The sequence below is a fragment of the Hippocampus bargibanti genome, linkage group LG02, assembly GCF_051943395.1.
Source record: "Hippocampus bargibanti isolate YZ-2025 linkage group LG02, ASM5194339v1, whole genome shotgun sequence".
Lineage (NCBI taxonomy): Eukaryota > Metazoa > Chordata > Actinopteri > Syngnathiformes > Syngnathidae > Hippocampus > Hippocampus bargibanti.
This window is the reverse complement of record NC_142735.1, coordinates 19,376,722-19,435,804: the sequence shown is the minus strand read 5'-3', so window position 1 is coordinate 19,435,804 and position 59,083 is coordinate 19,376,722. Positions and strand designations below refer to the sequence as shown.

General features: G+C 41.2%; 4 protein-coding genes across 6 annotated transcripts; 3 read left to right on the top strand and 1 right to left on the bottom strand.

Annotated features, from left to right (window-relative positions):
- Positions 1-3,749: 3,749 nt before the first annotated feature.
- LOC148901824 (UDP-N-acetylglucosamine transferase subunit ALG13) lies at positions 3,750-8,003 on the top strand. The gene is made up of 4 exons (XM_088989865.1): positions 3,750-3,947; positions 4,741-4,903; positions 5,710-5,848; positions 6,735-8,003. Exons 1-4 carry the CDS (start codon positions 3,867-3,869, stop codon positions 6,844-6,846), a joined length of 495 nt encoding a protein of 164 aa, XP_088845991.1. The 5' UTR covers positions 3,750-3,866; the 3' UTR covers positions 6,847-8,003.
- A 2,769-nt stretch (positions 8,004-10,772) lies between these two features.
- Positions 10,773-26,854, top strand: sesn4 (sestrin 4). Of its 2 annotated transcripts, XM_088989864.1 has the most exons (10): positions 10,773-11,019; positions 11,594-11,599; positions 16,836-17,033; positions 18,794-18,976; positions 20,262-20,510; positions 20,807-20,921; positions 22,468-22,592; positions 22,671-22,837; positions 22,928-23,072; positions 24,761-26,854. In XM_088989864.1, exons 1-10 carry the CDS (start codon positions 10,975-10,977, stop codon positions 24,848-24,850), a joined length of 1,323 nt encoding a protein of 440 aa, XP_088845990.1. In that variant the 5' UTR covers positions 10,773-10,974; the 3' UTR covers positions 24,851-26,854. The 2 variants fall into 2 exon arrangements, with proteins under 2 accessions (XP_088845990.1, XP_088845989.1); XM_088989863.1 differs by lacking the exon at positions 11,594-11,599 and having other exon boundaries at positions 10,773-11,041.
- Positions 26,855-28,268: 1,414 nt separating this feature from the next.
- foxo4 (forkhead box O4) lies at positions 28,269-37,934 on the bottom strand. The gene is made up of 4 exons (XM_088989862.1): positions 37,140-37,934; positions 36,008-36,499; positions 33,074-34,450; positions 28,269-32,263 (listed from the first exon to the last, which is right to left on the bottom strand). The coding sequence occupies exons 2-3, from the start codon at positions 36,455-36,457 to the stop codon at positions 33,086-33,088; spliced, it is 1,815 nt and encodes a 604-aa protein (XP_088845988.1). The 5' UTR covers positions 36,458-36,499; positions 37,140-37,934; the 3' UTR covers positions 28,269-32,263; positions 33,074-33,085.
- Positions 37,935-40,647: 2,713 nt separating this feature from the next.
- On the top strand, positions 40,648-52,983 carry ubl3b (ubiquitin-like 3b). Of its 2 annotated transcripts, XM_088989861.1 has the most exons (6): positions 40,648-40,806; positions 41,102-41,215; positions 47,650-47,758; positions 49,270-49,356; positions 49,478-49,555; positions 51,527-52,983. In XM_088989861.1, exons 2-6 carry the CDS (start codon positions 41,189-41,191, stop codon positions 51,577-51,579), a joined length of 354 nt encoding a protein of 117 aa, XP_088845987.1. In that variant the 5' UTR covers positions 40,648-40,806; positions 41,102-41,188; the 3' UTR covers positions 51,580-52,983. The 2 variants fall into 2 exon arrangements, with proteins under 2 accessions (XP_088845987.1, XP_088845985.1); XM_088989859.1 differs by lacking the exons at positions 40,648-40,806; positions 41,102-41,215 and adding an exon at positions 47,105-47,576.
- The last annotated feature ends 6,100 nt before the right edge of the window (positions 52,984-59,083 follow it).

Sequence of the window (59,083 nt, the reverse complement as noted above, 5' to 3'; positions counted from 1 at the left end):
ATTCTCATGTATCACGGAACGTGATGGGGGTGAGCGTCCTATCTGCATGATTTGCAACGCCAAGTTGAGCAACTCTAGTCTAGCACCAGCAGAACTAACGGAACACTTCTTCAAGCTGCATGGAGACGGGGAATACAAGAACACAACACTTGCTGAATTCAAGGCGAAGAGAGCTAGATTCTATGGAAGGGCCACTCTGCCTGATCTTGGATTTGTACCTGTTAGCAAACCGATCGTCACAGCATCGTACGAAATTGCTTACCTGATCGCAAAGCAGGGCAACCCACACACGATTGGTGAAGCACCCGTGAAACCAGCTGTGTTAAAGATGGCGAATCTGATACTCTGAACAGCCGCCGAAGGTAAATTATCCCAAACGCCCCTTTCAAATGACACCGTCAGTGACAGAATAGAAGATATGAGTTAAGACATCTTGGCTCAGGTAGTCGCAGATCTGATGTTTTTTTTCAGCCTTCAACTCGACAAAACCACAGACGTTGCTGATCGAAACCAGCTTAGTGTTTTTGTGCGCTATGTGAAAGACGACATGATAAAAGAAGAGTTTTTATTTTGTAAGCCTCTTACAACAACAACAACAACCAACCAAGGCAGCAGATGTGAAGAAGCTCGTGGATGACTTCCTCAGAGACAACAATCTTTCATGGGATATGGTTTCTGCAGTTTGTACGAACGGAGCTCCATTCATGCTGGGAAGAAAGTCTGGTTTTGGTACACTAGTAAAGGCCGATGCACCACACGTCATTGTGACGCATTGTATTCTGCACAGGCATGCGTTTGCAACAAAAACATTGCCTCCAAAAATGGCAGAAGTATTAAAAACCGTGGTGGAATGTGCGAACTATGTGCAAAAAAAGTGCTTTGAGGCACCGCATCTTCAGTGAGCTGTATAAAGAAATGGGCTCCATTCTAATATTCGGTGGTTATCCCGGGCACAGGTGCTGGTTCGTGTTTTTGGCTTGCGTGTGGAATTAGCCCTGTTTTTGCAAGAGCACGATCATTGTCACGCAGATTGCTTCAAGAATGTTAAGAACCACTGGATCAGATCAGAAAGTTATTTCATTTTTCGGTGACCGGCTCCAAAATCTTGACTCTTGTATAAAGTCTAGCAGGAGCGTTGTTCCTGCTAAAATTGTCTTTATATTAGAGTGATCCAGTTGTTCGACTCGTGTGCTGAATTGTATGATGTACTTGTCTGGACACAGCATAAGAGTACCGGTATATGGACATTGACCTGGGGATAAAGAATAAATGCTGTAGCGGCTTGTAAAACATTTAATTTGTATCTTTGATAGCCTATGTGTAACGGAGTTGTGCGCTTAGATTATTAAATTATGAAGGAAGTGACGCAACGGCGCACAGTGTGGCACTATGTCCCGCCCATAGTTTCCAGAACAATCTCGAGGAGATTCAGGTTAATCACAAGACGAAACCCATGCGACTTCACCCATCCCTTCTGCCATACTGTGTTGCAGAAATAAAAGAAATAAAAAGACACATCCACGCGTCTCGTCTTCATTAATACGGCAGCATCGTGGAGATGAAGACAGTCACTGTTGTGACACCCGTCACATTGGTGCCGTGACCCGGATCACAAGTGACTCTCCACTTCGGACCGGGACCGCGATGCTGCACAATGAAGACGCTGTGCAGTCCCATCACTCGGTGGACGGTGTGTCGACCCCCGTTTTGGAAATACATGTAGTGTGTTAATTGTCTGACCTGCTGTTTTGCAATTAGTGTGTTTTTTTTCATGTACGTGTTTTCGTGTGTTAAGTCTAAGAATGAGCTCCTTACATTTAACCAGTAGCACACCTTTGAATGAGTGTGTTGCTAGAGGTAGAGGCTTCCCAACTGTGTAACAGTTGTATAGTGCAATCCAGAGTGGTGTAGGTTGTACAGAGGGGAATGGGCAGGTTCAAGCTGAGGCCACTTATGTTAGTGGGGACAGAGTTCCTTCCCAGACCCAGTGCAGTGCATCTACGACGAGCGCACAGACAACTGATACACCAGCAACAGATACCTTTCTCCAGTCTGTCACAGTTATGTAGTGCTATGCAGGGTGATGTAGTTTGTACAGAGGGGAATGGGCAGGTGCGAGCTGAGGCCACTTATGTTAGTGGGGACAGAGTTCCTTCCCAGACCCAGTACAGTGCATCTCCGACGAGCACACAGACCCTGACACACCGGCGACAGATCCCTTACTCCAGTCACCTGACGTAGTTGGTCAGATGAGTGACATAATTAGACAGCATTTTTGTACATCCTTGCCCGATAACCTTGTCTATTTTGCCTGTTGGTCTTTCTGTTGTCTTCCGTGTGTATGTTGCCTCACTTCTGCATAATTTAAGGGGGGTGTATGTAACGGAGTTGTGCGCTTAGATTATTAAATTATGAAGGAAGTGACGCAACGGCGCACAGTGTGGCACTATGTCCCGCCCATAGTTTCCAGAACAATCTCGAGGAGATTCAGGTTAATCACAAGACGAAACCCATGCGACTTCACCCATCCCTTCTGCCATACTGTGTTGCAGAAATAAAAGAAATAAAAAGACACATCCACGCGTCTCGTCTTCATAAATACGGCAGCATCGTGGAGATGAAGACAGTCACTGTTGTGACACCCGTCACATATGTGTTTGTTATACAACTGAATGGATAACAAATTACATGTGTGACGGGTGTCACAACAGTGACTGTCTTCATCTCCACGATGCTGCCGTCTTAATGAGACCAGACGCGTGAATGTGTCTTTTTATTTCTTTTATTTCTGCAACACAGTATGGCAGAAGGGATGGGTGAAGTCGCATGGGTTTCGCCTTGTGATTAACCGGAATCTCCTCGAGATTGTTCTCAAATGCAAAACATTGTAGATAACAAAACAGAATTAACAACGTGTGATCGTATAGTGGTTATTTACAGAAAAAGAGAATACAACACAAGTTTACTGTTATTTACAAGATGTCCCTGAACGCATCATAGGCGGAGACTCGGCAGAACACGCGGTGCGCTTGTAATGGCTGGCGCACAGTTCAACCCGCCACGGACACTCACGGGCAAATGAAACACGACACAAGAAACTAAATATTGTTCAATAAAAACGAAATGAAACAATTATTACCTGCAACACAGTATGGCAGAAGGGATGGGTGAATTCGCATGGGTTTCGTCTTGTGATTAACTGCGCAATAGAAAAGCACTATGAAGCACATGTGCTCCAAAGTTCCACTCGACAAAACGTGAAGTAAATAATGACACAAAAAGTAATCTGGACTCGAAATGAATAAGGGAACTAATTAGATAACACTAGACAGTACAAAAGTAGAAACAAAATTGCGACTCACCCTGAATCTCCTCGAGATTGTTCTGGAAACTATGGGCGGGACATGGTGCCACACTGTGCGCCGTTGCGTCACTTCCTTCATAATTTAATAATCTAAGTGCACAACTCCGTTACACATGTACATATTTGAAATTGTCTGAGCGTTTTTTCTATATCCATGCAGAAGAAAGGTGCAATCTTACAAATAGGGCATACTAGTGTTACTCGTGTAACACAGTAGCTGAGTAATCCGATGTACTTAAGTTTTTGTTGGACAAAATTGGCAGTAGTGGAAACACATTTTTACTCATCAGGCCAGAAATTGTCGTCAGCTTTATTTCAAAACGTTGCAGTTTAGCCTCCAACCATCGGAGGAAGCACCGTATTTTAAAAGTGACTGTGACGTCACGCATTAAACCGGAAGTGGTTGTTCGATGTACGCACTGCGATGACTTCCCTCGGTGAATCGGTTTGAAGCAAAAGTCGGAAAAGACGTGACGAAACGACCAATTTCGTGTGAATTGCCATGAAGACTGTGTTTGTTACCGTTGGTACTACAAGCTTTGACGATCTCATCGAGGAAATTACGTCCGCCGAGACTCTTAAGGTGATTTCAATTGGCGCCTGTCTGTATAAAGGCAATTTATTGCCGACGTATTTGCATTTACAGGACTAATCAAGTGTGATAAGTACTTGTACTGTGTACCTAGCGAGAAGTAAAGATACTTGTGTAGGAAATACTTCGTTAAAGGACTTTGGTACGAGTGTTATTCCACGCCGCTGTCATTTACTGGTAAATGCATTGCCTGTTTTGATAATTTGGTGCAGTAAAAGATAACTGCATATAAAATAGTTTCCTTTGAAGTACGTCACCAGTGGACATCTAATTGCTGACAGTCTTATTAAGCAGAACTGATCCGACAACAAGCGCTGGAGGATCAAACATCACAACAAAAATGTTCAAAAAAAGCTAAACTATACCTACTCGAAATACATCTTGTAACAATATATTTCAATTTAGACAAAGAATGTTCTGTGCTCGAAGCTTCACAAGACAATATATTCTCCATTAGTTGTGCTGTTGTGTCATTGTTCATTTACCTGCATAGAATGGCTGTTTTTATATTTTATTTTATTTATTTTTGGGTGTGGTCAGATACTGGATTTTAATCACTGGCTTCATCCTGGACAATGCAATTGGATAGACTGAAGCCTTGCTACAAATTACACAAATTACCCAGCAATTGCCTATAGATGCTACAATAGCATGCTAAAACTGTAGTTTAGTATTCTATGTGTCTTTGGTGAATTAATCAGTGATGCAATTATATTGTATTTTTTATTCCAGTTGAATAAGCCACCGGTTCTTTTTTTGTTCCTTTATTTGTTTTCACCTCCAGGCATTAAAGAATCGTGGTTATGAGCGTGTGGTTCTCCAAGTGGGAAGAGGATCCGTTCTCCCAGTTCCAAAGAACTTTCCGCATGTCACCCTGGAGGTTTTTCGCTTCAAGGATTCCATAGCCAACGACATGGAAGAAGCAGACCTCATCATCAGCCACGCGGGCAAGTAAAAATCTCAGCTTGTCATGTATACAATTATATGGGACAGAAATGCCAAAGTGTCATAAGGAGGGGGCACCTGACTTTCCAACATTGTGTGTGTCTATGTGTGTGTGTCCAGTATGTTATAAACAGCCGTACGTGTCACTGTGGGTGGTCCTTGAGAATTTTGAACGGCACTTAAAAATTAAATGTATTATTATTTTGTGTGGTGACCATGACAAAGCATGACCCAAAGAGTGTAAAAATTGATGAGGTTCGATTCAAGCCAAGTAATGGATGAGTCAATGTCACTGTTTGTTTTGCGCCGCGAGAGTGGCTGCCTTTCCAGCAGCTCATGTATTTTGTTTTTCTACTTTCATTCCTTTCATCACTTTGCTGCTGTGAAATGTAAATTTCTCCACTGTGAGACTAATAAAGGCAAATCCAATCCAATCCAATCCATATTTGTAAGTCAATTATTTATTTTTCAGTCTTATTTTCATAAATTGTTTTCAGATGTCACAAAAGCAAGGCATATTGATAGAAATGGGTCAGCTGTTTTTGGTGAAGCCAATATATCTTCTGCTGATTCCTGAAAAACGGAAAACACTAAAATCAAAGTTTTGGAGGTAAAACAGCGTCTACTTTTTGTTTTGGGACAGTATGTCCTTGCATTGTCGCAAATTCACAATTTATTCCCAACAATTCCTAAAAAAATTACGATCACAGTCCATTAAAAGGCGTTGAAAAGACATATGAACTGGAAATGGGAACGGTCCTATTGGTTCCACGGAAAGGCTGAGGAATGCAGATCTTGTTTCTGTCAGGGGCCGGAAGCTGCTTGGAGGCATTGGATGCCGGCAAAGCGTTGGTAGTGGTGGTCAATGACATGCTGATGGACAACCACCAACTGGAACTGGCCAGACAGCTGCACAAGGACTCACATTTGCTCTACTGCACTTGCCCGTATGTAATGTAGATCTGGACAGGGGTTCTCAAACTTCTTTGGGTCCAGGAAAAAAAATCAAAGCACACACTACTTTGAATTAAACACCACATGGAAGCATAAAACAGGGAGTTCCATAGTTTTTCTCATTGATTGACATGAACAGAAAAATGGAAGCACTAAAGCTGAGGGAAAATAAAATATATTCTCGATCACTTTATAACCCTCTAAACATGATAGCTTATCACATACTTGCGGATATTCTCATTCATCCGTGGTCAGTTTTCAGACCGTGCTTTCTCGAATGAGAGGTCAAACGTCTCCCAGGACAACCAGAGCGCTCCAGTTGCGATGGATTCAATGCTCTAAGAAAGATACATACTGTAGTCCCGTTAACATATATGGTCAGTTTGACTTCTGAATTCATCAAAACAAATCAGACCGATTTTATTCAAACCATAATGGGAAAGAATTGCACATACAAAGCAAAAGCGGATTTAAAATAGTGGTCAACGTGGCCTTGTCACAGTATTTTTCAAACAGGTTGCAGCGATAAAATTCAAAGTTAATGATTATTTGCTGAAAACAATGTTTATCAGTTTGAACATTAAATATCTTGTCTTGGTCATATATTTAATTCAATATCCGTTGAGCATGATTTGCTAACAACATACTCCATTGGAATTGGGTTTGCATTTGTGGATCTGTTTTTTTTATTTTTAAAACGATTCCCCTACTCCTTTAGTCACAGCATTCCCTCATCCCATATCCATAATGATTTATGACAAATCATTTTGCGGACCCCAATTTTGAGAACTCCAGGAGGACAATATAGAAATTATGCTGAAAATGAATTTTAGTAAGAGTTCACTCGTGCCCCCCCCTGTTTTTTTTCTCTTCTCTCAGAACACTGACTGAGACCCTGAGGAACATGGACCTTTCTGTCCTTAAGCCTTTTGAGCCGGGTCAGCCCCAGAAGTTTGCAGACTTTATGGACAAAGCACTTGGACTACGGTGAAGCTTTACGTCACTGTGAATATGAATTTTGATGGAAGATGAACTTTTTTCCCCACAAAGGGTTAACTCACTGGCCTTTAAGCCCACCCAAATGTTACCCAATGCCCATGACATGGTCAGCTCAGATGAGTGCCAATCAAGTGCCACTTTCAAGTGACAGCAGAAATGTTATAATGCGGAAACAGTCATATCCCCAACGGGTGCCTTTGTATCAGGTCAAAGTCAAAAGGTAAGCAAAGCTGCATTGAATCTTGATCGACGCACACATTCTAGTGTTACGTTGATCAGCGGAGCATACTCAATTTCTTGGCCAATTTGTTCTGAGGATATTTTGATAAAAACATGCCACAGATATATTATGGGTCCACACACATGTGAAGTGTTTTTAATTGTGAAGACAATAAAATACAATATGTCTGTTTAACAACATTATGTTGAATCATGTATACTCAGTAACGCTAAACTAGTTTTTTGTTTTTGTTTTTCCAGTCAGTTTTGTCTGCACGTTATCAGTCATCTGAGGCTGGGAGTCTTTGTTGACATCCCTCCAATAAACCTAGCCAAGCTAATGTTCATCTCTCACTTTTTTCCCCTTTGTCAGCATATAAAACTACATCTACAGTCAACCCTTGTTAAAAAAAAGCTGTTTAGTTTCTGTAATGTAAAAAATATTCTGCATAAAAATCCATATTTTAGCGCTGGTTCACTATTTATATTTTAGTTTCATTAAAAATATGATTACAACCTGTAAGCACAATGAATATGCTGTTGTGATGATCCTAGTGGGACAAATGTGCAACACACAGGCAAGCTATACACTATTTACACTGTAATCTGATCGCCAAGTCAAGGTGACACACACTTTCACACGCGGACGCATACACAATTGGTATTTGCTGGAAGTTCACACCTGCTGGTCGCCTATAAACGGAGGCTTGACCTAACCTTTCCAACTACCTTAAGGTATTTCGACACCATTTAATAAATTAAGCATACTACATGAAAATTGACATTTGAGTTCTGTTTGACAAAACAAATGTAAAAATGTAATTTATAACATGGAAGACTCCACATGTCAAAAGGAAATAGAAATTGTCATATATGTCCTCTTTTGGAGTGTTGTTCAATCAATCTTTGGGATAAACAGATTTTTGCTGACGTTGATCGCAAGTGTGATGCTTAAATTTGACATGCTTTTTTTATGTGTGTACCCTGCTCAATTGGTTCTCTTCTGTTTCACAATCCCAGCATCTGAAGGATATGCTATCGTAACTATGAAACAGGTTTAACATTTACAATAGTTCAGCCCTACCTGTTTTCTGAGCGCTAATTTATTTGAGAAACAATTGAACACTGAACAAACCCTACACAATGGTGTCAAAGTCAAAGCCCCGGGGCCAAATCTTGCCCGCCACTTCATTTTATTGGGCCCGCGAAAGCAAATTGAACTTGTTAAATTCCATGATGCTTGCGAAAGTCCGAACCAAAAATTGAAATTGCCCAATGTAAACCACAATAACAGTATTTTTTTTTTTACTTTGAAAACCTCCAATCATCAGGCCTTTGCAAAGGAGGCAAAAATCCTAAAATTCCTCACGATTGCCGCGTTCATTGAGCTATTTTCAACTCTTCTCAATTCAGCACAGAGAATAATGGAATTAAGCATTTGAATCCGCCACGCAGACGGTTCCGAACTGATTGTTTGCCCTCCGCTTGTTCAGACCGGTTCAGCCAGCCTCTTCAACGGTATCCGCATGATGTTTGCGCAAAGCTGCGAGTAATTTAATTGCGTTGGACACTCACTCTGTCTTGCTCTCTCACTGTCATGTGTGACTGCAATTCTTATTTTTTTCCTCCCTTCCATTGAGCCTTTTTTGTCACTTTGCATTGCTAACCAACAAACAAGAAGTCGGTTGTAATAAGTCACTCAACATGCCTTTTTGCCCACACAATGCCAGGAACTGTACTTAACTGTTATTAATAATGGGATTTATTTTTTTCATTTTTAAGTTTTGCATCAACCCTCCGTCTTTACATCCTGCAGGTTCTTGCTTTCAGTTCTACTTTTGCCTGAGATGAGATTGTTTCGTTTTAGGAGAATTTTAAAAAGTCAATTTCATTGAAAACTGTACTTGGGTAGAATAGTAGAATCCGTCCTGTTACTAGAGTTGTCAACTAATTTTTCCACATCTGATGTTCTGTTATTAAGACTCCTGGGAACTGTTTTTTTTAAAGTGTGTATAAAGAACAAAAATGCAGCATATAATTCATATTCACTGTGACGTAAAGTTAAAAATGACAACTTAGATCCGCTTGAGGTCAGCGGGGATGCCGTGACTCCTGTTTTTGTAAGTGTGTGAAAACAACTCGATTTAAAACTGTTACGCTGAGCGCTTTAAGAACAATCCTCCTATTCATCACAAGAGAACTGGACTGTGCAAGGCCATGGAACGAGTCACAACTGGGTCATTCCAAAATGAACTTTAACAAACAACTTCAGAGATATACTACTCATGAAAAAATGTTGGCGGTACCCAGATTTGGTGACAATTTTCACGTTGAAACATTTAGCACTAAAAACCTTGTGTAAGGTTTTGAATTTGTAACCTTTCAATGTTCAATATTTTTGTTATAACTTTCTATTCTACAAGAAGCAGAATGAAAAAAAATGACAACATGTCTGTTGCATTGCTTCAAATTCAAATACCAGTAAGAATCAGGAAAATTGGTGCTAGATTATTGACTCAGATATCAGTGGTTTAGATTTGTAGAGCAGAAATGTTGATGTTCTGTGTGCTGTGGTCAAAGTTACCCCCCAAAAAGTTTTGGAGAGTGTTGGGCCCTCCCCGTGGAATCCATTTTGTCCATATAAAGTGCCCAAAAATGTGTCAACCATCAATACTCGTTTTGTACAAACGTGCTTATACGTATTTTCATTACTTCAGAGCAAATACAGTTTACACTGTACTTTTTGATCACCTATAGTATTTAGATTTCATTGAGGAAGAAATTACGAAATGATTTCTGAATCATTCACTCATTAATTTGCCCTAATAACTAATTTACAATATAGGGAGTTTAATCTTACACATGTACACACATGTTTCGTGGCTGTATTTAAAAACATGTGTGAGCATTTCAAAGCCCTTTGGCAAAAAGGCAGCTTAACCAATCCAATCAAAGACTTAGTTGCATTTATGTTTGTCTCATCAAGACAAATGGAGCAAGTTTCATGTTGCGGATTGTTGGTTAATACATGTATCATGTTTCAATTAACTGTGAGTCTTAGTGTTCACAGGCTCACATTTTATTGCTTTATTCTGTAATTATTATGGTTGCTGATAGCAATATGTGTCCAAGACAAACAATTAGGAACAAAAGTTTAATTTATCAAATTATAATTGTTTGTTTTTTTGAATAACGAGCTTTGTGTACCAAATAGCGGTCATGTTGTTTTGCCCAGGGTCCTTGTGTACACTTTTTTGCAGTTTGCATTTTGGGACATTTACTTCCGCCCTTCGACTTTCAAACCCGCCCCCACTTATCTGTGATTGGTCACATTTACATCGAATCGCCAGGTCGCCCGCCTCTTCTTTTTGTGAATTGTCATTGTTCATTCGCCTCTATATCGGCATATATATTATTTTTTCTAGCGAACATTTCAAAACACCTACGACTATTCATAAAAGACGCACCAAATATACAACTAAGCAAAATTACCAAGTATTAAAAAAAACTGAACCATAATCTAAATTGCAAAGCTCGTCGGGTCCGAATTTGCCGTGATTGGCCAAGGTCACATAGGAAACATCAGTTTTCCAGCCCTTTCTTCACATTGATTGGCTGCCTCATGACCAGACCCGCTCACATCTCGCCTCCTCTTCTTGGTTGTGATTGGCCACCTTGTTACTGTAGCTGTCAGTTCTCACGTTGGCAGCTTTCGTTTGGCTCCGTCGTCACTTGTCTGCCGGGGCAGAAGAACACCGTACACTGCCTCCGGTTCCCGGCTGCTCCGGTCCTCCTCACACTCCTCCTCACACTCCTCCTACGCCTTTTGTTACCAGCAGAACCCAGCGGAGGGTCCATAAGACATCGCCGCGTCCATGTAATTTTCACACTGCGCTGGAAAATGATCATCTGCACGAATAAAATGGAGTATCCTCTCATGAAACCGGTGCCAGAGAGTCCAGAAACAGGTAGGCGAAGGTGGCTAATTTAGGGGAGCGTCTAACGGCGAAGAATCATTGCAAAAATTAATTCATTTTATTCCAACGCTCTCAAAATATTTTCTTAAATGGTATCTTTTATTTCATTTTAATTCATTCCACCGCCGCCTACTAAACCGATATTGTTCCAACTCTTAGCAAATTTGAGCCGGTAACTTTAACGTAACATAATTAGGAAACACACATACATATACATGTATATCGTGAACCAAATTGAAACTTTCTATTCATACATATAGAGTCACGTAGTTTTTGAGTATTCATCAAACAATTTATCGGATTGTTCCTTTACAGTATAAAGCCACATTCTCGTCACTCTTATTAAGACATGTCGTGCTTATGTGACTTAATTGTATTCACTTGGTTTGTATTTGATTCATGTATTATCGTTTTTTTTGACAAATTGACATCTGTTTGACAAACAGCGCATTTTAGTTTGATTGTGTGTTGAAATGGATGAAATATACAAGGTTCACACAAGGTGGGGGGTGACGTCAGTCCGAGAAGATTTGGGTAGAAAAGTGTCAAGTGAAGACATACAGTACAGCCACAGCAAAATCTCTACAGTCTAGCATTTTTGATCCAAATCGATTTCGTTGCCTTGCACCACCTGTTTTACGCTGTGTTTGCAGCTCAACAAGGACTGCCAATCAAACTTGTTTTTCTCTTGTGCCACTGCTGTTTTCTTTGCAACCGACACGGGGGCGCTGTCTCAAGTAGTCCAAAAAAAGAGGAGAGACATATTTGCCGCAGATGAAATGGAGCAAAACGGGCAGGCAGGAGGAATGTGAGAACAGGAGCAAGGCCACTCGTTGCCATCAAATTTCAACGTTTTTCGAGCACAGAAGCCGAATCTAAAGTAATGAATGATAAATCTACGTTTTTTAAACAAGTAAAATCCACAGTTAGAAGTTTCTATCACTCATTTGCATTTTTTTCACCCTGCAGCAGAGTTTTGTTTGTCTTGTTCTTCTTTCCCATGGGGCCTTTTCTGTCTGGGAAGCATTTGGCCATTGATTTCAACATCTTGGTACCTAGTCTAAGATTCATGCAGTTGTCTGCTCTTTGTCAATAGAAAGACCATTCAGTGCAAAAGTTGTTTTGCTAGATTTGTTTTTCCAATGATAGTGCTAATTTTTGGCCTACTGATACACAAACCTTTCCAGTAAATTGCTCAGCTACAATAGTGACACTATGAGGTTCAACCAGTCCTTTCCAAACATATGGAATAAATCCTCATATATCCTAAAACCTTGTTATCCTACATAAGGTCCATATACTAGTCTGCTGTTTTTGACCATAAATTTATACTTCACTTCAATTCCTCACAGAGGTAAAGAGTAACAAAACTGCTCTTGCGGACATCTTTTTGCGACAAGCACTGCTCTTGACACATGAGATGATAGCTCGAAGAATTTGATGTCACTACTTGAGTCATTAAGATGTCAACAACTGCACCGTTTAGTAACATGAACTGTAGTTGTGCCACCGTTGTCATACTAGTAGTGAGCGCTGGACGTTAACAAGAAGAATTTTATATGTTCCTACTGGTGGCGGCCCGGTAGTCGAGTGGTTAGCACACCGGCTTCACAGTGCAGAGGTCGCCGGTTCGCGTCCCGGTCCGGCCCCCCTGTGTGGAGTTTGCATGTTCTCCCCGGGCCCGCGTGGGTTTTCTCCGGTCCTCTGGTTTCCTCCCAAAAACATGCATGGCAAATTGTCACCTACGTGTGAGTGTGAGAGTGACTGTAGTATGTCTTTGTGTGCCCTGCGATTGGCTGGCAACCAATTCAGGGTGTCCCCCGCCTCTTGCCCGAAGACAGCTGAGATAGGATGAGGAATAAGCGGTACGGAAAATGGATGGATGGATGGATTTTCCTACTTGTGTGGACAAAGAGCTTATGAACATTAAGCTGAGTATCAATGATTGATAACAAATGCTCAAAGAACTTGATGAAAAGCCCCTTTCATCACATTTATTTGGTTTCCTTGATGAAGTGGCTACTAATACATGACACAACACATGCTATTTATTAGACATTGTAATGTTAATGTGGAAACCTGTAGTTTAACTTAATTCTAAAAGTAGTATTAGTGGTCCAAAAAAAATCTACTGCACCTTTGACATTTATAAGTAGTACCACAAGTATGCATTCGCCACCTAGCTCCTCACTACTGTTATGTAAGTTGTCTTAGTAGTATGCCAAAATATAAAGATGAGTATATGTGAGGACAAATGCATACTGTACATGAACCTTAAGGATAGAGTACAAAGGCTCCAATAGCTTTATGGAACGGAAGGAGGCTATCACTGTGTGCCTACTGTTTGGGCCGAGTATGACGGTACAGTAATTTATGAGTAAACTGGACTAGTCATGAACTTGTCATGGAAAAAAAAGTTACCAGTAAGAAATAATGCACTGAATTAGTTTGCAATTGCGAGGACAAAAGAAGACTACATGTGCTCATAATTTATGTCGGATTGGAATAAATGCTCCATGGGAAGGCCTAATCCACATTATTTGTTTGTTTGTTTGTTTGTTTTGAAGCTGAAATTAGTCATACAGTACTTGAAAGTTTTTTTTTCTTCACCCTGAGCGCATTTCTTTTCTTCTACTGCTGCTTCTTTCCTCTTCTCTACACCCTTCTTCCTTCCATCTTCTTCCCCCTCTTGCTTCTTCTTCTACTCCTCCTCTTTGTTTCCATCCTGTGGCCTATTTGGCCGATTTTGCGCAACCGCGGCCAACCTCAGTTCAGGTTGCATGGCCAAAAGCAGCGCATGTGTTTCCGGATGAATTTGTGCCATGGCCCACCGCATCATTTGGACGCAATTGGCATGCGGATTGAATGTCTTCCTCCTGCATCTGTGACTCACAAAAAAAAAAAAAACCACACACACACACACACACACACACACACACACACGACTCAAGATGTCACATGTATGCCGTGAGAAGCCATCTTGTTTGCTTTCTTTTGTGCATTCATCACGCCTGTCATCCTCCTCGTCTTTGTCTCCTTTGACTCCCAATGATGTTTTTCAATATCCCCGCGTGGGAACGGGAAGAAGCTCTCTGATCAATAAACAAACAACAACCTGACTGTTCTTTCCTTCATTTTCGACTGTCTCCTAATGCCCTTGATCTTTTTTTCTGCATTTTTTTTTCCACAACATAAGCCAACTATGCAAAATCTGTGAAGTTCTATCAGATTGTGGAGTCATTACAGTGGGTTCTTCTCATTATATGATGCTATGCATGGCTCTTTAAACCTCCTTGTGCAGTGTTAAGTTCATGTCTTGAAATCCAAAAGGTAATTAACCGATGAATCAAATTCTGAAAAACAACGGTGAGTTGCAGCAATAGCTGTGCTGCAATTGCACTCTTTGTGCTTACTATAGTTGCTGTCGCATTACGTGCACAAACGCCTTGGCAGTCATGCCCTCCTCCATCTCACTGTTTACTGCTACTGAACAAAAATGTGCTTTGTAATAGCTCCCATTGTCTCCGAAATGATGATTTACTCCTTTTAGCATTATCTGCCCACATGCTTGGTGTTTTTTTTCCTCTCCTTTTCATATGGGTGCTTATCACCAACCCTCCCTCATTTTTTTTGCGCATGAGAGGTGTTTGTCTGTCCTTCTCAAAAGCGCTGTTGTCTGGACAAGAGGGGAGTGTGGAGGGGGAGGGAGAGAAAGAGAGAGGGGGGGAGAGGGGGACAGCGAGAGGTGCGGGGAGGGGGTTTTCAAATGCTTTTAAATTTAAAAAACATATATTAATAGTGCTTATCTTTTGCAACATCATCTTGAAATGAAAATAAAACATTCCACAGTAATCCAACTGGACCCTTCGCACCCTCCCCACCACCGTTTCCAACTCCTCTCTTCATGCAGGTGCTACCCATCCATGCGCACCAAGTCCAGCAGACATTTAAACAGCTTCTTCCCCCTTCCCCGTTACACCTCTAAAAAGTAACCCAAATCTAACTGTATAGTGCCTCTTTGCAATTTTGCACAACCCTGTGGAACAGCATCCCGTTATAATCATTGTCACTCCAGCTCGGTACTCACTTGAACCACTGTTACTAACCTATGTAATCTCCAACACTAGACACTTTGAGGCGCTCAGGGATATCTGCATAATTGCACACTTGTTTTTCCTACAAATACGGCGACTGATTAATTTAAAATTGGTCACTGATTTTCTGCACCAACTGTACAACTGTTAGGGTATTTTATTCACTTGAGTTCTGCTTGATACCTTGCACATTGTTTCAGTTGTTCATAAGAGGTACCACTTACATTATAATAATAATAATACATTTCATTTATAAATTCCTTTCAAAACTGTCAAGGTCACTTTACAGTCACAGGATAAGTTTTTCTGTGGGTGAGCAGCAGCAACCACACACGCCAGAGTTCACTCAACCCGGAAGTAACTCAAATAGGTAGAAAGCTAGCTAATAGATAGCTCTCAAGGTAGCTAGCTAGCTAGCTCGATAGCTAACAGGTGTCAAAGTCAAGGTCCGGGAACAAAATCCCGCCGGCCTCATCATTCTTTTCGGCCCGCGAAAGCAAATCAAACCTGTGAAATTCCATGTTGCTTGCTAAAATCCTAACCAAAATTTCATATTTTTGGATGTAAACCACAATAAGTTATTATTCTTGACTTCATATTAGAAAACTATTTATTCATTAATTTGTTGTTCGCTCTATATGTTATATGTGGAGGGTATTAAAGATTCGAATGGCTTCCCCAAAGTCATAACGGCCCTCGAGAGGAAACCATAACGACAATGTGGCCCGCGGCAAAAAATGACTTTGACACCCCTGCTCTCACCAATTTGATCTGGAGTTAGCGACACCAAGGCCTGCTCGCAGGCCTTATTTCCTGGCTAACTGTACCTCCACCTCTAGTGGACTTTAGTCAATCACACCACACTTTTCATGAGTCGCAGTTGCAGCTGTAGTTGCAGTGAAGGTTGTCTCATCATAAGATAGTTATGAAGGGAAGGATTGACTCAGAAGTAGCACTACTGAAGGCCTACAGTAGGTGTCAAATAAGACGGATCGCCACTTGTATACTGTATTGTAAAAGAAAAAAAATCTGCAATTGAGCAGGGATTCACCAATGATCATCACAAGTATCGGTTCCTGTCTGGATACGCAATACCGTGATTAAACACATGAGGAAGGAAATGATTCATGATTCAGTCTGCCACGCCTTCCCATGAAAGGCGTCTTGAATGAAGTTTCGCTTTCACATAAAGCGACACTTTTGCTTGCCTCAGCTGTGGCTCCGCTTCCCCTCCGACACACACTTGAATTACGAAATGACCCCACAAATGTCCTCATCGTTTCCCCTCCGAAACGATCACGATGGCAAAACACATTGCCCAATTCACACATTTTGTCCACTTGTTTATGGAGGATGAAGAAAATCACAGATAGAGGCTTCCATGTCCTCATTTTTTAATACTGCGTATGGTACACTTCAAATTACTGTTCATTTTACTTTTTATAAAGTACAGTAAAGTCTCGTTATATCGATATTCAAGGGAGTCCGAAAAATATCGATATAACCGGGACTATCGATATATCCGACCCTGCGCGCATGTAATTTTCTCCTTGCGTGCATAGAAATAGTATCGATATAACCGGGACTATCGATATATCCGATATCGATATAACGAGACTTTACTGTACCTCAAGTAAATTTTGTTGCAAACTGTTGAGTAATTTTTTCTCGCCTGTTATTTATTCGATCAGGCGATGGTAAGCAAGGAAAAGGAGCGCGCCTCTCTGCTGCTGATCAAGTCGGCACCAGGCCGCGGCAGCGTGGACGCCGTGTCGCAGCAGATGGCCTCGCACCCGCAGTACCTGGAAAGCTTCTTGCGAGCGCAGCATTACATCCTGCACATGGACGGACCTCTGCCGCTGCCTTGTCGCCATTACATCGCCATCATGGTGCGTCAATGGACTGTTTTGGTTGATTTACCTTTGAGAAATAATGCTATGTATTTTTGAGCAAGTAACGGAGTGTCTTCCAGAGCAAAAGGCAGAATATAGATCATAATACAATCACGTATGCGAAGTCCACTTGTATGACCATCCCTTTAACTTTGACTTCATCATCATGATAATGTGGTGCATCCAGATGTATTAATTCCATGACCATGCTATGACTGAAAACATAACAGGGAAATGCCCTAAAACAATTCCAGCCTACCTACAACCTCGCAAAAAAAGAAACAATGTTTATGATCTGTTTTTAAATCAAGAAAATAGCACTCTATAATATCGTTCTTGATATATATATATATATATATATATATATATATATATATATATATATATATATATATATATATATATATATATATATATATATATATAGTAAAGTCTCGTTATATCGATATTCAAAGGAGTCCGAAAAAATATCGATATAACCGGGACTATCGATATATCCGACCCTGTTTGCATGTAATTTTCTCCGTGCGTGCATAGAAATAGTATCGATATAACCAGGACTATCGATATATCCGATATCGATATAACGAGACTTTACTGTATATATATATATATATATATATATATATATATATATACTTTTAAAAACAGGCTGTAATGCCATCATGAAATACTGTACATCGGTCAGGATGATACGACACACTAGTCCTTCTGGCCACAGGGGGCAGTATCATTCAGGCATACAGATGGATAAACAGTACAGAGCTGGTCACTACCCAGCAAACCAGAATAAGTTCAGTTGTTCTTTGGAGAACATGAAGAATATATGCCAGTGTTTATTGTTGTCTGTGTATGTGTGTAGATGCTGTATTTTTGTTCACGTGTAAATATTCGTTAATGCACTACAACACCCATGCAAGCCATGCGGTTATGTTTTTGCTTCGCTTGTTAGCATTGAGCTAAACCAAGAGTGTCAAACACATTTTCTGCCGCGGTCTACATTGTAGTGATGGTTTCCTCTCGGGGGCCGTTATGAATTTGGAGAATCCATTAGAAGGTTTAATCACCTACACATGTTAAAGACGAGACAAACATAGAATGCACAACAAATTAATGAATTATTAGTTTTCAAATTGGATGTAAAAAATAATGAATGAATGAAATTTTGGTTCGGATCTTAGCAAGTATCATGGAATTGATTTGCCCATGCGGGCCGAATAAAATGATGTAGCGGCCAGATTTGGCCCCCGGGCCTTGACTTTGACACCTGTGGGCAAAACGGACTGAACTAATTTATGCGGTCCTTTAGATACACCACATGTAATTATGTTATTTTTAAAATGTGTTTGACAGTTAAACTTAAACTAGGTGTGGCGAGAAAAAAAATGTCACATCACTACTTCTTTAAAAAAATCAGATTTTTTTTCCCCCTCAAAAATAGGCAAATTCCCATCCCCCTTTTCCAGAAATTGGACATTTTAACACTGAAAAAAAAAACAAGAACAGATGATTGTTCTGATTCCTTGATTCTGTCTGGAACATGTTACAAAACAGGCAACATATTTTTTAAATATATAAAATATCAAGTTAATTTTTTTCCAAATAAAAGAAGATATTTGTGAATGTCTGCAAAAAATGTTGATCAGCTAGCCCTAATGTGAATGCGAAACCATAATATTTCCTGAAAGATGGCTGAAATTGATCTGGGCTATTTGAAGTTAACACAATTGAGCGATACAGTACTTGATTTTTCTCAGGCGGCAGCGCGCCACCACTGCAATTATCTGGTCTACCTGCACTCGACCCAGTTCCTGAGGCTGGGCGGCGACCCCCTGTGGCTGCAGGGCTTGGAGGCAGCGCCTGCGCGTCTGCGCCTGCTTGACCATATCAACAAAGTGCTGGCTCACCAGCCCTGGCTCGCCGCCTGCTCACACATCAAGGTAGGAAGAAAAAAAAGTTCACCTAAGCGCAAGGGCAAGCTTCATTGTTGCTGTCAGCGATTATTTTTGAATGTTTTTATTTTGTATCTCAAATCAATAAGTAATTTTCGGGCTGTTTTAGAGGCCAAATATGACTTCCTGCTTTTTCCTCCACTGAGGATCAATTGGCAAACCAGCTTAACTAATTCACTCCATATTGAAAGCATGACATAGAGCGCCATTCCCGAATGTGTGTGTCCGAATTTTGTTTTTTCATGCTTGGGTGCCGATAAAGCGCTGGCCATGGCCTTTGGTGATGTTTTTCCCTTCCACAAGGGGGCAGCATTTCTCTTTTTTCCATGTTAGTGCTTTGTTCCAGCTTCAGCTGTTTTTAAAGTGCTATACCAATAAATATGTATTGTATTGTATTGTATTGTATTGTATTTTGGACAGCGGCCCTCATTTCAAGCTCGTATAACTCCAGGAATTAACTTTTTTTTTCAGATGAAAGGAGAGAGTTTCTAATGCTGTATTTGAATGTTTATGTAGTCCTAAAACTCAATAATGTGTGGGTCCCGGAATTTGAGTAACAATGACAAAAACCCTGGCACTGGAGTTTTTTTGCACATTGTCTGGCAGCGAATAAATAAATAATATATTTTGTTTAAAATTGAAAGGTTATGAATTTTTTTTGAAACTTCATACCTATACTGTATATTAATTAAAATACACAGTCAAATCTAGACTGCACACGTTTATACAGGACTCACTAAAATAAATAAGTGAATGAATGAATAAATGAAGAAATAAATGAAGAAATTAATAAATAAATCAATAAATATTGTAGATCGTAATAACATGATATGCTGAAAAAAGGAACAAATTTTTTGAAATTGATGACAAACATACATTTTGGGAAACAAAGTCATCTGTGATTCTAATTTGCTTTCGACCGATGTCAATTGAGATTGATTTGTTTATTTGTTTATGTGTTTATTTGTTTACTTATTTATTTATTTACTTCTTTTTTGTATCAGTGTGTATCAGAGCACTGATAGCCGTTCTCACTAATCATCACCCGAGGAGTTTTCCTGAGGAGGTTGACAACCCCCGTTAAGTTGTCCAACATTTCCAAGGTTTCATTAAGAGGTATTAGAGGTCAAAATTTAAAGGGAGGAACAAACACAACAGTAGAAGATCTTTTGAAAAATAAATACATTACTTAATTTAAAAAAAGCTCCAATTTGTCCCGATCATCGGTATGTGTGCACCCACTCACCACCACATCCCACTTGTGTTCCCGCAGACGCTGCTGAAGTGTGGTGAGTCGTGCTGGTCTCTGGCTGAGCTAGTTCAGGCTGTGGTGATTCTGGCCCACTGCCACTCACTGTGCAGTTTCGTATTTGGCTCCAACGCCGATTCGGGCCACCCGCCGCCTCCCGGCAAGTCCCCCAGCGGCACTCCACCCACCTTATGCGCCTTTGACGCCGCGAACGGCAACCCCAACGGGCCTCTGGGTCTTGACAACGCCGCCGAGCAAAAGACACGAAGATGGGTAAAAAAAAAAAAGAATTAAAAAAACTTTTGTGGTTATGTAAAACTGAAGTAATAGTGAAATCAAGTATAGACATTTGCTCTCAGTATAGCCAATAGACCTATTATGAGTTTTGGTATTAGTCGACTGAAATTACAGAATTTTTGGACTCTATTTTAATCTGTTGAGATGACCCGGTAAATCCAAGCAACTGATACAAATGTACAGTACTTCCAATTAGCAGATAATATTTTGTGTCTGTGTTTTCGCAGCATGCGAATCCTTCCATGCTCACATTGTCCTTTTGTTTTTGTCAGTCTGTGGACTCAAGTAGCGACGTGTTGTGTCTGAAAGAGAGGATCCACAGAGCCCAGGAAGAGCGAGACAGGCGAGAAGAGCGGATGCTGCACACCCAGACACTCCAGCAAGCCGGTAAACAACATCACCCATTTCCTTTTCCTCACGTGCCATTCATTGGCTTTTCAAAAAAGAAAAGAAAAGAAAAAGAATTTGGCTCGGTTAAGGGTGTCAAAGTCATTTTTCGCCGCTGGCCACATTGTAGTCATGGTTTCTTCTCGTGGGCCATTATGAATTTGGGGAAGCCATTACAAAATTTAATCCCCTCCACCTATGACATCGAGAGCACACAACAAATTAATGAAAAACTAGTTGTCAACTATGAAGTCAAAAATAATGACTGTTATTGTAGTTTACATGGGACAATTTGAACTATTGGTTCGGACTTTAGCAATCATGGAATTTCACAAGTTTGATATGCTTTCGTGGGGCCGAATAAAATTATGTGGTGGGCCAGATTTGGCCCACCACATGGCCTTGACTTTGACACTGTGTGCTAGGTGATCTGAAAAAAATGTTCTATTACGATATTATCGATTTTGATTTATAATAACGATAAACAGTATTTATCCATCCATTTTTTGATCCGCTCATCATCACAAGGGGCGCGGCAGTACTGGAGTCTATCTCAGCCGTCTTTGGACACCCTGAACCAGTTGCTAACCAATCGCAGGGCCTACAAAGATGAACAACCATTACACCGAAGGACAATTTTTAGTGCCCAATTAACCCGCTATTCGTGGTTTTGGAATGTGGGAGGAAACCGTAGTACCCGGAGAAAATCCACGCAGGCACAGGAAGAACATGAAAATTCCACACAGGAAAGCCGGAGCAGGAATCAAATCCTGCACCACTGTGCGAAGCACTCGACCACTGGCCTGTATCCAATTACGATATACCACACTATATTTCAGTTATTCTTCCAAAAATAAATAAATGCAACGCAGAATTTTTTCTCACTTTATTTTGTGGTGACATCAAACTGATCTATCTCAGATGAGAAAGACATCTAATTGTGCTGATGTATCAAATCGTCAAATGCAGAAAGAAGCAAAGGAATCCACACATTTTTTTGCACGTTAATATAAATAGGAGGCAAAGTTTCTGAAAGAAATTGATTCAAATAAAAAGAAGTACACGAATTAAAAGAAGAGCTTCACTCAAAGGTCATTTTGAGAGCTTTCATTTGCAGGTCTGAAAACAAATCACATATGTGTTGTATAAAAAGCATCCATTTTCTGAATCCTCAATGTTAACGTACATTAAATCTTCCATGCCAACCCCAAGGTTGGAATACGGGGCGTCGTCACGTTTCCTGCTCAGTTATGTGTATAGAATTATTTTGTATTCATTTTCCCTCCAGATGCTGATCGACCAACAGCTATGCCAATCTTGTTTTCTCTGATATTAATTAATATTCATGTCACAGTTGTGCATCAATAACCGTTAGGTTTGTTGCCATCCAATGCAATTTATTTTTCCATCCCTAAAAACTAATAACCATTGATTAAAAAAATCCTGCTGTAGATTATCATTATTTCCTCTATGACAGGGTTGCCATTTTATCGTTCAGCGTGTTAACTGTTATATTATTTTTTTTTATGTTTTTTTTTTTTTTCAGATGTTGAAGACGACAACGAAATGATGTGCCTCACGGACCCGTCACGCTTTGTCACAGACCCAGATTTTGATTACCAAGAATTTGCCCGCAGGGATGAGGACCACTTCCAAGTATTTCGAGTTCAAGTGAGAGGCTTAACATGAGTGCAAGAAAGGAATTAGGATGGATCGGGATGGGGACTTTTTTTCTGTGTCTGTCCTTAGGATTACTCGTGGGAGGACCACGGCTTCTCGTTGGCCAACCGCTTGTACTCGGACATCGGCCACCTCCTGGACGAGCGCTTTCGAAGCGTCACTGCCGTGACGTCACCGCACGGGCCCGACTTGAAAAGGGCCGTCTGGAATTACATCCACTGCATGTTAGGAATTCGGTCAGACTTCATGCTCATGCGCTAAATGTTCTTTGGTTGTCGCAGTGGAAACACTGAGTGGATTCAAAGATGGTTTATGACTAACGGCAGGTACGACGATTACGACTACGGGGAAGTGGATCATCTCCTGGAGCGAGATTTGAAGCTGTACATCAAGGCTGTCGCCTGTTTCCCTGACCCCAGCAGAAATTCGGCGCGTCCATTGGGTTGGGCTCCTCCTAAAACGGCGGAGAGGGTGAGTCATCTTCCTGACGACCTTCTAAAAAGTGGAGATATTTCATGTGCCATGTTTCCCTTCAAAAGTCTTTCCCAAGTCATGAGCAGTTTGAGTAGCAACATCCCTGTACAAACTTACATAACTTCAACTACAGTAAAGTCTCGTTATATCGATATCGGATATATCGATAGTCCCGGTTATATCGATACTATTTCTATGCACGCACGGGGAAAATTACATGCAAACAGGGTCGGATATATCGATAGTCCCAGTTATATCGATATTTTTTCGGACTCCCTTGAATATCGATATAACGAGACTTTACTGTATTTTTTTCTACATTCCCATAAATTCACTTTTTTTGCAATGATTTTTCCAAACCTCAATTCTCACATTTAACTCAATTAAAACACCCCCCCCCCCCCCAAAAAAAAAAAAAAAAAAAAAAATCCCTATCGAAAGAGTTTGACTCCCTGGTCATTCTACATTTCTTGACCAATTAATTCAAATCTTTCTAATTAGAAAATGTATGCAAAATTCAGGACATTTTTTAGTCTGTTTTGCTCACTCTTAATATTCCCATTGTTTTCCAAATGTTATCAAGTGAACTAATTTAACATGTTTATACCTTTTGTCCACATCTAGCCCAAGTGCCCATACTTTCCTTTCATGACATTTCAAAATGCAAGTTTTGACCTATTGACCTTCTTCCACAATTCTTCTTGACACCCCCCGCAGTTCAAGTCATTCCACTGCTGCCCTTCAGTGTTTGTGATTTTTTTTTTTTTTTTACAAAATTTCACCACGTTGTTCATGTTATACTCATCAAAATGGCTCAAATAACACAAACAAAAAAAATGCTATCTGTATTTTCGTTCACAAAATGAAATAAAAATGAGCGTTTGTCCATAATAACTGAGTGAAACACTTGTTTTTTTCTTTAATACAGTAAAGTCTCATTATATCGATATTCAAGGGAGTCCGAAAAAAATATCGATATAACCGGGACTATCGATATATCCGACCCTCTTTGCATGTAATTTTCTCCGTGCGTGCATATAAATAGTATCGATATAACCGGGACTATCGAAATATCCGATATCGATATAACGAGACTTTACTGTATTAATATGAATCAGTAAAATATTGATAAAAGGGCTTCCCCGCATCGCCAATTTCTAGGCTGTGGAAATGATTTTTAGACCAGTAGATGGCAGGATTGGCTTTGCTCAGATCTTCGTCTCGTACTGTGTGTGTGTGTGTGTGTGTGTGTGTGTGTGTGTGTGTGTGTGTGTGTGTGTGTGTGTGTGTGTGTGTGTGTGTGTGTGTGTGTGTGTGTGTGTGTGTGTGTGTGTGTGTGTGTGTGTGTGTGTGTGTGTGTGTGTGTGTGTAATAATAATATCGTAATAATAATAATACATTTAATTTGTAAGCGCCTTTCAAAACTCTCAAGGTCACTTTACAGTCACAGGATAAGTTTTTTTCAGTGTATATACAGGTGTATATGTATGAATATATGTGTATATATGTATGTACTGTATAGATATATTGCTGTGAAGACCAAATAAAAAAACTGATGAACTCAACTAACCTTAAATTAAATGACAGCCATTCCAAAAAATTGTAACTATCATGACACTGGTGCTGTTTTCCATTGAAAATGTGCTACATAACCATGGCAATCATCTGGTCCCCCTCTTCCCCAGATCCATGTGAATTTACTCATCATGGAAGCACGTCTGCAGGCGGAGCTCCTCTATGCCCTGAGAGCCATCACTCAGTACATGGTCGCCTGAATGCGTCCCGCCAGCGCCTTGCTCCATTTTTTTTTCTTCCTTCTCCAGAGGTACACCAGCCAGCCAAAAAGCGAGCGTGCAACAAGCTCACTGACGGTGGGACAAATCTGTGGCCATATTAGGAAGAGGGCACATGTACGTTTTTGTTTTTTTCCAGATGTGCCACACCCCCTTTTCACCGTCACTATGTGCTATCCCAGTCAGACTTCAGACTACCTTCAACAAAAAGTATTTAACTTGCGGGGGACATTTCAGCTTGAAAATGCACAACAACCGTTACAGGTGAACCTGATTTGACCTTCCGTAAACTCCTAAATATGCAGCAATTATTTGTAGATTTTTTTTGTAAATCTACGTACCAACCACACACACCCTATCCATCCCTTTTCCAAACCGCTTGCACCCACAAAAAAATAGCTGCGAGGGAAAAATGTACAGCTAATGAGCGTCATCCTTGAAGTATTTATTGGTAGCCCACGCCCCCCCCCCCCCTTTTTTTTTTTATGGAAACCCCTGTTTATTTTTCCCCTGTGACCGTCCTTATTTGTAATTTATTCCAAGGGGAAACATTTCCCCAAAAATGTTTTTTTTAATTCAATTATATTAATAATTAGTTATTTGTGGATTATTATTGGGAACCTGTACTATTCTTCTCAGGACATCCCACAGTCCACACCCCTATTCACTGTATTCATCTCATTAAAAAAAATAAAATAAAAATAATAAATGAAATAAAACATCCAGCCCTCTCTACAGAAAGCCTGACAGAGCGACACAAAGGCATGGATGAGCCAATACTTGGAAATTGTTCCGGGTCAAATATTTGTTGCATGTTCCCTTATCCAAAAGCGTTGAACAGTGGTGCGTTCAAAAGTTTCAAGAAGGTCAAGTAAAAAACACCCAAAATGGTTTTGGGAATTTTATCCTGAATTTCAGCCCGGTACCCCCAAATTTTGGTGCGAAGTATACTGTCCGTCGTGTACACTCTCCTTATATTTGTAGGTGTGAAGTTTTTGCCCAACGTGGACATATTGAATGTTGTCCAGGAACAATCCTCATTCAGTGTTGTTTGAAGGACCCTTTTGGATCTCCTGAGCTGTTTTGTACAAAAAAAAGAAAGAGAACCTAACAACCTTAGTTTTTTTTTCAAGCACTTTAAAAAAAACTTTATATATATTTATAACGCAAGAAAGCAAGTGGAGAGCCGAGATGTGACATGGAATTTTTTTTTCTTCCCATATGTCTGAGGATTTTTTTCCCAATTGAAGACCTGCTGAACATTTCATAGTGACTGACTGATTGAAAACAACAACAAAATTCAGAGTAAGCTTTTGCTTGTGCGCTTTGTGGTACACACAAAAAAAGAAGTTGAGCCATTGACAAGACGATTGTCTTTGTTTTCTTTGCCCGTTGAACAAAGTGGTATTTTTCTGCTGTATGGAAACAATGCACGGTACCGTTTGCAAAACAGAACGTGCAGCAATTGTTCATTTTGTTTTGTTTATTCATTTATTCTTTTGGTTTTTGACAGATATAGTATGATGGAGTTGTTATTGTTATTGTGCTCTTTAGGATTAGCAAGTGCTTCTCAAACTGGAGTCAAAAAAGTCATTTGACGAGGTGAAAACAGTTCAAAAAGTTATGCCAATAAATCATCACAACAAATCTGACATGCTTGTCATAAAAATGGCCGTTTTTTTAATAACAAAGTGTATTATTGCTGGAATAAATAATTTCCAATGCCGAAACGCATATTTAATGTTCAAATAACTTTTTTTATTTTTTTTTAAATTGTCATCAGTTTCAAATTATAAAGAATTGAAGTGTGAAACTAAAGTAGCCTTTTTGAAACTCACAAGTTAAAATTTCACTTTCTACCCATGTTCAAGTCAGATCGACCATCTTGTAATATTATGATGACATTATCTTGAAAGAAATCAATTCTTATTCTGCTAAAATCCCTTCATTTTAGCACAATAAATTACATCTGTTCTGATCAAAATACTAAGATGTTTCTTTCTTCTCATCATGTCAAAATGTGCTTGCTTATTTTCAATTTTAAATACAAAATTCATATTTATCTTGAATGGAATGTGACTTTTTTTTTTTTTACAAAATCCGGATTTGTTGTAACATCATGACTTGATCATGGAAAATTATCCTTCTATTCCATTGACGCATTCACTGCCAGACGTGCAAAAATGTGTCCACTCCAGTGCCAGGGTTTTTGTCATTCACTGTATAACCCAACAAGTTGAAAGTACTCAAATTTTTTATGGCAACTGATTACGTCAAAATTTTAGAGTACAGTTTACTCAAAAGTTTTGAGTAACCTGTAACCTGTTTTGAGTAACCTGTACAGGTTACTCAAAAAACCTGTACAGGTTACTCAAAACAGGTTACAGGTTACTCAAAACTTTTGAGTAAACTGTACTCTAAAATTTTGACGTAATCAGTTGCCATAAAAAATTTGAGTACTTTCAACTTGTTGGGTTTTACAGTGTTGTTACTCGAATTCCAGGACCCACAGAATATTGAGTTTTAGGACTTTCAATAAGAAATCTTGGACTCTTTTCTTTCATCAGAACAAAAGAGTTAATTCCTAACGTATAAGGCTCTGCAGGAGTTATATGAGCTTGAATGAGGGTGGCTGTCCAAAATACAATGCAATACATACATATTGGTTTATATAATGCTTGAACAACATCTGAAGCTGGAACGAATAGCGAACATGGAAAAAAAGGAAGTGCTGTCCCCTTGTGAAAAAGTAAAAACATTGCCCGAGGCCATCGCCAACGCTTTATCGGCAGCGAAGCATGAAAAAGCAAAAGCCGAAAAAAAATTGCGAATGGCGGTCTACATTATATTTTCTATTCCCAAATAAATTCGTGAATGGCAGTGAATGAGTTAATAATTTGTGACATTTCATTCTGGTAAATAAATCATCGTTCTTGTAAAATCTTCAACTTTTTTGTGAGACAATATAAATTTATTTCAATGTTTCTGCTTGGAATATTAATTTGCGATCACAGTGTTGTGTCTGAGAAATAAGACAAAGTTTTTTTTCTCTCTGCAAAAGGCAACTTTCAAAATATTCTTCCCTCCTTCACATGTAACTTGCGTTAAGATTATGAGAGTCTCTTTACGTGAAACGAAAATATTTCAACCGGAACCAAAGCGTTTCCGAACCCTTTCCTGTGGTGGTTAGACGGCAATAATGAAAAAATGACAGCGCATAGAGGCACTTTTGCAATGGGAATGCACATAGTGGCTGAGTTGCGGTAGTCCAGTAGAAAAAAAAAATGTTGAACTGACTCTGTAATCTGATTTTTTTTAACTCAAGCTTTATAGCTTTTCAACCAGAATTTTGAGACAAAAACAAATTCATGGAAATGAATACTCCAGACATAAAGCAAAATGGATTAAAGCAGTTTATTAAAGTTTCCATTTGTCGCTTCTCACTCAACTCGATGAGGACGAGGAAAGAAGGCGAAAACTACTTCTCAGGATCAACCCACGAATCAACAAAATCATCACGAAAATAACTGCTTTCTGCTCTCATCGCGTTAAGCTAAATTCTAAAATACTGTGTGACCCGCGGGACAGACTTCTCCAAATCATCAACAACATCACCAAAGGGGGACTGACTAGTAGCTGAAAGGGACAAAAAGATCAAAGAAATGAAGCTCAAGTACAAGCGGAGTGACGCCGAGCAAAGAAGAATCAAATCAAATACAATTCTGGAAAGCCCATGCAGCATTCATTCCAAATTCTCCTTCCACTCCGTATACTAGTCCACACTTTTGTTCTCACTAGTGCGCTAATTCAGCCCACCACTAGAGCGATTGTCTCAATAGGAGTGTTTTTCCACTACAAGTGCAACTTTCTGTCAACTACTTTACTAATATCTGACTAGTAACGATCTGGTTAAAAACAAGACTGGACATCAGCTCATCCCTCGTGAGGCAAAACTGTGGCTCCGTCTACTAGTACAACTACTACTACTACTAGTACAACTACTACTACTACTCAAGTGCTAGGTGTTACTTTTAAAATTTCATAGTACTATCAGTGAAGCAACCGATTCGTAGGATGTCACTCATAGCACTGAAATATCAATGATTGTCCACTTGGCTCATGTCGTCCTACGAGGATGCTTACACCGTCCTACTAGTGCACAAAAGTGTCCAACTGGAATGCTGGAAGCAGTCATTCATTCTGTTTGTGGATAGTCTTTCTTTGTCAGGATAAGCGAGGGTAATTTAATTAGTACATGGCAGTAAACGTTCATATTGTTTTGCAATCGCCCACGACTATTGGACACTTTGGCACAGTAGTACAACAAGTACATATGTTACGCGCTAGATCAAGGGGTATCAAACTCTTTTTAGTCATGGGCCACTTTGCGGTTACGTCAGCCTTAGGAGGGACAAATTAATGTGTAAACAACACAGTAGTATTATTTGTAAACAACAAATTGATGTATTACTAATTTTGACAACAGACAATTATTTTGTTTGTTCACATATTCAAGTGAGTGTAAACGTGATCCGAAAATGATTGCAAAAATGTCAAATGTGATTCATTACAGATGACATATTGGGTCAGATTATTGACGCACATGATCTACTTTGGTGGGCCACATAGAATGACATGGCGGGCCAGATCTGACCCCCGGGCCCACAGTTTGACTATCCCTTTAATCACGTCACACTTTGAAGCCGCCGTATCCTACAAGTGTGCTGAATAGTCTGATTCATGAGGACAAAGAGTTTACTGCTACACAAGTGAGCTAGTAGAATATCGAATGAACGCGGCAATTTCTCTCTCACGTACGCACGTCCACTTTCATGTAGTTAACATTCCATAAATCAATTCATCAAATGATTGGGATGTCATACTAGTTATGGTGGGGAAGGTTGAAGGACTAATATAAATGTATATAAACAAGGGAGAGATGAAAAAACATAAACGATGAAACAAGTAAAAGGATTATTATATCATCTTGCAGATAACTTTCACCCAGGCCCTGATATGCATTCAAAATGACTCGTAGCACCACGCCAAAGCATTTTTTTTAGCTTTTCTTTACCATTTTTTTCCTTTTCATTAAACGTGTGAAATGATTGAACAAAAACTGTACATGACCAGAAAATTAAATATACAAGCACAAAAAGAGAACAATTTGTGTACACACTACTAGCAATGTCATGCTAGTGTTTCATCTTGGCAGGAAGTGAAACCCCCCCAAAAAAGCGACAAGTAAAATGCATAGCAGTTTTTTTTAAGATGCCATGGTTTTAAAAAGCAACCAAAAGGTTCCAGTCGCGGCAGAAAATGGAAAAATAAATACATTTTTTTTCACATGATTGAGCTTGTTTTCTTCTTCTGAGCGACCCTGAGAGGTAACAGTTGTATGTCTTCTTTTTTGTCGTTATGTTTACTATTTTGTTTTTGAGATGAATTATGTGTAAAAGCCAGAACCCCCCCCCAAAAAAAAAAATCTAAACAAAAAAAAGTTTATGTACACTGTGACACTATGTTGAGGTGAGTGCGCCCCCTAAATGCCATGCATATGTAAATATTAGTGTTCCTTTGGTAAGGTTTTATATACACACACACACACACACAAATCTACATCCGCATCCATTTTTACAAAAATAAGTATAGAAAAATTGCTGATACAAATCTGAAAAATCCAACCCGTCGATGTAAAAAAAGAAAAGTAGCATCTCTATAATTCTCCAGCTATCTTGTATATTAAAGCTATAACCAATTTTTTTTTTTTCAAGTTAGCGAGGGTATGCGGCAAAATGTGAAAACCCTTCGTGATTTTTTTGTTTTTTTTTGTCATTGTTGCTTAAAATTTCCTTCAAAATTATTTGAATAAATCTGCATAGAGTGTCAATGGTTATGTGCAACGTGTGCATCATGTGACGAAATGTTTCAAACCAAAAAAAAATGCATTGATGGCTCTGGTCATATGTTAAGTGCTAACAAAGAAATGCAAAAAATATGACAAATTCAAAAATTTGGTAGGAACATTTGATAAAAAGCCAAACAATCACTTGCAGGGCAATTTCACCTCAAAGGCCCCAAAAACATCCCAACAACTTCATTTCATGAATTAGTTTTTTTTTTCATTTTCAAAAGAATCCTATTGCAAATCACATCTAAAGCGGGGTACACACGTGCCTATTCATTTTCAACATGTAGACCCCATCTTTTTGAAAAAATACAAATTCCAACAAACTCTTCCACTCTAAGCAGCCGTCTGCTGCAGTACCAAATGTGATCCCCCCCCCCCCCTGCACACAGGATTTTTTTTTTAAATGCTAATGCTAGGCTAACAGCTAGCCTATCTGGTAATCCAAGACATGTTTATGGTCTTGCCCTTTTGCGGCTGTTCTAACAAAGTGATATTTGCCATCATTAATATTGAACAGCATTTCACCGTTGTCTACACCACAAGTAAATCACTCAGGATAATCCTTTTAAAGATGTCGATTAATCAGGCCTTGAAGTTTTTTGAACATCAAAGATGTCACGTGTGAATGGGTATGGATATACCCTGATTATTGGACTCTGGAAATATTAAACATATTTCGCATTCAAGATTGTTGAACCAATCAGATGTCGACCCAAAACACCCCACATCAAAAGCTAATCTTTTAGAGAGAGTGGACAATCGCACCAATGACGACTACCATGGGAATGAACCATTCAGCTAAAGTGCCCATCATTACATTTCACGTCAATAGCGCGTCGTCTCCGTTTTGATCGTAGGCATCCAGATATTCCAATTGTGAATATTGAACCGGTTTAACATCCGCAACAGTCGGCGTGACTGTTTTAGAGTCGTAAATCTTCCGTACCGACACTCCACCTGCGAAGCAAGCCTTTGTTGGTTTGGTTTGGGAAAGGGACTGGTTTACCCCGCTGAACTGGTTTATACACCGCATGGATGTAACATCAAAAGGAAAAAAAAAAAAAACGACAGACATTGGCCAAATAGCAATTAGTGTTAAATCAAAAATCTATTTTTTTAAGAGTTATGTATCGTCTCGTGTGAGAAACAATTGTTGGCATTCTCGTTTTGTAGCGATTTGCAGGATCTTCTTCCTGCATGGAAACTGGCCATTTCTTCAACACACTTGCACACACACGCACAAGGCCTCCACCGAGAAGCCGACTGGGTACCGCATCCACCTGAAAAATGTTTGTGCGTAACATCTTGACAACATGCGGGCGGAGTTGAGGAAGTCTTGACGAAGAAAATGTCCAAGAAAATGGAGGAAGAAGGGGGAATGGCGGTGGCGTTGGCACGTAACTAGAGGCCAGTCCGCGTGATGATGCGGTAGGACTTTTGTCCTTTATGGGGAGGGCCGAGTCAGAGAGGCGGGGTCTCTTCTCCTAGAGAGAAACATGAGAAAGTTAAGCAACGCAGGGCTAAAATCAAAAAAGCATTTATATTCAAGAGAAGACTAAGGGCAGAAAGAAAATGGATCTACAAGACACCTTATTAAGTGAAGAAAAAAGGTCAAAAATACGAGTATATACAGGATATTTGATTCAGTCAGGAGGCCATTTTTATCCCCTTCAGAATAAGGGCAGACAATTACTAAAAAGGAAAATGAGGTAAATGGTGATTTTTATTTCTCAGGAAGGAGACAAATTTGCTTAAGAGAAGACTAAGGTTAGCGCAAAATTGAAAAACAAAAGAAATGCTGATATGACGTTTATCCAAGCGGAGACTGAGGTCAGAAAGAAACAATTAGCAAACTGTAATAAACATTGGTAAATAGTGGTGTTCACTTCTCAGTCGCGAGACAATTTGATCTGCGAGGAAAAATCATAAACACATTAAAAAGAATAGAAAATACGGGTTACTTTCTTGGTGAGGACACTATTTGAATCAAAGAGGAGACTATGGAGAGAAAGAAAATACAACGATGAAATGGCTAGTCAAGATAACTATGGGCCATCAACAAAAAACAGCAGGGGGTAAAGAAGGTAAATTAGGGTATTTGTTTTTTGGGGGGAATTCGACAAATTTGGGGAGATTAAGAAATAAAACAAAGCGTGATAGAAAGTAATTGTGTCCAAGAGTCAACTAAAAGTAGCACGAAAATGGCACACCGACAAAAGAAGGCAAATACTGTAGCTTATTCATGAGTACAGAAACAATTTGATTCGAGGGGAGACTAAGGGCAGTCCACCTACCTGACAAAGCCTTTAGCTGGGCACCCAGTTGTGGGCGGAGCCTTGCGTGGCGGCGGGCCCCGCGTAGCCCTGTCCGGTGGACAGGACGGGGTCAAAGTTGAAGTCGATGCCGTCTCCATCCATGAGGTCGCTGTTGATGATGTAATCCACGTCGCAGTCCAGGTTCTCTGTGAACATGTCCACGTCCAGGTCAGTGGGCAGCCGCTCCGGCGCCGCCTGGAAACAGGGCGGCGCCGCAAAGGGGGCCGGGCCCACGCCCGACAGGGCGTTGTGCTGCGGGGCGGCGTGCTGCGCTTTCAGACCAGGTATCTGCAGGGAGTCCGGGGGCATGCCGGACAGGATCATGCCCAGGGTAAGAGGAGCGTGCTGCTGCTGGTGGTGGTGGTGCAGCTGGTGCAGCTGGTGCTGCATTTGCGGCTGCAGGCCTGGAGGGCCCACCGCGTTGGACTCCAGGCCCTTCCCCAGGAGCAGTTGCGCCGGTTTGGGCCTGACGCCCACCACCGGGGAGCCCAAGCCCATGAGGCCCGCCGGGGCGGGCACGAGCGGCTCCACCTGCGCCATGACGACATCACTGGGAGGAGGAGAGTCGGAGGTGAGCAGCGCCTCCAGGCTGGAGGGCACGCGGGCGCCGTAGTTGAAGAGTGAGTTGCCAAAGGCGGGCGCGGCGTCCTTGCCGCCGGACGCCGCCGGCGCCGCCTGTGGCGTCGGCGCCTGCAGCTGATGGAAGGAGGGGAAGGACGAGGAGCCGCGCGGCAGCAGAGTGGCGGCGGACGGCAGCGGGGTGGGCGGGGCCGGCGGGGCAGTGCTGGGACTGGCGCCGCCCCGCCGGCTGCTCATGAGGCTCAGCCCGTCGATCAGATCCAGCTCCTCCATGAGGGTCTCGGCCAGGGTGGGCGTCAGGGCGCTGGCGGCGTAGCGGCCCAGCAGCCCGTCCTCGGGCAGATTGTCGTCGTCCTCCTGGCCCGGCGCGATGGGCGACAGGCGGCCGCTCAGGGTGCTGGCGTTGGAGCTGGTGCGCGGGCGGAAGGAAGTCCACATGTCGCCGTCGTCCAGGCTGCCGCGGGACGACGGGCTGCCGCTGTTCACGCCCCATTTGGGAAACTGCTGGGACGCGCCGGGGCTGTCGGCGCCGGTCGGCGCCGCCGGCGTGGCGCTGTCGCCTTGGAGCGCCGCGCCGGACTGCTTCTTGGTCTGCTTGGCGCGCATGCGGCTCTTCAGCAGCTTGCCGCTGTTGTCCATTGAAGCAGCGCGGCGGCGGGGGGCTTTGCCCGTTTTGCCCCCTTCGGGGTTGAGCATCCACCAGGAGCTCTTGCCCGTCGACTCATTGTGGACCCTCAGGAACTTGTTGTGCAGCGACAGATTGTGGCGGATGGAATTCTATGAACAATAAAAAAAGACATCAATCACACTTTTTAGGGAGCCCACTCTTACCGTGTTCACCCGCATATTTTTTAAGCAACTATGTCGAAGTGAGTTGCAGAGGTTCATGTCATGCTTTACTGTTATTTAATGACATTTTAGTGATATGGAATTATGCTGAAATGAGTTGAATGCTTCACGTCGAGCTGTGCTGCCATCTTATGACATCTTAGCTATGAACTACTATGTTACAGTGAGCTGAAGAGCTTGATGTAGTGTTTTACCGCCATCTGGTGACATCTTGTGGAAAGGAACTATGTCAAAGTGAGTTGAAGATCTTAATGGAGTGTTTTGCTGCCATTATGGGAAAAAGGGAACTATGTCGAATTGAGTTGAAGAAATTCATGTAGCGTCTTCCTGCCATCCAATTGCACATTAGCACAGAGGAACTATTTTGAAGTAAGTTGAGGAGGTTCGTGTGGCGCTTTGCTTTGCTGCCATTTTATGACATCTTAGCTCCAAGGAACTATGTTAACTCAGTCGTCACCATTCCCAAATTTATTCAGGAATTGAAAAGTGTGATGTGGAGCACCATTCCCGAATTTGTTCTGGTTTGGTTTTTCTTTGCTGTCGATAAAGCGCTAGTCAGACCTCTGGCAATGTTTTTCCCTTCCAAAAGGGGGCAGCATTTGCCTTTTGTCCATGTTAGCACTTTGTTCCAACTTCAGTTGTTGTTAAAGCGCTATATAAATCAATATGTATGTATTGTATTGCATTTTGTGCAATTGCCCCCATTTCGACCTTAGATAACTCCAGACCCATATAACTTAGGAAGTAACTTTTTTTCTGATGAAAGAATAGAGTCTCAGTTTTTTTACACTGCATTTAATGTTAATGTAGTCCTAAAACTCAATATTCTGTGCAATTTTTGAGTGAAAATTACAAAAACCCTGGTACTGGAGTGGACACATTTTTGAACATCGTCTAGCAGTGAAGGAGTTAAAGTGAGATCGAGGAGCTTCATATAAAGTTTTCTTGCCATCATGGGTAAAAGTAAATAAGTCAAATAGAGTTGAAGAAGTGCCTTGCTGCCATCCTATGGCATTTTAGTACCAAGGAACAATGTTGTGAGTCGAGGAGATTCGTGTCGTGCTATGCAGTTATCTTGTGGCAAATGTATCCCTTTTGGAGGAGGATGCATCAGATTCAAAAACATTATACATTTCCACGTAATACCTATCAAAATATGCAATCATGATTTTGGTTTTATTAGATGATTAACTTTTTTAACTATTTGCCAATAAAAACTGTTGTGGGTGGTGTCATCGATAGATTTTTACCGATTCCCCATTTGTGTCAACACAGTAAAAAGACGTTTTCTAACTTTGTTTCGTTTTCAATCTTTTTTCTCTCCTGTCAATAAAAAATGCATTAAAAAATCCCAATTTAGTTAAAAAAAGCAAATACCCTACTCATTTTTGTTCAAACCATCCAATATATATTCCCCTCCCCCCCCAAAAAAAAACAAAAGTATTTTTTGACCCATCAGTTGAGCAGCACTGTAATGGGACTGACCTTCCAGCCGGCCGAGCTGTTGCTGTCGCCCTTATCACGGAAGTAAGGCACCGTCTTGACCATCCACTCGTAGATCTGCGCTAACGTCAACCTCTTGTCGGGCGAGTTCTCAATGGCCTGGCTGATGAGGTCGGCATAGCTCTGGTTGCCCCATGCGTTGCGCCTGGACGAACCCTTGCGGGGTGTCACGCCGCCCACAATGGGGTCGGTCGCTGGTCCTGCCGCGGCGGCCGTCGCCTTTTCTGGTTCGGCCGCCGCGGCAGCATGCCGCGGCTGCAAATCCGACTTGTCATCATCGGCTGGAGGTGTCCCGGCGGCGGATTCGGCGCCGTCTGGGGTTTCCTGCTTCACAGCAGAGATGTCTGGCCGGGGTAGCGGCCATGTGCACGAGCGAGGCCGGCTCTGTGGCTCAAAATCTGGGTCAATGGGCGGTGCCGGTAACTCCTCCATGATGAGTCTCCTGTCCAACTCCACCTCTTGGCTGCTTCCACTCTACTCCAAAATACCAGAACTACTTACAAGCCTCCAAATGTTTTTTTTTTTTTTATCCCGGGAAGAAAAACAACAATATTCTGAGAGTAAACACTAGGGGGCTATTAAAAAAAAGATTTAATAATCTGGGCACACCAATAGCTCCAGTTAATCCTCAGATTGGAGATTAGGGAACCCAAATAATCTCCTTAATACTAACTATCATAAACCTTCTGATTTATATTGAAGGAGGGAACGGGAGCTCCTTTGTTTGAAATCATAGTAGCGGATTTCCCTTATGCAAGCCAAAAAAACTCATTACTTTTGGAGTAAATCATGAAAACTACTTTTAAATTCCGCACAGTCCTTTTAGGAGTGGGGAGTTTTATAGTAAACGGAATAGTTTGTAAACAAAGTGATGGGAACCTGTGTTGCCAATTCAATTTCCGCTTGAGTACAATAAATTAGACAAAAAAACATACAAATAAAATGCAGGGGGCAGGGACTCAAACGACCCTTACGATTTGACACTAACAGTCCAGTCAGGGCTCAAAATGAATAATAACCACCACCACACCGATTTAACCACTAGTGCGGAAAAAAAGTACGAAAAGGTGGTGTGATTGATGTGGAAAAAAATGGGAGGGAGAATTTTACTTACTAACTGTACGCGACTACAAGAGTCTCATCCAAGGAGCAGTGTTTTTAGGTGTGCACAATCCGCCACATGTCGCCATGTGTCCACTCGTGGCGCCGCACACGATGCCACCCGAGGCGGTTACAAAACACCTCCGACTCCGCCGCCGAGGCCCCGGAGCTCGTTGGACCGGGCTTCTTTCTCCCACGACGTGTTCGTGTGAACTTTCAACAAGAGGCCGTATCAAGAAAGCCCGTTCAGGGGCGGCGGTAGCGGCGTCTCGTGCTCCTTGAGGGAAGCTCCCAACTTGTTGGGAAAACAAGCCCCCCCCCCGATCACGTTAGCCGCTGAAGCTGCTGCTACTCCGGAGTTTGCAACGCGCCGAAAAGTCCGCCGAGAGCCGCCCAAAACTCGCGCAAAGTGGCTGTTTGGATCCGGTGACGCCTCGGTTGGAAGTTGTGGTCGTCCCGGGGGTCTGAAGATGCTGCCCCCGCGTGTCTTGAATAGTTTGTTTGCGTTTGTTTTGTTTTGACTCGATGCGAAGACTCCCTTCTGACGTCTGTTTACCAATGTCAAGTAAAACGTACTGCGCATGCGCCCAGGTGCATTCTGGGAAAGGGAGTCATTCAACCTGGAACCGCGGCAGTAAACAAAACCTGAGCCGTTTATAGCGCCTTACGTAACCGTTCCAGGTACATACAGTCCACGCGGGCCAATTAGGCATTAACCACAGGTCATCGGCCAAATGTTGTACTCAAGTAAGAGTCCTGTTATTTTTGAAACTAACTTAAGAGCTAATTTTGCTGTAAAATTGTAGAGCAACATCACCAAAGTAAAATTAAAAAGTCTTCTTCTTTTCCTTTCGGCATTTCCCTTCAAGGGGTCGCGAATCAGTATCCTCCATCTTCAGAGGTTTCATTCGCACATTTGTTTTGTCCAGGCTTTTACGTCGGATGCCCTTCCTGACACAACCCTCTGTATTTATCCGGGCTTGGGACCGGCACAAGAATACACTGTCTTGTGTCCCCTTGTGGCAAAGTAAAACTGGAAAGCTGTCTTCCAAATTATTACTTGAGTCAGTATTCCCTGAAAATACATTTTAGAAGAGGATAAAATTATGTGTCTCCCGGTCATTTTAATTGAGTACATTGTTTCTTACATAAACAATAAATGCAAGTGTCAATACATGTTGAAAGAAAAGTAAATACTTAAGTAGAGTACAGACACCTGAAAATGCACCTGAAAAGTTTTGCATCACTCAATATATCACGTTCATGCGGTTGATTCACCAAGTCAACCCCACAAATATTTTAAGTTGGCGATTGTATGGGAAGGCACAAAATGTGCTCATGTTGGTTATTGTTTACCTGGCTGACAACAACGTGCTCTGTTCTTTTCGCTGTTTTATTGTTCTATTTATCATTATTGAAGTAGATAAACAGAAAGTGTGGAAATAACATGTAAGACAAAGTAATATGTATGATACGATGATCTATTACATTCACAACCTAAAATTAATCTGATGGGGTTTTTTTCTTCCTTGTTGATCACTTGTGTGATAATTAACATATTGTTCCAGTTACAATGAAACATACAAAGTACTGTGCAGTGCAAATTATGTGTGTTTGTTACTGATCTTTCACTCTTGGTTGAATAAAAAAACACACCTTGCTTTGATAGGAAGCCGGATGACTTATTAAACTGAGAATCTTTGCGTCCGTTCCTCCAATGTTTCCCGTACAGTACAATGGGATGTGGAAAGCTTTTTCCCCATACACTTGTGTAGGTTAATTTAATTTTGCTGGTAATGTGAATGAGCAGAAAATGCACAGACGTATCAAAATAAAAAAGGTTGTTAATTGAACCACAAAAAAAATGTCAAAAGAGTTTCACTATTGGGATTCTGTTTTGCATTGCTGTCAAGAAAAAGTCCCCCAAAATGCGTATTTTTACTAAAGACATGTTCAAAATTGAGTTTTTATCCATGCAATATACATTTTTAAATGTGTACAGTACAGCAAAATGAATGAAGTCACAAAACATTGATCTTGGTTTCACTCCCTGGTGCTTTCTACTATCTTTGTAGCTGCTTTTTTGGCATATGATAGCTGTGCATATTAAGCGCTTTGTTGCAGCTTCAGCTGTTGTTAAAGCGCTATATAAATCAATATGTATTGTATTGTTTTTTAAAGGTGCAGGAACATAGTGGTGTGAAGTACAATACAATTCAAGTTCTTACTACTACTCTGGAACTCACTTCCTCCCAACATTCGTAACATTCGATGCTGATAGAGAAGTACAGAGAAGGTCAGAAGGAATTGCATTGTGTCTTTGTAGATCTGGAGAAAGCGTATGACAGGGTGCCCAGAGAAGAGCTGTGGCATTGCATGAGGAAGTCTGGAGTGACGGAAAAGTATGTCAGAGCAGTGCAAGACATGTATCATGACTGTAAGACAGTTGTGAGATGTGCTGTCGGTGTGACTGAGGAATTCAAGGTGGAGGTGGGACTCCACCAGGGGACAGATCTTCTTATTAGCTATGTCGATGGACAGGCTGACAGACGATGTTGGACAAGAATCACCTTGGACCATGATGTTTGCAGATGACATTGTGATCTGTAGCGAGAACAGGGAACAGGTGGCGGAGAAGCCAGTGATGTTGAGATATGCCCTGGAAAGGAGAGGAATGAAGATGGTTTGTGAATGAGAGTGATCCAAGTGCAAGAGTGATGCTACAGGGAGAAGAGGTAAAGAAGGTGGGGGATTTTAAGTACTTGGTGTCAACTGTCCAGAGCAATGGAAAAGAGGTGAAGAAGCGTGTCCAGGCAGGCTGGAGCGGCTGCAGAAAAATGTCGGGTGTGATGTGTGATAGAAGGGTTTCAGCTAGGATGAAAGGAAAAGTGTATAAAACAGTGGTGAGACCAGTCATGATGTTTGGACTGGAGACAGTGCCACTGAAGAAAAGACAGGAAGCAGAGCTGGAGGTAGCAGAGCTGAAGATGTTGAGGTTTTCTTTGAGAGTGACCAGGTTGGATAGGATCAGGAATGAGTACATTAGAGGGACAACTCATATTAGAGGCTTTGGAGAGAAAGTCAGAGAGGCCAGACTGAGATGGTTTGGACATGTCCAGAGGAGAGAAACCGACTATATCGGCAGAAAGATGCTGAGCCTTGAACTGCCAGGCAGGAGACCGAGAGGAAGACCGAAGAGGAGGTTTATGGATGTGGTCAAAGAGGACATGAAGGTAGCTGGTGTGAGAGAAGAGGATGCACAAAACCCGGATAGATGGAGGACATTGATTCGCTGTGGCGACCCCTGAGGGGAAAAGCCGAAAGGAAAAGAAGAAGACTAGCGTATATATTTTCTGATAACTCTATTTCCTCCTTAAATTTGGAAGAATATATTTTCTTCCCTCCATATTTTTCCACCTCTGCCAATCATCGTACGATTCTGTCAATGTTGTTCATGAATGAACGGTCGTCGTGCAGAAACGTCATTTCCCAGGGTGTATTGCGGCTGTTTTGTGTGTTTACAATCAGCTGACATCCGGCGTCTTCCCGTCCATTAGCCGACGAGTTCCACAGTCAGCCTTGACAATCTGTACTCGATATTTCCCCCCGAGAGAGAAGAGCTACTCGATGATTCTTCCACGCTGCTGAATGCGCATTTTGACCGCCGTCGTCAAATGCAGGTGAGCTAGACTTAAGTAAATGGACGGCGTATATTTTGCACTTAGCCACTTAGCTTCCTAATAGCCAGCGGCGGCGGGTTTGGCGTAAGCTAATGCTAACTTTAGCTAAATCACCCCCCTTCCTTTTCCGCACTTCGATGGGTTCGATCTTGTCAGTCACACTGACAGATTTGATGTCAAATTGAGGTAGAACGAGCACTTGATATCACGACGCCGTCGTCCACACAATTGATGCCGAGTAGTTGCGTCGCTTGTAAAAGGTTGATAAAAACGTCGTCGTGTTGTTTGTTGCCAGGGCTCTGGCCCCGTCTGCTGCATCTGAAGCACACCCGTCCTGCCTCCTCTCTGCTCCGGCTACTCTGCCTCGTCGCCTCGCTGAGTTATGAGCACCCAACGGGACCTTGACATGGTCAGTCAGTCTCACTAATACTTATTACAATGACCTCGGGAATTCGCAAAGGCATCCTTTGGCCAACGTTTCGCACATTTGATCACAATGACGAAATATGGACAAAAATGTCGAAGTGCTCCCGAATAGCTTCACGAGTGAAGAAACCGTTCAGTCATTTAAGTTTGGGAAACAGACGTACATCTGTGTCATCAGATTCATAATCTGAATTATGTACAGTAAATTTAACAGCTCCAAAGTATTATTAATTAACACTTTGAATATAAAATGTATATTAATTAAAGTCAACGTCCAAAATCAGCCACAAATTCTGTCGCAAAACCTCACTGAGACGCATCGGGGTCACCAGGACCAGCCAGGTCAGGTAGCAGCATCCAATGCCAGCCAATCATTTTCAAGGAATCACCTGTGAAAATTAGATGTCCTTCATTAAAAGTCCTCCCGTGTGTCATATTATTGCAAATAGCAAGTTCATCTGATTCATTGGAAAAAAAAAAAACGTGCAACGTTATTTTGGCCAGTGTGGGGCAGTTCACTTGATCACTCTGACAAAATGCATCAGCACTTTTTAGCAATCAGTTAGGATTAAATCATAATGTTCGACACCACTCCCAATCGTACAATTTTTCATGTCTTTGAATGCAACCATCCCGAGGCTCCAAAACAAGGTCTTAGAGCCTCTACATCTGAAAAACACGATCGTCCCTCACCCGATTTTATGTCCGCTCATGCCTTTCAATGCTCAAGTCTTTCAATATCATAATGACGGCTATGAACTTGAAGTTGTAAAAAATAAACTGCAAGGACGAAGAATATCATCGTCAGGAAGCACTTGTCATTGATAAAATTCATGGTTGGAAATGGTGGCATGAACCTTTGTGGTGGATCAAAGTAACCTCGATGGACATGCCTCAAAAAATGTATCAACGAAATGACCAATTTACATTAAAATTGACTAAAGCGGGAAAGAGATATAATAAAAATGCTCATATGGGTTTTCAAAAATGCTTGTTGTCACCTTTTTTGGGGGGTGAGGGAAGTTGCCTTCTCTAAATTTGGCAAATGTCAGCCTATTCTAATGCCTATACTTGGTCTTCGAAGGAGTTTCCAAGACGCAATTAAAACAAGGACACGTGTTGTTATGTCGTTTGTTGTGGTGTTGAGTTGGAAGGCGCCTCTTGCTGACAAAGGGAAATGTGGTAAAAAAAAACAAAAACAACAACAATCAGCTCTCAAAATACGCAATCAAGAATGTGGCTTGTTTAGCGTGACCACTTCCGACAGGCAGGGTAAAGCGAATAAACAGATTGAATGATTTTCGCCGCCTTGTCTACACTTGTAGTTCAGATTTGTGGAGTGTCATTTTTGAAAATGATATTCTGTGAGTTAATTTGTTTCCAAGAGACTGGATGTAATTTAAATTAGAGATGGGACAGGATTCAATCAAAATGAAACATTATTGATAATAATGAAACCAGCCTATTCTAGCTTTCAATACTTTATATTGTGAATATATTTGGCCCGAAAAAGACTCCATAAATACTGCTTGGCAACACCAGCTAAACTTAACTCCTCCCAGTGATAGACTTACAGGTTTATAGCAACAGTTGAAACGCATCACATCAAAAGATTTCCATGACAACAATTCGCTTTTTCAAACTGTGACACAGATTTTTAGTGCCATTTTGTGGCACAATCAAGCCCATAATATGTCACACCCCTGGCAAATGTTGACTTAGTTACTTTTGTTCTACCGGTAAGTCTTCTCTTGATTGGAAATGACAAAGGGCGTTTGTTAGAAGACAATATGAGGATGGGAGTGGAAAAAAAACATTCCTTCGCTTTAGTTGTTGACATTAAAAAAATAAATAAATAAATATAGTATGTCCGGAAGTATTTACCTTTTATAAATTCATAATGTCCATTCCCAAAGCGCATTTATTTATTTATTTGTATTTATTTAACTGGGTATAATTTTTTCACGTTTATTTATTTATCTTTGTATTTAACTGTTTATTTTTTTGTTCATTTATTTATTTATGTATATTTATTTATTTATTGTTTATTTGTTTAATTATTTATGTGTACTTATTCATTTATTTATTTTCATGTATTTATTTATTCATCTGGGTTCATTTTATTTATAGTTTTATTTATTTATTTAGTGTTTTATTTGTTTATTTATGTAGTTATTTTTGTGGTTATCCGTGTATTTTGTCATTTATTTATTTATTTATTTATTTATGTATTTACGTGACTTCGTTTGGGGAGCAAACTTCCACATTTTTTACAGATTATTACTGAGGAACACAGCAATGAAATGACAATTTCTATATTTTTAAGACTGTTGTGAAGTCAAACAAATAAGATTATTGATTTTACATATATTTCCTACGATACAGAATAGACATAACATGACAGGTCACTTCTCCTCGCTGACGGTAACTGCAAACCGAACTTGATTCATTCATGGTTATGTGGCTTGTTTTGGTGGATGTGCGGGTGGACGCGGGTCCAGGGTAACGGATTAACCAATGCCCGTAAACACTTCACTGAGACAGTGACTGCTTCCCGCGTGAACGCCATCTGTCTAATCTCTGTTAAAACATTGCCCTACTTTCTTTTAAAGGTTGCGACGGCCATTGATTGTACCCCTGGCCGGCGCTAAATCCTATTCCCGAATTGGCAATACACACACGCCCTCACTCACACAGATCAATGCGAAATATGTTCAGTTGTAGCGGCGGCTAAATAAGCAACCTCACGGATGTCACATGTAAACACATGGATATGATTAAGAGGAAGAATCTTTTCTTCCTCAAATCTGAACTTGGGTGCTTTTGTATGGTAAAACAAGAACGAGTGTGTCTCCTATTGGGAGTCAATTCACAAAATAAGAAAAAAAAAATGCATTAATTTTTTTATCAGGGTGCGTTGAAATGTTTTTTTCCTCACGGCGGTGCCGGATATATATATAGGGTCGAAACTACCAGAAAGACTTTAGTTTGCTGACAAAGCATCTTTGATAAAAAGCGAAACGTCCGACACCTTCAAAGAAGTACAGATCACGGCTGAAGAAACCTTTTCATCGATGGACCACTCTTGTACGACTGAGAGCTTACACAGACGCCTCTTTTTTTTTGGTTATGTTTTCATCAAGGTCAATCTCTGCTGCATTTTTTGAAAGCGGAATTCAGGGTGTTGAACTCACTGAGTGAACGCTGGCGCGAATGGCTGCCGCCGCTCACCGGCAGGAAAAAAAAGATATCCCATGACTGTAAGTGTCCTTGAGAGATTTGAAAGGCGCTTAGAAATTAAATGTATTATTGTTATGTTTAGAAAGGGGCAGTCTTTGTGTGCCCCGCGATTGGCTGGCAACCAATTCAGGGTGTCCCCCGCCTCGTGCCCAAAGACAGCTGGGATAGGCTCCGGCGACCCTAATGAGGAATAAACGGTACGGAAAATGGATGATTAAAATGTGGAAGCATCAAGCGAATATTAGTGTAGAAAAGCTGGCTTGTGTGTGAAGGCTCATCGAGGCTTTTTTTTTTTTTTTTTTTGTATAATTGTATTCAGACAAACACATTGTGATGTATGATAGAAGGGTTTCAGCTAGGATGAAAGGAAAAGTGTATAAAACCGTGGTGAGACCAGCCATGATGTTTGGACTGGAGACAGTGCCACTGAAGAAAAGACAGGAAGCAGAGCTGGAGGTAGCAGAGCTGAAGATGTTGAGGTTTTCTTTGGGAGTGACCAGGTTGGATAGGAACAGGAATGAGTACATTAGAGGGAAAACTCATATTAAAGGCTTTGGAGAGAAAGTCAGAGAGGCCAGACTGAGATGGTTTGGACATGTCCAGAGGAGAGAGACCGACTATATCGGCAGAAAGATGCTGAGCCTTGAACTGCCAGGCAGGAGACCGAGAGGAAGACCGAAGAGGAGGTTTATGGATGCGGTCAAAGAGGACATGAAGGTAGCTGGTGTGAGAGAAGAGGATGCACAAAACCGGGATAGATGGAGGACATTGATTCGCTGTGGCGACCCCTGAAGGGAAAAGCCGAAAGGAAAAGAAGAAGATAAACACATTAAAAACTTGAAAATTGTGAAGGTTTGATGTATTGGGCACACAAAAGAGAGGTTTTGTTCCCCCGAAACAGGTGCATTCATCTTTAACTCATTCACTCCCATTCCCGAATTTAATTGAAAATATGACGTGGATGCCATTCCCGAAATTGTTCGGGTTTACTTTGGGGGGGGGGGGGCTATAAAGCACTGGTCAGACATCTGTCAATGTTTTTCCCTCCCACGAGGGGGCAGCATTTGCCTTTTGTACAACCGCCCCCATTTCAATCTCAGATAACTCCAGACCTGTATAAATTAAGAATTAACTATTTTTTTCTGATGAAAGAAGAGTGTCTAAGGTTTCTTACGCTGCATTGTATGTTTGTGTAGTCCTAAAACTCAATATTCTGTGGGTCCTGGAATTTGACTGAAAATGACAAAAACCCTGGCACTTGGAGTGGACACATTTTTGTACAGTGAATGAGTTAATGATGTCGCACACTGTACAATTCATAAGCATGACGCAATAGCTAAAACAGTTGTTTTTTTTTTTAAATGTTATTTTTTAGGAAAATGTAAGACTATCAAGAGCGACTAAGCCTTTGAGAGCCCCGCAAGCTCCTCATTATCACGATTAAAAAAAAAAAGTCATTTCTAACAGCATTTGAAGGATTTGATGTGCCGGCCCTTTGGATTGGAGAACCTGAAGGACGCTGTGCATGCAACGTGTTGCCACAGGAAACGGGGCAGATTGGAGGTTGTTTTTATTTGATGGCGGATGAAAAGGGGGGCACGGGGAGGGGAAGCTTGTTAATATGACATGGGTATGTAAACCCCGCTTTGAGGTTATTCGGTTCAGTGTTGCAGGGGGTCGTATTTGTAAACAGATCAAGAGAGCGGGATTGCCCTGCCTTGACGTCACACCTCGTGGTGAAGTCTTTGTTCTTCTCACCTCTCATCTCTTTCATTGTAGAACCGATTTAACAGTTGGGATGAAATCATCCATTGTTCTTCTTCCCCCTCCAAGTGCGCAGGAAAACCCTACTTTGAACCATATTTGTTGATATGATGAAGTGGTTTGACAACTAGGAAATAATGGGAATAGAATTCATAGCGGGTAAAACGTTCTTAACTCGCAAAGCCGCAATATAGAGACCAATAGGAGAAGAAAATGAAAATAGTTTCTCGAAAATCTCACCCATTTAAAACAGCAAAATGAATTCTCACACATTTATTTTTGAAACTACAGTTCCAACCAAGTGATTATATTATTTTTAACTCATTCATTGCCAGACAATGTGCAAAAATGTGTCCACTCCAGTGCCACGGTTTTTGTCATTGTCACTTGAATTCCAGCACCCACAGAATACTGACTTTTAGGACCACATAAACATTCATTGCAGTGTAAGAAACCTTAGACTCTCTTTTCATCAGAAAAAAAGAGTTCATTCCTAAATTACACGGGTTTGGAGTTATATCAGCTTGAAATGGGGGCAGCTGTACAAAATGCAATACAATACATACATACAGATTGATATAGCGCTTAAACAACAGCTGAAGCTGTAACAAAGCGCTAACATGGACAAAAGGCAAATGGGAATGGAAAAAACATGGCCAGTGGTCTGACCAGCGCTTTATCGGAACCCCCCCCCCCCCCCCCCCCCCCCCCCCAAAAAAAAAAAAAACCCCGAAACCTGAACTAATTCAGGAATGCCGCTTCGTGTCATATTTTCGATTGCATTTCATATCTTGTCTGTCCTTATCTTTTGGCTGCCTCATTGATTTCCACTCAATCCAAATCTTACACAACACAAACAATGAGACAGAGTGCTTTCTGATCACGTGGTTGGATTTGCATACACCCCTGTTGAAACAATCCCGTCATTGCTGTTCTCAATTTCTCATCAAAATAATGATTAAAAAAAAAACATTTTCAAATAGGTGTCCCCGGTATATTTTTAGTTCTTTGTTTTAGCATGTTGCATAGTGGTCCCCACAATCCCCTCCATACACACGAACGCACACACCCTCCCTTCTTTACTACGCCCTGGCCATGCAAATTTAATAAGATGGCCCGGAGCTGTCTGGGACACCTGCGGTTAGCGCATTAGACCGACAGACAGACGGAGGGATGCATGGGAGCTGGCCGCCCCTCCGGCCCCGCCCCCTTCTCTCCGACGGCGTCTGGCAAACGCCGCTCACTTGGCGCGCGGCGTCCGAAGGCAGGGGATCGGCTGCGGGTCTAAATCTCATTTGAGCGGAATGCCCGTCAACTCGTGTCGCCTCGTGCCGGCCGAGGTTAGAGGAGGTGGACCCGTTCGGCCGGAGATGACGATGGTGTTGATAACCAATTGATGTTTTGATGTCTCAGGTGCACCTTCGCCTCATCCTGGTCAGCGGGAAAACGCAGGACTTCACATTTTCGCCAAACGACTCGGCCACGGACATCGCCAAACACGTCTTTGAAAACTGGCCCACGGGTGAGCTTCTTGGTTGACTTGATCACCCCCCCCCCAAACTCAAGTTATGCCACGGGGGCAAGTTAGTAAGACATTTACTGTCAGGTCGCGGTTTCAGCGTCAGTGTTTACCCAAGGCCACAATATTACAGGTACCAACCATGACAGTGCTGCTCACAGTTTTCTTCACTGACTGTATATCAATTATGGTAGATTAGATTAGATTCCATCAATTTTATTGGTCTCACAATGTATAATACACAAGCGTCAAAGTCATTTTTTGCCGCAGTCCACATTGTAGTACGGTTTACATGGGACAGTTTGAAATAAAATGATATGGCGGGCCAGATTTGGCCCTCTGGCCTTGACTTTGACACCAGTGGTCTAATAAATATATATATATATATATATATATATATATATATATATATATATATATATATATATATATATATATATATATATATATATATATATATATATATATATATATATATATATATATACAGTAAAGTCTCGTTATATCGATATCGGATATATGGATAGTCCCGGTTATATCGATACTATTTCTATGCACGCACGGAGAAAATTACATGCAAACAGGGTCGGATATATCGATAGTCCCGGTTATATCAATATTTTTTCGGACTCCCTTGAATATCGATATAACGAGACTTTACTGTATGTATATATATATATATATCAGCCTACCAGTCTTATTGACCAAAATGCACAGACCGTATCAAGGTGCTATTGAGGTTGCTAGTTAACTCATTCACTGCCATTCCAGAATTTATTGGGGAATTGAAAATATGACGTCGAGCACCATTCCCAAATGTGTTCAGGTTTTGGTTTTTCTTGCGCGGGGATGTCGAGAAAGCGCTGGTCAGACCTCTGGCAACGTTTTCCCCTCCCACGAGGGGGCAGCATTTGCCTTTTGTACAGCTGCCCCCATTTCAAGCACAGATAACTACAGACCCATATAATTTAGGAATGAACTCTTTTTTTTCTCATGAAAGAAGAGTCTGAGGTTTCTTGCGCTGCTTTGATTTTTAATGTAGTCCTCAAACTCAATATTCTGTGGGTCCTGCAATTTGAGTGAAAATGACAAAACCCCTGGCAATGGAGTGGACACGTTTTAGTACATTGTCTGGCAGTGAATGAGTTAATTAAAAATTGCACAAGTAGTCAGTGAATGGGATCAATCCACATTGGAATAATTTAAAAGGGATCAATTTAAGTGTTTTTTTTTTTCAAATGGGGGCTTAGATATTTTTTTTAAATGATAGAATGTTTTGATTGTATCACATTTGTAAAATATGTTCTGGTGTTCCTGGTTTTGGGCCAGCAACAGTGTAGTTCAGGTGGCCTGATACTGACAGTTTGTTTTTTCCCTAAACTTGAAGTTGAGTTGTTTGAAGGCGTGCACAATATCTTTATGAATTATACGAGCTGTTGGAAGAGTGATTCAATTTCCACAGAGCAATTTATACTGTAACTGTCGTCACTCCCAATTTTTCTTTGTCCCTCCAGGATGGGAGGAGGAGCAGGTCAGCAGCCCAAGTATACTGCGCCTCATCTTCCAGGGACGCTTTCTTCACGGCAACGTGACCCTCGGAGGTGAGACTCCCACTTGATTTCTTCCACGGCGAGACTAGACTATCCCGTCGTCTCCTCAGCCGTTTCCCTGTTCCTTATCAACAGTCGAGAGGTGACCGAATCTCTGTTTTGTTTCTTCCAGCATTGAAACTGCCGCCGGGCCGGACCACCGTCATGCACCTGGTTGCCAGGGAAACGCTTCCAGAGCCCAACTCTCATGGTGAGCACACAAAATAGACACCTGAGCTAAGCGTCCATAACGCCGTGCTGGATTTAAATCCCAGGTTGACTCGCTGTCGTCAAACCAACTTCCTCGCTGCCGGTCTTGACTTGATCTCATTTCCTTATTTGCACCCTCCTGGGTGCTTTTTTCCTCGGTTCAACCTGATCTCACCTCACTGGAGATGTCATCCCTTGATGAGAGGCACCGTATATACCAGTTTGCTAAGTTAAATTGATGAGAATGAGTTTCAGCCCATTTTATAAATGAAAGGTATTGTTATTTTTCAATCAAGAAAAGCGATAGAGGCATTTTTCAACACTTGGAATGTTTCCATGATTTCTCTGACATTTTTCTGCCCCAAAAATGATGGGGGAATTGACCTAAAAATCAGCCCAATTACTTATTTTTTTTTAAGTGCTTTAGGGTGCATCAGAAACTCAATTTGAATGTGCAAATAGAAATTAGGTAAACATATTATGCACAGTGGTTTCATGTACTGTACATTTCACGCCTATCCTAATTTTTTTGTCATTATGTACACACAACAATGATATTACAATGTTTTTTCATGTTGCATTTGAAATTTCCCTCCTAAATGCTGCACCTGGCCTTTTTTTACTTTGCCGGTTCTTAATCAAATTAATGTATTCATTCAATCATTGCTGAGGAAATGATTACATTTCCCGTATGAGATCAATAATCTATTATTATTATTATTCACATAACTATCAAGCTTCTACTTGCTTACCTCTCAACATATACGTTTTTCCCTGTATTTTATTCATTTTTTTTATCATTTCAAAAAATGTATGGCGTACTACAACTTTTATACAGTTTGACGTAGCCAACGACAATGCTAGTATTCTCAATCGTATATATATTTTTATCGCTACGTACGGTCGCATTAATAAAAGCATAATGTGCGTTTGGCCGGTAATATGCATTTCCGCCGTTTTTTTTATCATTTCGAATAATGTATGTACGGCGTACTGCAACTTTTATACAGGGATTGTAATCATTTTAAGGACAGCTATTAGCCAAGGTTGACAGGTATGCACTTGACATTTAAAGGACAACCGACATCATTTTTTTGTTTCCTAACTGACATCAGAAAAACGTTATCTAGCATCTAAAATACCCAAAACACGCAGGCTGATATTTTTAGTCAATTAAAAAACACCAATAAAAATGACTTAGTGTCCCAAAACTACTTCAAAATGACCTCAGAAAGTTTCAGTTTCAGAACGTCCCGCCCCCTTGTTCGTGACGTCACGCAGAGACCTCTTGCCTTGCTCAAGAATCAAAACAACGGCTTCAGATTCGGAGAAGATGCTTTCTTGTTACTCATCCAGTTATGAATATGATTCATATAGTTCTGAAGAGTAAAGCATAAATGTTTGCAATCGATTAAACAAGTCCTCCCGTGTCATTTTGAGGTGTCTGGACTGCAATGTAGCATCCCAGAAAATGCACAAGATGGCGCCCAAGCTCCGTTGGAAATGGGCTGATTCGTCTGCTGGGAATTTGTGTCAACTAGTATCAAATAGTAGTCTTGGTGCAACACACGATTCACCATTGCGTTATTTATGTGTTCTCCTTCTAATTTCACCATCAACACAAAGTTTTCAGACCATACAAAGTACCCAAAATGCATTGTGTGTCGCTTTCTCGGTCATGGGGCGTTCCAGACGTGATGTCACATCTGGAATCGTCACCAACTCAAAAACAAGACTTCCTGAATATTCAGCGCGAGTCTTAAAACAAATATAGTTATAAGCTGTGGAATCTTTGTAAAATACGCTTTGTAGAAGTCATTTGAAGTGATTTTACAAATGATGGACACAACTTGTCCGGAGGCGTCGGTTGTCCTTTAAGAATATTTCATTACAGGGAAAATTCCATCAAAAACAATGTTAGCCATTCATGAATTTTCATCATCAATCTTACTTCTTCTCTGTGTTTTTTTAGGTCAAAGAAACAGAGAAAAAACCACAGAGAGCAATTGCTGTCTCCTCTTGTAAGGAAAGCGCCCTTCCCCGACACCCTGATATAAATACATTATATGCTATCAGCACACATACACACACAGAAACATACACATGTGCGTCCTCCTCTGGTCAATGGTGGACTAAAAATCACTGGAAGTCTAGTTGATGTTTTTGTTTTTGGTCCTGTCGCCTTTTTTGTGCCTACATCATCATGCTTAACTCTAAACATTTCAGCATTTGTACCCTCACTGAACTGCTGGACACCCCCTCGCCCACCGCACTCCTACACACACGCACGCGAGCACACACACACACACACACACACACACACACACACACACACACACACACACACACACACACACACACACACACACACACCTGAATCGAGCCCGGTTGCTTTTTTAAATAATTTTTTTGTGGCTACCCAGCTCTGACTGAACGCTGTTAACCCCGTAATGCAATGCACTTAACCCTGTTTCATGGCAAGTGTGTGTTGTTGTTCATCCTGCGCCTCCCGTCTCCCTCGTCCACGGAAATTATTTTTCCGCAAAACGGAACTAGTGCCATGTTTTTCATCCCACCTTTCTGCCTCAGCACCGGTGGCATCTATGCCATGGAAATGTTTTTTTTCTTCGTTCAGACCAACGGAAAAAGGGGCAAAAGAGACTTGAGGAAAGAAAAAAGGAAAAAGGGTCGGCCTCGTTGGCGTGAAAAGGGAACACGCTGTGTACCCCTCGGGGTCACGGCGGGCCAGTCGAGCCGAAAGTTGAAGTGGGATTCTTTCGGGGTGACAAAAGGAGATTGTGGATTCACCCTCCTTGTTCATTTGAATGCTGTCTCTACTTCTCGTTTGCCTTTTATCGTGGAATCCAGTAATATCCTTAATATTGAAATTGAAATATATCAATTTTTATCTTGTGTATAGATATTTGTGTGTGAGTGCGTGTGTATGATTGACGCTTGGTGGGCGGGGGTGAACGTCACCGAGGGAGCGGTGATGAGCTTTGCTACCAGGTGGGAAAACATTTAACTGTTTTACGTTTACGAGTGCCCTTTGCGTTGTGATTTTTTTCTTTTTTTTTGTCTTATCAGTGTCACTGCTATGAACTCTAGTCCGTTTGAATTCATGTACAAACTAACACGCAAAGTGGGCTCTCTGCGCTTGTATGATAAAGTTGATCAATCTTGAAATAAGGTAAATGCGCCCCACTTTTTATTCTGGAGAAAAGCTTGAACGGATGCCTAATGTCTCTCCTCATGTCATCTGTTTTATACACGATGTACTTTAATAGGCTGTCTTTGAAATGGTTGACTTTTGGTGTTCTAAGTATTAAGATGAACCTCTGGATTTAATGGCATATTGTATAGAAGTGTGAATATTAATAATAATAATGAATTCTGTCTGAAATAAATTCCTCTCACCCATGTAGAAAATGATTTCATATCATTTCATTTCTCCTGCAATGTTTTCATTCACTTCAGATTCTCCCAAGGTGTCCAATTACTTAAAATACTTATTTTCAACACCTCTCATACTTTAAAAATTACCGCACATCCATTTTATTCTTGCTGAGGTTTTGTAGGGTCGTAGAGCCTATCCCAGCTGTCTACGAGCAGAAGGCTGGGGACACCCTGAACTGGTTGACAGCCAATCGCAGGGCACACGGAGACCAACAACCATTCATGCTCAGTGAACATGAATGGTCAGGGACAATTTAGTGTTCCATTGACCTGCCATGCATGTTTTTGGAATGTGGGAGGAAACCGGAGTACCCGGAGAAAACCCACATGGCACAGGGGGACCATGCAAACCTCACCCAGGAAGGCTGTTGCACTGTGATCCTTGCACTATGAGGTCAACATGCGTCGGGTGCTCTTCACTTCAGCACTTTATTGACCCGCATTCCACCCAGAACTGGTCACCAATGTAAATGTAAATTTCTCCACTGCGAGACTAATAAAGGCAAATCCAATCCAATCAGTTTTCAGAGTTGGAACGTGCACCGAAACACTTAAATTGTAATTCTCGTTACTGTCCTCAAGGTGACAGTGGTTCACCATTACGCAGGATGTCAAAGAAGCACATTTGACAATCGCTCGATTGCTCCTTAGTGCAGACATCTCCATCACGTCATTGGACAAACGCTCACATTTGACTTCATACCTTGAAACCATTTTCATCTGTTTTGCTTTTTTCCCCCCATCTTTCTTTCTTTCACCACCCCAACTTGAACAAACTACTGAAGCGATGAAGGAAATGCTTGCGCTTCAACTGTTTTTCTTTCCACACGTCCTCACGGTGACTTTCGAAGGCCTTCAACTGTTGTTTCGGAGAGGCAACGTGTTGAAATAAGTCGTTCCTTAAGCGCAGTGAATGAATTGTTTTCTGGGCTCGATTTGACGTGTAGCACACGTGCGCACATAGTACGCTCTCACGCCAGGCCTCGCGCCAAAAAGTAAATGTTCCGCCATCAAGACGCGGCCTATTGGGAATTTTATACACTTGAAACGGCCTTCATGTCAAAACCGCTTACAGGTGTGCTAATGGATGTGCTAATCCCTGGCATGTTTAGAAAAACGTACGTTTATCTGTCCATTTGACTGCATGGCAAGCAGTGTTGAAGAATGTTTTGAATATCCTTCCAACTCAACTTTAGGAGCTTGTGCTAAAAAAAGCGTGCATTGAAAATTTTAAGGCAACACATTTCGATAACGTTTCAGAGTTGGGCAATTCAAATAAAAGTTTTGCTGGACTTCTGCTCAAAATCCAAAATATCAATTTTTTTGGAAAAGGCCTATTAAAACATCATAGATTTAAGGTCCATCAGAGGGTTTCTAAATAGTAGCAAGTGTGCCCTGGCTCCCACCTAATACAAAGTTGAATGTGCTTAACTCATTCACTGCCCAACGATGTGCAAAAATGTGTCCACTCCAGTGCCAGGGTTTTTGTCATTGTCACTCAAATTGCAATACCCACAGAATATTGAGTTTTAGGACTAAATAAACATTCAATTCAGTGTCACAAACCTTAGACTCTTTTCTTTCATTAGAAAAAAGAGTTAATTCCTAAATGATATGGGTCTGGAGTTATATGAGCTTGAAATGAGGGCGGCTGTCCAAAATACAATGCAATACATACATAGTTTTTTTTTGCGCTTTAACAACAGCTTAAGCCAGAACAAAGTGTTAACATGGAAAAAAAGGCAAATGCTGCCCTTGTGGAAGGGAAAAAACATTGCCAGACGTCAGGCCAGCGCTTTATCAGCACCCCAGCAAGATAAACCAAAACTCGAACAAATTTGGGAATGGCGCTCCACATCATATTTTTAACTCCCAAATAAATTCACGAATTGCATTGAATTAGTTAATTCTGAAAAAAAAAAAAACATTTGAGCTGATTTTATGTGCCAAAGTAAACAAACGTCAAATGCAGCATTTAAGACAATCAAAGTCTTCATTTGATTGTTCATCAAATAATTTTACAGTAAGCGGTCCAATGTCTTCACCACTTGTAATGTGGTTGATTATACAACTGAAGAATGATAAAATAGCTATCTTGGTCATTTTCACAGGATCAACAACATAATCTTTGTTAAAAACATAAATCTAGTTACCCATACACATTTTTGTCTTTGGTCGAAACCCAGAGAACAATGATACGGTAATCGGACAGTGTGAGATTTGGGATGGAAAAACAAGGGAATTCTTCTTGGGATTGAGATTTATGTTTTTCTTCCTTGCCGCTGAACATTTTCTTATCTGGCAGATATGAAAAGCAGCTGTGAACACATATATACACACACACACACACACACACACACACACACACACACACACACACACGCGTGTGTACCTACAGAACTGAGGACCGTGTCCTCTCACTGGCCATACTATTAGGTACACTCATGATGGAAAATGTATATTCATTGATGCATGGCAGTCCATTCTAACATCATGGTTTTGCATAATGTCACCGTTGGGCAAAGTCCTTTCAAGATAATTTTCCCAGAAGAAACAACAAAACATGAATTCGATTATTTTGTTCTTACTAGTCTTTTTGGACCGCTGTCCCTGAAAGGGTTAATAGCATTGCTGGGAAACCATTAAAATGTGACAAAGGTCATTCCTCAGAGTTATTTGTGATTAGTAATTTGCGATTAATACTAATTTGACACTGCATTCCGGTGTCTAAATCATGAGTGACGTGAAGTTTGACCCATCCAGTGTGAAAACACACACATACTCATACCAGGGCCAGGAGGAACCCAGCAGGGTGTTAACAAAGGAACACATTTCATACAATGCTCGTATTAATCGGAAGAACCACACATTCGGTCGGCTGCTGCTTTCTTCAACGTGTGACTCAGCGGTCGGGCCTCATTCTCCCCGAGAGAAAGGAATCAAAGGAAGCCATGCATGTTGACATAACAACACGGGTCCTTTGTAAGCATGTTTTTGTCTGTAACATCTGCACCGGTGCTTATTAATTCATGTTGAGCAAACGCCTACTGTGCGGTTAGCAACCCGTGGCTCTTTAGCGCCGCCCTAGTGGCTCCATTAAGGTTTTTCAAAAATGTTTGAAAATGGAAAGAGATAGGTGGAGGGAAATATATACAATGAGACCTCGGCTTACGAACACCTTACCTCACGAACTTTTCTGTTTACGAACGTCAAATTTATGAAAATTAAACCTTGGAATGCGCACTACTTTTCGCGATACACATCCACCACGGCACACAGAGGATTTGATTTGCCTTCAAGAGGACAAGCAGACGCAGGCTATTCAGGAGTTGGTGTGTAAGCCTTTATTGAACAGCGGCTATGAGAATCACCATCATCATGTTGTTTGTACTTTTAAGGCTTACTTAGTTGAAAATTATATTTTATGGAAACCTGGGAACGGATTATTCTCATTTGAATGGTTTCCTATGGGAAAACATTTTTTGGGATACACTCTTTGCGCCTTACACACTCTGTCTGGGAACCAATTAAGTTCGTAAACCAAGATCTCACTGTATTTGGTTTTATTATGCTTTGTGTTGGATGATAAACACGACACAAATACACAGTTGTCCAATACAGTAAAAATGTGGAGAATAAATATAAAATTTCAACATTTCTGCCACCAAACAATTGTGTCATGGTCTGTGACACACGTTTCCATTGGCACGCTGGGATGTTAAAAAAAGGCGTTGTTCAAGAACAGCATTTCACTGGTCAAGAATGAGACCATAGCGGGCTAAAAGGAGCATTTTTTTTAAATTGTGTGCAATATGGTTGAACATTTTGAACCCTACCCTAGTTCCGACTGCAGAAACCTAATCCCCAAACACAGACTTGATTGCATCACCCCCAAAAGCGTAATTCCAAACCCTAACACGAACCTAAACTCCTACTTTTACCCGAACTTGAATCATCCAAACACCCAACCCCTAACAACAATGCCAAAGCATAACTCCTAACCCCTAACCCAAATCCTTAACCCCAACCCGAATCCAAAGCCCTAACCCCCAACCTTAACCCTTAACGCCTAACCTGGTAACCCTAACACTAAATGATGTGAATAACCCTGACCACAAAACCCCTAAATGAAACGATCGACGCTAACTCTAGACCTAACCCCCATAACTTAAACACCCAACCGTAACCCATAAATTTAACCCTATACATCAACCCTAACCCTGAACACTAACCCCTGTCACCATAACCCCGTAACCCTAACACATATCACCTAAGCATAAACTCCTACCCTAACCCTAAACCGAACCCTTACAATAACATCCCTAAATGTAACCTTAAACCCTAATTCTAACACCGAGCCCCCCACGCCTAAAACACACAACCTTAACCACTAACATTAACCCCTAACTGTTACCCTAACCTTAACCCTAACCCCTAAAACCAACCTAACCCAACCCTAACCATAACCCTGAACCCTAACCTTTAACCCCAAACTATAATGCTAACCATTAGCCCTCACCCTTACCCCCAAAGTCCCTAACCTTAACCTGAAACTGAACCCCCTGCCACCCAACCCCTAACCCCCCAAACAGTGTCCCAATCCCTTTAACACTAACCTCCGAGCCTAACCCAAACCTTAACTCTAATCCCTAATCTTAACCCCTGACCCTATTTCTAAACCCAGACTCTTAACCTTAACCTTAACCCTAACCCACACGTCTAACCCTAACCCCTTAACCAGAACACCCGAACAAAATCCCTAACTCGTAACCCTAACACTGGACGCACCGCATTATAAAACGCAATCTACGATTCATCCACTCCATGGAGATAGGCTTAAGGAAATGCCAACAAAGCCATTAGATGTCAGTAAAACATATTTAATAGAGCCGCGACACAGTTCACTTAACCAACAGCAAGTTATATCCTTGAACTCTCTGCTCTACGGTATTTCCCTGTTAAATTTCATAACCGATTGCCTGAAGTTTGAACTCTGGGCTGTAAGCAAGTCTCGAGCAATGCGCCATGTTGGGGGCAAATATTACCATAATGAGCATGCACAAGACACATTGGATTTTAAGGCCCGCTGCGAGCTTTGAAGACCATTGAAGGCTTTGAGGTACATCTTTTACTGAGGAAAATATGGTACGAAAGCAAAAAATTCAAATCTTAGTCTTTGAGCCTCCAGGCTCAAATTTACATTTACAGCGATAGTTAAAGAAAAACAAACGACTCACTTGTGATTCAAAACACAAATCGTTCCCTCACCGATGGGTCTTGGTGAAAAGACAACATTTTTATCAGGGAAAAAAAGCTGTATTCTTTGCAAGAACAAAGACGTATGTGGTCGGGAGTTCGTTGAAAATGTCTTCTTGTCTGTCCTGAGTGTGGTGATGATGGTTGATTTGGATCCCAGCCTTCGTCTAACTTAACTTCATATGAAAAGAAAAAAAATTATAGCACAGGACACATGCTGAAGTGATTAGATAGCATGAGTGAAGCCAGAATATGACATCGTGCAGGCCAGAAAGTAAAAGCTTGTTGATGTCCCTAGAATCCCATGAAAAGTCTTTGCTATGGAGATCACCACAATGACCTTTTGTGTATTTGTTAGTGCGAGTCCACAACAAGATAATGTTTGGCATGCTTTCTCCATAGGCAGCTGCTTTATCATTCCTGCGTGTCTTTTTCCATCACAGCAGTAAGAAGCCGTTATAAATTGGCCCTGATCTACAATAAAATGAGGAATGTATTGTGAAATCGCCCAGCATAGAAATGCCGCAGCCCAAGTTCAGAATCAGAATCAGAATCATCTTTCATCACTTTGCTGCTGTCAAATGTAAATTCTCCACTGTGAGACTAATAAAGGCATATCCAATCCAATCCAATCCAATTGCCAAGTATGTAGAACACACAAGGAATTTGTTTCCGGTCGAACACGCTGCACTAGTGTCATCAGCAAAAAAAATTGCAAAGAGGCACTATACAATTCCATTTGGGCTACTGTTCAAAGAGTTAATGGCTTGGGGGAAGGAGCTGTTTAAATGTCTCAAGTTCCACACGCTTCGATGTT

Excerpts from the sequence above, each read along its gene's own strand:
- foxo4 (XM_088989862.1), bottom strand. The coding sequence starts at position 36,457 with ATGGAGGAGTTACCGGCACCGCCCATTGACCCAGATTTTGAGCCACAG. Across the intron at positions 34,451-36,007 it reads ACAGCTCGGCCGGCTGGAAG|AATTCCATCCGCCACAATCT; the intron begins GTCAGTCCCATT and ends TATTGTTCATAG.
- ubl3b (XM_088989859.1), top strand. The coding sequence starts at position 47,541 with ATGCCCGTCAACTCGTGTCGCCTCGTGCCGGCCGAG. Across the intron at positions 47,577-47,649 it reads GTCGCCTCGTGCCGGCCGAG|GTGCACCTTCGCCTCATCCT; the intron begins GTTAGAGGAGGT and ends TTGATGTCTCAG. Across the intron at positions 49,556-51,526 it reads TCCAGAGCCCAACTCTCATG|GTCAAAGAAACAGAGAAAAA; the intron begins GTGAGCACACAA and ends GTGTTTTTTTAG.
- sesn4 (XM_088989864.1), top strand. The coding sequence starts at position 10,975 with ATGATCATCTGCACGAATAAAATGGAGTATCCTCTCATGAAACCG. Across the intron at positions 22,838-22,927 it reads CACTGCATGTTAGGAATTCG|GTACGACGATTACGACTACG; the intron begins GTCAGACTTCAT and ends GACTAACGGCAG. Across the intron at positions 23,073-24,760 it reads CTCCTAAAACGGCGGAGAGG|ATCCATGTGAATTTACTCAT; the intron begins GTGAGTCATCTT and ends CCTCTTCCCCAG.
- LOC148901824 (XM_088989865.1), top strand. The coding sequence starts at position 3,867 with ATGAAGACTGTGTTTGTTACCGTTGGTACTACAAGCTTTGACGATCTC. Across the intron at positions 3,948-4,740 it reads CGTCCGCCGAGACTCTTAAG|GCATTAAAGAATCGTGGTTA; the intron begins GTGATTTCAATT and ends TTTCACCTCCAG. Across the intron at positions 5,849-6,734 it reads TTGCTCTACTGCACTTGCCC|AACACTGACTGAGACCCTGA; the intron begins GTATGTAATGTA and ends CTCTTCTCTCAG.